Genomic DNA, 60,007 nt, shown 5'->3' on the forward strand with positions numbered 1-60,007 from the left:
TCTCCTGGGTCTGGGGGTGGATTGCCCCTTTGAGGGTGATGGTACCTGGACCTGGGGATATAGAGTATGTTTCTATATAACTCTTAAACAGTTATATGGAGAAACCTTTTGAATACAAGCGTGCGCACGCACACAGGTACTCACAGACACACACTGTCTTTGTTGGCCTGTCATGCATTGTTTCCATCTTTCTTTCTTCCGTCCGCTGGTCTTGTCTGTTCTGATTGTGGTAACTTAAAATAAAAAATAATAAATAATAATAATATATAAATAAATAATAATACAAATTCCTAATAAAAATCTAATAAACTGTAACAATCAAGTGGTTCAGTGTAGAAAAGGGTCAACTTCGGAAAATCAAAATGTTGTGCATTTTTCTTGGCCTTCAAAGAAAATTTCTGACTGCTAGACAGTGCCAGACAGGACAGGCAAAAAAAAAAGAACGAATGTAGAAGTGTGAACAAACGCAGTCAGTAACACCATCTAACACCATCACTCAGCTCTGTGTTGTTTCCTTTCTCAGTAACTGTTGTCTATTTTTGTTGTGGTGCTTCCTCTGTTTATCTTTTGTTCCTGTTTTCTTCTTCTTACCACTTTAATTTTGTCACAATCAAAACTGAGCCTCTTACTCAGTTCAGACTCACTCAGATAAATTTCAGATGATTTCTTCTGATTTCAGTCACAAAGCAGGGTCACTTATTGCATGCTTCAGATGTCTTTCTGTGTCTTTGATAGTCAAAACACAAAACAAAAGTTGAATTACAGGTGGTGAGTTTGTGGTGTTACAGCTTTTTAGCAGCTGCTCTTTTAATGGATGAAGACAAAAATGTGTCATAAATTACATAAAAAATATTTATCTGGATATGAAATATGAGTAGACCAAAGTATGTTATTAGTCTAGAACTACACCTTAGGATGGAGTTCATACAGCTGATCACAAATAGAAGTGTCTAAACACTTTATAATGTCTGACTGAGAGTTCAATGCTGGAGGATTTATTTTCACTGTTAGCAAGGAAATTGTGTTTGATCTTTAACCCAAGCCAATGCCATCACTGTAAATTAGTGATATAAAGACTTTGGTGAAGGCAATTTTTGCCTGATAGCTGCAAAGAAACACAAGAGTGAAGCTTAGTTTGTAAAGGTGGGCTGCCAACCTCTCTAGGTGCACCCATCTCTCATCGGATGACAGCTGTGACAGGCTTCAGCCCACTCTGAACTGGATTAAAAGGTTGAGGATGAATGGAAATGTAATGAGCACCTGTTTCAGGTGGTGGGACAGATGATAGAGTAACGTGATGATTTTTAGCTTTGTAAATGAAAACTAAAGGCTGTGGCTCAGTAAAGTAAGTCCCGCCCTCACCAACCCCTCAGTGTGGCGACTTCAGTTCAGCCAGTGAGACTCTGCATGTGTTAAAGAGGAAGTGATGAAGCTGAAGGCGTCTCCGTGCTTCACAGACTGATGTTCAGTCGTCATCCAGACATAATGCAGACTCCGTGTGTCTCTCTGCTCCTCGGTGAGTCAAACTCAGAGCTCCTACGCTCTTTCATTTATTATCCATTTAATAGAGATTCACTGCACTGAACAAAGAAATAACAGGAAGCTCTTCCTGACTCACAAAGCTGGAGATGAAATTTGATCTAAATTGTCATTAAACTGGATTGAGCCGATCTACTTTTAAATACTCTAGGAACAGCAAGTAGGCCTGCAGAGCGAGAGCGAAGTGCTCTAAATACAAGGTCATTAAGATAAGATGGGGCCTGATTATTTAAGACCTTGTAAGTGAGGAGCAGGATTTTGAATTCAATTCTGGATTTAACAGGAAGCCAATGAAGGGAAGCCAAAACAGGAGAAATCTGCTCTCTCTTTCTAGTCCCTGTCAGGACTCTTGCTGCAGCATTTTGGATTAGCTGAAGACTTTTCAGCGAGTTTTTACAGTAGTCCAGCCTGGAAGTAATAAATGCATGAACTAGTGTTTCAGCATCACTCTGAGACAGGATATTTCTAATTTTAGAGATGTTGCACAAATGGAAGAAAGCAGTCTTACTTATTTGTTTAATATGTGCATTGGAGGACTGGGGTGGCTGTAGCTCAGGTGGCAGAGCAGGTCAGCCACTAATCAGAAGGTCGGTGGTTCGATATTGGCTATTATATATATTATATATATATATAATAGCCAAACACAAAATAACACATAATTGTGAAGTGGTACGAAAATTAAACATGGTTTTCAAAATTTAAGCAAATAATATGAAAAGTGTGGCTTGCAGTAGTATTCATCCCCCTGTACTCTGATACTCCTAATTAAAATCAAGTGCAATCATTTGCCTTCAGAAGTCACGTAATGAATAAAATAAACACGATTCTGATTAGATAATAGAGTTAACCTGTGTGTAATTTAGTCTCATTATAAATACAGCTGCTCTGTGACGGCCTCAGTAGTTTGTTACAGAACATTAGTGAACAAACAGCATCATGAAGACCAAGGAACTCCCCAGGCAGGTCAGTGACAAAGTTGTAGATACGTTTAAAGCAGGGATAGGTTATAAAATAATATCCCAAGCTTTGAACATCTCAAGGAGCGCTGTTCAATCCATCATCCAAAAATGAAAAAGGTTTACTACAACTGCAAACCTACCAAGGCATGACCGTCCACCTAAACTGACAGACTGAGCAAGAAGAGCTCAGGTCAGAGAAGCCTCCAAGAGGCCCACGGTCACTCTGGAGGAGCTGCAGAAATCCACAGCTCAGTTGGGAGAATCTGTCCACAGGACCACTGTAAGTTGTGTACTCCACAAATCCGGCCTATATGGAAGAGTGGCAAGAAGACAGATAATGTCGATCGAAAGACATAAAAAGTCCCGTTTTCAGTTTGCAGGAGCCATGTAGGGGAGACAGCAAACATGTGGAAGAAGGTGCTCCGGTCAGACCAGACCAAAGTTAAACTTTTTGGCCTACATGAAAAGTGTTACGTGTGGTGGAAAAATAACACTGCTCACCACCCTGACCGTACCATCCCCACTGTGAAACATGGTGGTGGCAACATCATGCTGTGGGGCTGTTTTTCTACTGCAGGAACAGGGAAGCTGGTCAGAGCTGGTTTTGGTGTAATTTAAGTGTTTAAACATGTTTAATTCTGAGCTACATTTCACTTTTTTCCTCCAAGACTCTGGCGTCTAACATCACCTACAGCATTTCCGTTCTGTCTCTGCTCACACTCACCTCCCTCATAACTAACTTTCATGTTGTTTTATAATGTCTGCAGTTCCCTCAGTGTGACTGTCAGAAATGTCGGCCTGTCTGTTTGGTCACATTCACTCACCTGTGCAGGTACACACAAGGTGGTGGAGGAGCCTCTGACCTTTAGTGACCTCTGACCTCCTGTTGCAGGTGTGTGTGTGCTGCTGCTGTTTGCACCAACTGTTTCTGCACGTGAGTTGATGAAGTGAAAACAATCAGTGAGACTCCAACAAGAACACAAATACATTTACTCTGTGTGTGTGTGTGTGTGTGTGTGTGTGTGTGTGTGTGTGTGTGTGTCCTCCAGTGTCTCTGTCTGTCAGTCCTAACCTTCAGCAGTTCTTCAGAGGATCTTCTTTAGTGTATCTGAGTTGTGTTGATGATGGACAGACAGCTGATGGATGGACAGTGAAGAGGACCAGAGGAGGACTCACTGAGGACTGTGGAGCAGCTGGTTCAGGGTTCTGGATGAAGTTTGGTTCCTCGTGTTTTGTGGATCTTTCTGCTCCCAGTGAAACCTTCTGGTGTGAGGACTCCTCTGGACAGCAGAGTGACAGAGTCTCCTTCAGTGTCCAATCAGAGACTAAAGGTGAGATGTTCCAGCTGTGTCTCTGTCTCTGTGTGACTCTGCGCTCATTAACTCTGTTTGTCTCTGCTTGTCAGAAAAAAATGTTATACTGGAGATCCCTGCACTTCCTGTGAGGACAGGAAGTGATGTCATTCTGCTCTGCAGGCAGAGGAATGGTGCCACAGTCACAGCTTATTTCTTCATTAATGGGCATCAACCTGAAAATAAAAGTAAACCACAGCACAACATCACTAACATCACGCAGGCTGATGAAGGTCTTTACTGGTGTTCTACTGATCAGGGTGGAAACTCCCCTAACAGCTCTCTGAGGGTCAGAGGTCAGAAAACTGACATCACTTCCTTTTTAAAAAATGAAGTAACATTGTGACCTGATAATAAACTGACTGAACCTTCTTCATCACCTCTCCTGCAGATCCTCATACAATCATCCATCCTCCACCTCCTCACTGTCCTCCTCCTCCTCCCTCTCTCCTGGTCCCAGTTGTAGCAGGTCTGGCCTTTGTGGTTCTCCTGGTTCTGGTTCTGGGTTTGGTTCTGCTCCTCTGCTGGAAACTTAAAGGTATGAAAGCTCCCAGTCACCTGTTATGAACAGATATAATCTTATTACTGTGCTGACCTTCTGACCCTAAATAGATTAACTTACTGGGCCACCTCAGTCGGTGGGCTATAATGGTCCAGACATGTAGCCATGATGGGTTTGAATATATAATTAGGAAATGGTGGTCAGTGATGCTTCAAATGTTTCTGTAACCTTTCAAAATAAAACGTATTTGGATCATTTTTGATACTTAAAGCTATATTATTCCACAGAATCAGTTTGTTTTTTCAGTGTGGAAGATGTCACAATGTAGTATGAAATGTTCAAGAGTAACAGTAGGATCACATTTGTAAAACATTCTCTAAAATTAATTAGATATATATTCAGAAGAGGCATTTCAGGTATATCCAATGTGTTATAAATCTGTCTATCTCAGTTCAACATTTTTCATTTTCATTCTTTTTTTACATTTTAAATACCCTTCAAGTCTTTAGGATGTACCGTAGAGCAAGCAGAAGTGCCCTAGCTGATTCTAAGAAGTATATTATATTAAAATAGAGTATATCATATTCACCACAGAGTATTGTGTTCCAGACAAACATGCTGCTGATCCACAAGCTGTCTACTCTGATGTGAGGACTCAAACTTCAGGTACGAATGAACACAAAACCGGTGATGATGATGATGATGATGAAGTTTCATGGTCCTTGTGGTGATTTTGAACACTTAGATTTCCAAGTGTGTTATATTCTCTTAATTGTTTGTTGTTTCTATTGTTCTATTATGATTATTATTAACATTATTACTATTCTAATATTCTGTTATTGTGAACTCAAACTCCATTCCTCAAGGGGCGGTGTCCTGAAACTTTTCCATGTATCCCTGTTAGTATAGAAATTGGCTGTATCCCAATTCAGGGTCTGCAGCCTTAAAGTACGCAGCCTTAACGGTCCTCAAGGGCCGCGTACTCAAAGACCGCTAAGGCCGGAAGTGCGAGGCTTGTGAAATGGAACAGTCTGGCCGCCGTCACGCTGCCCAGGTTGCCTAGCAACTATGACACTAACAGCTGGAAACATTTCATACATATTTGACAGAAATAAAGGAGAAAATCTTTTGTTCATTTGTTTCTACATGAGCTTTGATTTGATAAGTATGTGAGGCTGAGACCACGGGACTTTAAAACATGATAGTTGGGCTTCATTTCTGTACTGAACAGTCATTTTAGGATTAGTTAGTAAATAACAACCGGGATGACAGACCTTGCCGACCGTACATACAATAGACAAACATCACATTGGGGAGACAGGTCAGGCTAGGTAGCGAGGAAAAAAACATCGAAATGTGTAACACAAAAGGATAATACAGGAATGCACAGATATCAACACACCGTAGCACAATAAACACAGACAAGCAACATGGGAAAGAGTTCCAGTGTGTACATCTGATCTGGGACCGCTGCAATCTTCGACTGCGCCTCCAACTGACCCGATGTCCACATCAGAGGGGAGGTAAGCGTTGGAGGTGGCGTTGGATCCGGGATAGGGAGGGTGATGCGTCGGTGAGTGCTTATCAGTATCAGTATATGTATGTGTGTGCGTGTCCATAGTTCAGCTGAGACAGTGTCCTTCGCCCTGCCAGGCTAAGTAAACAGTCTTCCAGCCAACCCAGGTGGCCTTGCATAGAATGGGAAGGAACAGACTAAACACAGTCGTTATCAGGGTGTTTTGTTCAGCTCCGGCCTTGCAGCTGGCGCCAAAGGGGTATCCGCATAAGTGATGTTATTTTTTACTTTAGTGCGAACAGCTCATATGAATTTCAAAGCAGTTCTACAGTCCAACACTGGTCTCTCAATCTCCCATTGGAGAGCCGCGAGCTTCGCCATACTTGCGTTCTGTTGTCACTTCTTGTGCTCAAGGAGCCAATTTTTGAGAACTCACGGCAGTGTGCCTCCCCGAGATGTCATCCAATTTTGCGCCCAGAGATGTTATTCTGAGCTAGCCCTTCCGAGATGTATCCAGTCTGCAGTCAGAGATCTTATTCTGAGTATTCACAGCAGCCGTAGCCTCTCCAAGATCTTATCCTGACTCAATGAGCCCATTTTGAGAAACTCCCGCCTCTCCCATCGTTCCAATCCCAGCGGGCAGCCTTGTGGAGGTTTGAACAGCCGGTACCGCTTTGTTAATTCTTCGTTAAGTCAGGGCCAAGCCAGCTCCGATCAGCAAGAACCCTGTTACCATGGTTCCGAATAGGTAGATATCTTCACCCCTCGGGCTCACCCAAGCCCAAACTTCTCGTTGAGAAAGGGGTGTCAATTGCATTCAGAGACCAGTTGATCCAATCCATAATTCCTCCTTTAGGTTTTAGAGAACAGACTGTGAGAGAGTGTTCCAGGGAAAATACAAAAAAAACCACGAGACTAGACAAGGACATAAGCAGGGAAGATAAGGGAGAGGAGAAAAAGTGCGTCCGCCTCCTCCGAGAGCCAAAGAAGAAGTTATATTTCCTGTCACCTTAAATCTTCACTCAAAGACAGGTTCCTTTGATGCTGTATATATAAATGTATTATATATAAGAGACAAATATTGTTCTTTTAATATGTTGGCATTACTAAATTTCTCTTAGTGCTTACTTTAAATATCCATGAAATCATCACATTCTCTGTAAGATTAAGGTCAACTATTCAACGGCGTATATTTTAAAGTAAAGGCTTTAAAACCAAGTTAGGACAAACGTCACTAATGTCACATAACTTTGCCGACATGTGACCAACAGTAATGTTTTAATGTTCTTTTTAATAAACATTTGCACATAAATAAGTGACATAATATTCAGTACTTACTTTTGACAGTTTATTCTTCGGCGGCCCCTTTTCCGCCATTTTTTTTTGGGCAAAATTATCCACACCCAACGCCACGCTATGCATTCTGGGATATGTTGGGCCACAAAGTCTACACCACCACATCCTTAAAATTCAAGGAAATGAAGCACGCATTTGAGGGCCGCATTTCGAGCAGCCTTTGAATTGGGACAGCCTTCGTTGTGTCGCTGTGACGTAATCGGCCTTAAAATGCGGCCTTTGAGGCTGAAGACCCTGACTTGGGATACAGCCCTTGACTGGATGTTGAAGTGGCAACCCCTGACCCTACGCAAGTAAATTTAAGTAAATGTAAGTGTTTGGAAAAATTTACTTCTAAAAGTACTTTTATTGCACATGTTCACTCACTCATGAGCTGCTGTAACATGAATCAAATGGCTGAATTTCCACCTCAGCAAAACTGTGAGCATTAAACACAGAAACATGCAGACAATCTAATCACTCAACACTCAATATGATATAAGGAAAGACCATCTCTGAATCGAGGAGGTGCCCTAAGGGTACATCTGTTACCATCTTACAATGCTGTGATTGCAGCCATTCCCCAACTCTCTGTGAATGGTACTCATGGCCATTGATCAGTGGTGATGAGAATTTGCATAATTATAATTAAGGAACTGACCTCACAGTCCATTGTTCCTTCAGTGGGCTGGTTCCAGTCATTATGCAAATGTACTGTTTATAAGATGGGGAAACCTGCAGTCAGCTGAGACTGAAGAAGTCACTTGGATGAGTGACGAAATGTTTCTCGCACAAAACGCTACGTCCAGATGAACAGAATCAACTTTTGGAGATGATCTAAGTTACCCTCTTAGATAACTTTATTCAATAGTATTTTATTTATTTAGGACTAGTTTTACTATGATGTGTTCTATCTTTAAATGGATTTGAATACATCATGCCACCTCAAAATCAGATGTTTCTGTAGATGGCTGGCTGTGTGGCAGGCATGGGTAGGACCCCAACGCAGGACTCAGAGTCACTTAACTTAAAGTAGCAGCTTTATTGCTGATTTACCAAACTCAAAATCAGGTACAAAGAAACAAACAAAAGACAAACTAGAAACTAAGACTGTATCAACCAGAAACTAACGACTAATAGTGATGGCCCACTGTGCATGTGTCAGAAAAAAAAAACCTCAACGGTATGTATTCATTTTAACTTCAATTCAGGTTGGAGTTTTTTGTGTGTGTGCGCGCAGCACCAAGTTTTTGTCTGTGGAAACTGTGTCAGCAGTGCGCTTAAAGTAGGGGTGTCCAAACTTGTCGCAAAGAGGGCCAGATTTGGGGACGTGAGAATCTTTGAGGGCCATTCAGCCTGAAATATTTTGAACCATTGAAATTAAATGCAAATGAATGATTTTTTTGTCATTTCTTCACAGACAAATAAATTTAGTTTTTAATTATTTATTATTAATTATTTACTATTAAACATTTTTACCAAAATAAAATATTTGAAAAACAAATAAAATGAAGAAAATATTAACATGTAAATTCAAAAAATGTGAGCAGGAAAATAACATGAACAATTAAGTTATTCAAAAGTACAAAACATTGTGCGGCATATGAATCCGTACATCACTTGTCCATCAAAAATAAAAAAAAATTAAAATAAAAAAATATAAAAAATAAATATATATAATAAATAAATAATAATATAAATAATATCAATAAATGAATATAAAAAATAAAAATATGTTATTTGATTTTGAATCAAAAACAAAGAAGGATGTGGTTTTTTTTTAATATTTCAATTTTAAACTTGGAACAAAAATATGAAATGGACAAACTGATTGCCGGACCGAAATTGATTTTAATATTCAATTTGTAGGGTTTACGAGACCCGGTTTGCAGTTGGATTACTACTGCACCAACCCTGATGGCTCGTTTTCAGCATGTTCAGATGTCGTGTTATGTCAGCTAAAAATCCAAAATCAGCTGGCCAAAATCATCAGATAGTTATGGCATCGGATGTCCCTTTGTCCCTTTTTGTTGTTAAACATTTTTACACATTTATTTATTGGTTTTAAACATTTTTACATAATACACCATAAACATAAGATGAAATAATAAAAAAAAAGACATAATAAAGACAACAATAAAGGAAAGTATAACAAGGGGAGGGGGGGGCAGGGAGACATATAAAGTTCAGACTTCAAGCCGTCAAGTCCACAGTGTGTACGTTGCAGTTCTCCCAAAAATTTTTCTTAATGCATAAGTTATTTTCTCCACAGTTAGTATAAACGTCAGTCCATTGAGTCACTGAGATAGTCCACATATTGTTTTGATCTTTCCAGCACTTAGCAATACATCGCTTGGCTTCCAAAACTCAAATTGTTAACAGAGCTCTAACGTTTGCAGCAGTTACAAAATTGTTTGGGTATACATTTAAATTAAACTTATAAGCGTCACAGGAATTTATATACAGAAAGGCACAGTCAAATATTGCTGTTCAGTAGCCCTAGTGGAGCATAACCAAAAATAAATAAATTCATATTTTGCACAATTTGGCAACATGACAATAATTTAGTTTATTTTTAGTTTATTTGTGTCACATTACCTTTTAGACAGAGAAAAACAGTCAAATATTATTGTTCAGCAGCAGTAGTGGAGGTGTGATAGTTGTGACAGTTCCTGTCCACAATGACGCACAGAGCCACTTTGCATGCCTCACACTTGAAGAGTGTGCACTTCCCACACAGCCTGCACTTCTGGCACCCTTTGTGGCTGTGTTTTGACCAGATGCCCCTCCAACAATGGCAACTGGGATGTGTTGGTAGCTCTTCGTTCCTGATTGTGAGGACACCCCACAGAGTTCAGCGATCAACTGCTCCTGGAAATCCTGGTGCATCATTGGCTGCTGCTCCAGTCTGCCACAGAGCTCCTTGCTGACCAAGTAGCTGTTTGCAGTGATGGGAATAACGGCGTTACAAGTAACGGCGTTACTAACGGTGTTACTTTTTTCAGTAACGAGTAATCTAACTAATTACTATTCCTATCATTACAACGGCGTTACAGTTACTAACAAGGAAACGCGGTCCGTTACTATTTTTCAACAAACAGACGGTTGACGCTGTGTTCAGCTTACCGCATCTTATACCAGCTGCACGGAAGTAGCTGTAAGTAAGCTGGACGTTACAGCTTTAAGCAGCTGCGCGCTCCCGCGGACGGTTATGGAACGCCAGGACTGCCATAATGAATTACTTAAATACACCATTAAATAATTAATTAAATGTGTCAATAATTAATTAAAATGGGAATTAATTAATTAAATACATAGTTATGACACATGTAATTAATTAATTATTGACACATTTAATTAATTATTTATGTATTTCACATTTTAATTAATTATTGACACATTTAATTAATTAATTATTGACACATTTAATTAATTATTTGTGTATTTCACATTTTAATTAATTATTGACACATTTAATTAATTATTTCATGATATATTTATTTATTTCATTTTGGCAGTCCTGGCGCCTGGCTCTCATCATGAATTAATTTTATCTGTCAGCCTCACCCATCAAACTCAGGGGGCGGGGTTAACGCTGATCGACTCAAAACCATTGCTTTGGCCTGGTGGCCATTGTTTATAGCCCACAACAACCGGCAGAACTGAACTTTGAAAAACCCTGTTTGTGTGTCACCAAATACCGTTTTAATATTTTTTTAGCCGAGAATATAGTGGTTTAATCTTCATATGTCTGATCGGTTTGTCAAGATACAGCCTCTTTGCAAAAGTGCTTCGATGATTTCGGAGATGTCTGCCCAGTCTCACGGCAAAGTGTGGGATAGACCCGCTCGCCTCGCAAGCAATCGAGCTGTTGTTACCGCCGACAAAGCGCAGGCCCCGGTACACAGCTGTAATAACCCCCCCGACACTGACTTCTTTTACTGAGGTTATATTTATCGGGGTTTTATTTCCTGATGTTCTTATGTGTCCTACGTGTTTCAGTCGCCAATTCTGAATTATAACTAACATTAAAAACATGTTTAAGGAGGAGAGAGAGCAAATAAATTCGATTAACAGCTGATCTTTGGGTTTCTGTTCAGTAATCAGCGTGACCTGTGTATAAACGCATAAAAGAGAAAACGTTGGTGTTTCCGTCATGTAGTAACTGCTGGCTTTAACTGTACAAAGGTTGTTCGACACTATGAAACACATACAGACTTCATGATGTTCGGCTAATATTTTTATTGTGAATATTAATCATGAGGGTAAACGGCCCTGTACACCACGGAGCGAGGTCAGCATCTCTCCACGATATCTTCAGATCTCTGAGTTAACACAGAGTTTCCCAGCTGACTATCTAACGGTCATCTACGAATATGTCACGGGTCATATCAATATGATTTTACAGAAAAGCATCCTTAATACTGCCAACTATTCCAGAGACGTGAAAATCTACAGCATAAAGAACACAAAAATATAGCAGTCTAACGAAACACTGTAACAGAGATGAACCGTCAGTAGTAATAAGGGGGCACTAGTTCAAAATGGCGGCCAACCAAACCGGTTTGAGAACCGGTTTGACCGGTTTCGTGCGTGTGCGCATGCGCGTTCAGGTCCTGGGGTTATGCGAGTTCATGTGTGGAAACACACAGGGCGTCTGTGGGTCATATGAGTTCATGTGTTTCAATTTAATCAAACCACTAGTTTTAATTAAACTATTTTTTCTTACTTTGGCGTGTCTCAACATTCATTTATGCAGACATATGTGTCCTTAAGAGCAATTCTTTGTTTTGGCATGTAGGGGTGGAAGCCGTTTTTGTTCACAGTGCGCCTTAACAAATGCTTTTTATTTACATCTAGTCAAAAGTGTTGGTAATAGTGTTTTAATCACACTAATTTTGTGATTCTGACAATGTCTCAGCTCGCAGCGATGCAACCATTTTATTTTAAAAACGGCACAAATGGGAATTTCTTCTGAATGGGCAATGTCAGCGTGTTCACAAGCATTTCATTTAATAAAACCACTAGTTTTAATTTAACTAGTTTTACGCATCTACTGGGGCGTCTTTCACTGTTTGATGCGATCATTTTATTTAAAAATCGGGATTTCAGAATGTTGATCCAAGAGGGAGATGGAGCCAGCTAGTTTTTCAACACCGTAAATGGTCACAAATAACATAAAGTCCCTTTAGAAAATAAATGCTATAGGTAGGCAGTATCACTCTTTCAAACTAATTGTGTTTTAATCACACTCATTTTGTGATTCTGACAATGTCTCCTCATGCAGTGATGCATGCCTTTTATTTTAAAAACGGTATAAACGGGAATTTCTTCTGTACGGGTAATTTCAGCTTGTTCACAAGCGTTTCATTTAATCAAACCACTAGTTTAAATTTAACTAGTTTTACGCATGTACTGGGGTTTCTTTGACGGGTTGATGCGATCATTTTATTTAAAAATCGGGATTTCGGAATGTTGAACTAAGAGGGAGACAGAGCCAGCTAGTTTTTAACACAACAGATGGTCGCAAATAACATTCAGCCCTTTAGAAAATAAGTGCTATAGGCCTACTTCTAAAACACGTTGCACATGATGTCACCTTTTCCCCCAAAGCAACCAGTACCGCTCTTTTCAAACTAATCCTGTTTTAATCACACTCATTTTGTGATTCTGATGTCACAGCATGCAGCGACGCATGCCTTTTATTTTAAAAACGGCACAAGCGGGAATTTCTTCTGTATGGGTAATTTCATCCTGTTCACAAGTGTTTCATTTAATCAAACCAATAGTTTAATTTAACTAGTTTTACGGATCTAGCAGGGTTTATTTCACGAAATGATGCAATCATTTTATTTAAAAATCGGGATTTCGGAATGTTGATCCAAGAGGGAGACAGAGGCTACTAGTTTTAACACAACAGATGGTTGCAAATAACATTCAGCCCTTTAGAAAATAAACGCTGCAGTGATACTTCTAAACCAGTCGCACAGACCCGCTCCGTCTTTTCAACAGCCGGTTAATTGTTTGAAATTGTTCAGGATTGCAAAAGCCCACCGCGGGTATCATTTAATTGTTGTGATTCCTTAGGAAGACAAAAGATAAGTGTATCACTTAGTTGTTGAGAGTACCATGCGAACAAGGGCCCAACCTATTGTCTGAAGTAGGAGGTATTGTTTCTTTTGAAATTCCTTAGGAAAAGGTAAAAGCCGACAGGTGTACCAGTCGAGCGGGGACCCGACCTATTATTTAAAGTGGCCGGTATCGGCTCTTTTGTAATTCCTCCAGAAGGTAAAAGCCCCGCAGATGTACCAGTCGAGCAGGGTCTCGCCTATTTTCTGAAGTAGCCAGCAACAGCGGACCCTTAGGCCTATCTTGGCCAGTTACACCGGAGCTCAGCACCTGCGTGCCCCACCCTCATTGTTTTAAACTTGCACAGCAAGGTGATGCCCTGCAGCTGTATCGACCCCAGATTTATAGGCCCCCCATCTATTGTTTTTGGAAGCACCCGGTCCTATATGAACCGCTTCTCAGAGCGTGAGACCCTCGCCATTTCGCATCAGGACCAGCGCCGGTGCAGACCATTTTCTACCCACACAGAGCGTTTCTGACCAGCCGGCGTTGCTTATGCATAAGAGAAAAGCAACAATACAACGCGGTTCTCTGCTCCAAGACATCCGTGGTCCTTTCACACGGTAAGCATGTGTGTTATAGCCAGCGCTTCATAAATGTCAGTCTGTCAGCGCAGATTATTCAAACTGTTTTTAAAACGTGACTCATTTGTTGACCAAAAACATTTCCTCTAAATTTGCAAAGTTACTGATTTAAAAATATATGTTTTCGAATTTTTAGCTGGATGTCAAACATATGATAGACTCTTGAGCATATTTATATAGCAAAATTCACAGTGGTATAACCATAAACGATACCCAAATGTGCACCAATGCACTCTAATGCACGCCTTTAAACTGTATGTTGATAAGTGCATGAAGTATACCTTTACCTCTGTAGCTGAAAAGAGTCTGTATCCATAATTTGTGGATCTATTGATCTCTTTTAATGTGGCACTTTTTTTCACGAACTGCAGATGATGAAATCCTCTTTATTTGAGAAAGTGTCCCGAAGCTATTGTTGTTCATAATTACTGAGCGCCCTAGCTACTTCTTTACTATGTCAGTAAACTTTTTGAACAAGAAAGGTGTTGTAGATTTAAAGACACATCTTAATTGAAGCAAAGGCAAAACATCTGAATGAATTTTTGGGAGAAACAAGTGTTGACTCATCTTTTTTTTTTAAAATACATGACTTAAAACACTAAAATCTAATTTCAAAGGTTTATTTTAAGTTTAAAGAATATAAGAGCTGTTAAGACGATGAGTTTTACTTCTCACTGTCCACGTTATGTTGTAGTATCCATTATCATGTATGCTACTTTGCTCTGTGGACTGTAAAATGTTTCATTGTATTCATGAAATAAACCAGACTTTCAATGTCTGAATCTTTTACCGTTTTTCTGCTTTTGTTCACCCCAAGTTGACAAAACCCACAGACATCCAGAGTTAACTCACTAACAGTGTGGAGCAATCTCAGTGTATATAGATGCTTTTTCCCTAAACACAATCAGCTGACTGAGAGAAATGCCTGTAGTCATCCACTTTGGTCATTATGAATGTTGAAGGAGATTTGTTCCATAGACACCTTATACTAGAGTTTCCTACACTTAATCCAACACTATGTTCTATTTTAATCCAGATTCCTTTTATAGATTACAGTGAAATTTGTTAAACCATTGCTTAATGGGACAGAAGTACAAGTCGCTCTTTACTAACACATTGTAGATAAGTTTATTGCTGAACGACACAGCTACCAGTCTCACACACACACTATAGATTTTTGAAGTTTTGTGTGTAATGGTTTAGTCTCGCACATCTTACCCTTTTCTCCCAGTATCACAACAGCATCACTCCCAAAGTACGGCTCAGTAAACAAACAAACAATTCAGAACAGAAATATACAGTTGGAAGATTAATGATTGCGTTTTTTGTTTTTTTTTGGATTTTTTTATGATGCGTAGTAAACTACCCCCTCTACTTCTTCTTCTCTGTGTTGATGTTGTTCGTGTGCGTACGTGTGTGTGAATGCATTAGAAGTCAAAGTATACATTAGCCATACTTACAAAAACATTTTTAATTTCATTTAGAACTGAGATTCTAAGTTGTAAGCAGAAATCTTATGCTCAGCCAGAAGCATGTTTCCCCACTTTCACAATGCTGAGGTGTCAAATCCATGATCCAACAGATGGTTTGTCACACGCGGGCGAGAAGGGCGAGCCACCCCTTACTTACACAACCTCACACACTATAGATTTTTAAAGTTCTTGCGTACAACGGTTTAGCTACAGATATAACTTCTACTTTTGATAAAGATCACTCCCTCTGCATATTTGTTAAGAAATAAAGCAGCTTTACTGGGATATTTATTGTCAAACTATACGATTTTCCAAATGTGTGTGGAGTAAAATGTTGTGACCAAGAATCATTCAGGATTAACAACACAAACTGTTTTGATAGCAGAAACAGTCTGCCCTATAGTTCCCATACTTTACCGCTAGTTTTACAAACACATTCTTCTTCATATCTGTTTAATTGGTTTTTTTTATGAAACTGATTTTCCAATAGTACAACCAACGTCTAACTTTTTCCTTGCTCCCCAGTATAAATGCAAGAATTTTGCAGGCTTTATTGAAACTGTCACAATTTAACACTCAGTGCCATAAACAGAGTTGATCCATGTCTCTATGGACACTGTTTCATACATCAACAGCTCTGAAAATCACTTTTAAAGTAATGTAGAACATGATCTCTCTCACTCTCAGCGTCTCCAAAAACCCAGCAAACTGACAATCACCTCTAAACAAGGGGGTTAGTTTATAGGTTTTTTATCAGGCGCAACACCATGTAACGCATGGATGTTAGACTCTTTCACCAGACCATGCTGCTAGCCCAACCACCAGGCTCAGGGTCTCTGAGCTCTAACCCCGGCTGCCAAATGTGCCTCTGAGCCTCTTGTGCCTTTTCACCACCAGACTAAGTTTGTAGTCTCGTCTCACCTACTAATATTATTTTATTACAGGACAATATTCAGCTAGGTTACTACTTTGACTTTCTTACTTTGAGCACATTTCTGAGCCCATACATTATCAAACTTTTACTTGAGTATTTCTGACACTAGCAGCTATACTTCTACTTAAGTAAAAATGCCTGCACTATCGGTATAAAGCTGTCTGTAATTCTTTAACAGTTCATGCAAAAATTATAAATTAAACCTGCACCACAGCTAACTCTTTTTAATAACCAATAACAGGTGTATTTCTTAGATCTACTGATACAGCCAAAACACTCTGCTTGTATAATGCCATATTCTCTCCCAGCGTACCCTTGTCTCACAACAGGGTGATTCCCAAAGTACATCTCAATAAACAGAGACTCTAAAACCAGAACACAAAGATAAAGTTGGAAGATCAAAGATTAAGGTTTGTGTTTTTATAGCTCGAAGTAAACTGTTCCCTTGTCTTCTAGGCCTTGGCGTGCGTACCTTAGAAGTCAGATTATACATTAATCATACTTCCAAAAGCATTTTGAATTCCATTTATAACTGAGATGTCAAGCTGATATCAGACATCGTATGCTCACCAGGAGCATGTATCCCCAACTTCAAAACCTTACGGTGTCAAATTCACAAGCCCAACATGGGCTCATTCAACACAGGGGCCAGAAGTGCATGTCACCCTTTACTGACACACTGTAAATAAGTTCAATACAGGGCAACGCGGCTAACAGCCTTGGAAACGCTTTACATGAAATAAAACTTTTTAGAAAACCCTTTACAAGAATAAATGTGATGATCTGTTTTACCTCAATCAAATGTATTAGTTTGTTTACTTGAAATAAAACTTGTTTTGGAAACCCTGTACATGAAGTAAAAAGTATCGTGTTGTAAGTCCTGGCATTAATATTTCCAGTTGATAAGGACACGTATTGCATTTCAAACACTTCATATCCTACCTGCCCTCTAAGATCATCCCACTTCCAGATCACGCCCCCTTCTGTTATTTTAAAACAAGACCGCCGTCTCATTCCTCCAAAACCTTTCTTAGCTCAAAACAGAGAGAAGGATGGAGTCTGCACCCCTGCGTCACACTGAGGAGGAGGACAGCTCCTCGGACGAGGGCACAATAGTACCTGACACGCCCGGTTACTATCGCCCCTTGGAGAAGCAGCAGCAGCAAGCCGTCGAGCTTGACGGTCGGGCATATTCTTTATTTATCGATACCGTGAAAACAGCTGTGTATCATCTAGTCAACCTAGTAATCAACAGGTACCTCACTGACGAATGCAACGGCTGTAAGTTTGATCACCCCCACCAGAGACAACACGAGTGTCTGCAAGTCTTGGAGGATGACTTTTACGCTGAAAATTATCACAGCATCAGAAAAAGACTCCTCACCCCTCGTTTCATTCCATCTATTCAACGGCTTCTGTTTGCTCGCAACATCAAAATGGACGACGTCAAAGTCCTCATGGTGGCGGAAACTCTCTTGCACGAACTGAAATCGGAAAGGAAAGTCTTTGACGCCATCGCAGAGGCATACACCAATCTGGTAGGGTTGGACATGATGAAAATCAGACAGCTACGGTTGGTCGCAGAGTGTTACAAAGGAGGCTGCTAATGTTTTCTCTGAAACACTGATTCTTTCCAAAAAACCCCCCAAAAACGTATTGTACCGTATCTTTCAAACAGCTACCCTGCTTATTTTTTCAAACATGTATCCAGATTTTTCTTTCTTAAAATGTGTAACCTACATTTTACCACATTTTTAAAAGCATGTATCCTTTTTCAAACATGTATCCTACATTTAGCGCATTTTTAAAACATGTATCCTGATATGGCCACCCTTCCAAGGCCCTGACAAATTACCTGAATCACTAAGGGATAAGGATGAGGACTTACCCTATGTACCCACGTAAACGGTGATGAATTGTGAAGTTACAATTCTTTTCTGTAAAAAAAAAAAAAAAGCATTTTTATTTTGTATATAAATAAATGTTGATGTTGGGCTACGGGATTGTGTGCTTCAATTTTACTTATAATGTGTCGAATCACTACAACAGGCGGCTCAATGCCGTCCAGAGTAAGGATCTTGTTAGACACAGTGTTTCTAAGATTTTTACATCCCGTTACAATAACCTCAGTTTTATCTGAACTTAGAAACAGAAAATTAAAGCTCATGTATCTAAGACATCCCGGCAGTTTAACCAATAAAAGTGGGTATCATCTGCATAGCAGTGAAAATGTACGCTATGCCTTCTAAAGCATACATAATGTAAATAGAACTGGTATGTGCACAGAAGCCCTTGAAGCTTCATAATTAACCTCAGTGTGTGAAGAGGTCTCTCCATTTAATAATAGCTGTAATAAAATGTTATGGTCAACGGTATCAGATGCTGCAATTTGGTCTAGCAGGGAAGATTTCAACATTTCAATATGAATGAAGGCTGAAAAACTGATTAGATTAATTTCTGATGACCTTTTCTGTGGTTCTTCAAGTTTGTAACACCAAATATATTAAAGGATGATTTAAGGCTGTTTTGGGCTTAAGGTTCACAGGAACAATTTAATTAGACAGCCGTTTACTATTTTTCTTTATTTTCTTGCTTTCATCACTGACATGTTCAATATGATAACTATATCAGATGAGAAAATAAATCCCTGTGTAGTTAAAAAAAACCCCTTTAATTTAATCAAACTGAAATGTTGCTAAACTCTAATGGACATGTCTTTTAATCTTGTCAACAAGACTACGGTACCAAATCAACTTGATGAAGATCTCCTTTGGAAAATACATACTCACGAGACAAAGTAAAAGCAGATCCCTCACAGCTGGTAGTACAAAACACAGCGACAACTTGTGTATTAGATGCCCTCACTCCAAAAGCATATATCTATATATATGGAATCTCCAAGAATATCATCCTAAAATGGCATTCAGAGGTTGTTACAGTAAAATAAAAGATTTTAAAAAGCAGAAAAACTTTCATCTGAAAAAGTTGAATTTTAGTAAAAACAATGCTATGTAGCTTGATACTGTTGTTACAGACAAAGTGGATGTTTAAAACTCTTTTGTATAAAGCGTTTGAAATGCAATACGTGTCCTTATCAACTGGAAATATTAATGCCAGAACTTACAACACGATACTTTTTACTTCATGTACAGGGTTTCCAAAACAAGTTTTATTTCAAGTAAACAAACTAATACATTTGATTGAGGTAAAACAGATCATCACATTTATTCTTGTAAAGGGTTTTCTAAAAAGTTTTATTTCATGTAAAGCGTTTCCAAGGCTGTTAGCCGCGTTGCCCTGTATTGAACTTATTTACAGTGTGTCAGTAAAGGGTGACTTGCACTTCTGGCCCCTGTGTTGAATGAGCCCATGTTGGGCTTGTGAATTTGACACCGTAAGGTTTTGAAGTTGGGGATACATGCTCCTGGTGAGCATACGATGTCTGATATCAGCTTGACATCTCAGTTATAAATGGAATTCAAAATGCTTTTGGAAGTATGATTAATGTATAATCTGACTTCTAAGGTACGCACGCCAAGGCCTAGAAGACAAGGGAACAGTTTACTTCGAGCTATAAAAACACAAACCTTAATCTTTGATCTTCCAACTTTATCTTTGTGTTCTGGTTTTAGAGTCTCTGTTTATTGAGTCGTACTTTGGGAATCACCCTGTTGTGAGACAAGGGTACGCTGGGAGAGAATATGGCATTATACAAGCAGAGTGTTTTGGCTGTATCAGTAGATCTAAGAAATACACCTGTTATTGGTTATTAAAAAGAGTTAGCTGTGGTGCAGGTTTAATTTATAATTTTTGCATGAACTGTTAAAGAATTACAGACAGCTTTATACCGATAGTGCAGGCATTTTTTACTTAAGTAGAAGTATAGCTGCTAGTGTCAGAAATACTCAAGTAAAAGTTTGATAATGTATGGGCTCAGAAATGTGCTCAAAGTAAGAAAGTCAAAGTAGTAACCTAGCTGAATATTGTCCTGTAATAAAATAATATTAGTAGGTGAGACGAGACTACAAACTTAGTCTGGTGGTGAAAAGGCACAAGAGGCTCAGAGGCACATTTGGCAGCCGGGGTTAGAGCTCAGAGACCCTGAGCCTGGTGGTTGGGCTAGCAGCATGGTCTGGTGAAAGAGTCTAACATCCATGCGTTACATGGTGTTGCGCCTGATAAAAAACCTATAAACTAACCCCCTTGTTTAGAGGTGATTGTCAGTTTGCTGGGTTTTTGGAGACGCTGAGAGTGAGAGAGATCATGTTCTACATTACTTTAAAAGTGATTTTCAGAGCTGTTGATGTATGAAACAGTGTCCATAGAGACATGGATCAACTCTGTTTATGGCACTGAGTGTTAAATTGTGACAGTTTCAATAAAGCCTGCAAAATTCTTGCATTTATACTGGGGAGCAAGGAAAAAGTTAGACGTTGGTTGTACTATTGGAAAATCAGTTTCATAAAAAAAACCAATTAAACAGATATGAAGAAGAATGTGTTTGTAAAACTAGCGGTAAAGTATGGGAACTATAGGGCAGACTGTTTCTGCTATCAAAACAGTTTGTGTTGTTAATCCTGAATGATTCTTGGTCACAACATTTTACTCCACACACATTTGGAAAATCGTATAGTTTGACAATAAATATCCCAGTAAAGCTGCTTTATTTCTTAACAAATATGCAGAGGGAGTGATCTTTATCAAAAGTAGAAGTTATATCTGTAGCTAAACCGTTGTACGCAAGAACTTTAAAAATCTATAGTGTGTGAGGTTGTGTAAGTAAGGGGTGGCTCGCCCTTCTCGCCCGCGTGTGACAAACCATCTGTTGGATCATGGATTTGACACCTCAGCATTGTGAAAGTGGGGAAACATGCTTCTGGCTGAGCATAAGATTTCTGCTTACAACTTAGAATCTCAGTTCTAAATGAAATTAAAAATGTTTTTGTAAGTATGGCTAATGTATACTTTGACTTCTAATGCATTCACACACACGTACGCACACGAACAACATCAACACAGAGAAGAAGAAGTAGAGGGGGTAGTTTACTACGCATCATAAAAAAATCCAAAAAAAAACAAAAAACGCAATCATTAATCTTCCAACTGTATATTTCTGTTCTGAATTGTTTGTTTGTTTACTGAGCCGTACTTTGGGAGTGATGCTGTTGTGATACTGGGAGAAAAGGGTAAGATGTGCGAGACTAAACCATTACACACAAAACTTCAAAAATCTATAGTGTGTGTGTGAGACTGGTAGCTGTGTCGTTCAGCAATAAACTTATCTACAATGTGTTAGTAAAGAGCGACTTGTACTTCTGTCCCATTAAGCAATGGTTTAACAAATTTCACTGTAATCTATAAAAGGAATCTGGATTAAAATAGAACATAGTGTTGGATTAAGTGTAGGAAACTCTAGTATAAGGTGTCTATGGAACAAATCTCCTTCAACATTCATAATGACCAAAGTGGATGACTACAGGCATTTCTCTCAGTCAGCTGATTGTGTTTAGGGAAAAAGCATCTATATACACTGAGATTGCTCCACACTGTTAGTGAGTTAACTCTGGATGTCTGTGGGTTTTGTCAACTAGGGGTGAACAAAAGCAGAAAAACGGTAAAAGATTCAGACATTGAAAGTCTGGTTTATTTCATGAATACAATGAAACATTTTACAGTCCACAGAGCAAAGTAGCATACATGATAATGGATACTACAACATAACGTGGACAGTGAGAAGTAAAACTCATCGTCTTAACAGCTCTTATATTCTTTAAACTTAAAATAAACCTTTGAAATTAGATTTTAGTGTTTTAAGTCATGTATTTTAAAAAAAAAAGATGAGTCAACACTTGTTTCTCCCAAAAATTCATTCAGATGTTTTGCCTTTGCTTCAATTAAGATGTGTCTTTAAATCTACAACACCTTTCTTGTTCAAAAAGTTTACTGACATAGTAAAGAAGTAGCTAGGGCGCTCAGTAATTATGAACAACAATAGCTTCGGGACACTTTCTCAAATAAAGAGGATTTCATCATCTGCAGTTCGTGAAAAAAAGTGCCACATTAAAAAGAGATCAATAGATCCACAAATTATGGATACAGACTCTTTTCAGCTACAGAGGTAAAGGTATACTTCATGCACTTATCAACATACAGTTTAAAGGCGTGCATTAGAGTGCATTGGTGCACATTTGGGTATCGTTTATGGTTATACCACTGTGAATTTTGCTATATAAATATGCTCAAGAGTCTATCATATGTTTGACATCCAGCTAAAAATTCGAAAACATATATTTTTAAATCAGTAACTTTGCAAATTTAGAGGAAATGTTTTTGGTCAACAAATGAGTCACGTTTTAAAAACAGTTTGAATAATCTGCGCTGACAGACTGACATTTATGAAGCGCTGGCTATAACACACATGCTTACCGTGTGAAAGGACCACGGATGTCTTGGAGCAGAGAACCGCGTTGTATTGTTGCTTTTCTCTTATGCATAAGCAACGCCGGCTGGTCAGAAACGCTCTGTGTGGGTAGAAAATGGTCTGCACCGGCGCTGGTCCTGATGCGAAATGGCGAGGGTCTCACGCTCTGAGAAGCGGTTCATATAGGACCGGGTGCTTCCAAAAACAATAGATGGGGGGCCTATAAATCTGGGGTCGATACAGCTGCAGGGCATCACCTTGCTGTGCAAGTTTAAAACAATGAGGGTGGGGCACGCAGGTGCTGAGCTCCGGTGTAACTGGCCAAGATAGGCCTAAGGGTCCGCTGTTGCTGGCTACTTCAGAAAATAGGCGAGACCCTGCTCGACTGGTACATCTGCGGGGCTTTTACCTTCTGGAGGAATTACAAAAAGAGCCGATACCGGCCACTTTAAATAATAGGTCGGGTCCCCGCTCGACTGGTACACCTGTCGGCTTTTACCTTTTCCTAAGGAATTTCAAAAGAAACAATACCTCCTACTTCAGACAATAGGTTGGGCCCTTGTTCGCATGGTACTCTCAACAACTAAGTGATACACTTATCTTTTGTCTTCCTAAGGAATCACAACAATTAAATGATACCCGCGGTGGGCTTTTGCAATCCTGAACAATTTCAAACAATTAACCGGCTGTTGAAAAGACGGAGCGGGTCTGTGCGACTGGTTTAGAAGTATCACTGCAGCGTTTATTTTCTAAAGGGCTGAATGTTATTTGCAACCATCTGTTGTGTTAAAACTAGTAGCCTCTGTCTCCCTCTTGGATCAACATTCCGAAATCCCGATTTTTAAATAAAATGATTGCATCATTTCGTGAAATAAACCCTGCTAGATCCGTAAAACTAGTTAAATTAAACTATTGGTTTGATTAAATGAAACACTTGTGAACAGGATGAAATTACCCATACAGAAGAAATTCCCGCTTGTGCCGTTTTTAAAATAAAAGGCATGCATCGCTGCATGCTGTGACATCAGAATCACAAAATGAGTGTGATTAAAACAGGATTAGTTTGAAAAGAGCGGTACTGGTTGCTTTGGGGGAAAAGGTGACATCATGTGCAACGTGTTTTAGAAGTAGGCCTATAGCACTTATTTTCTAAAGGGCTGAATGTTATTTGCGACCATCTGTTGTGTTAAAAACTAGCTGGCTCTGTCTCCCTCTTAGTTCAACATTCCGAAATCCCGATTTTTAAATAAAATGATCGCATCAACCCGTCAAAGAAACCCCAGTACATGCGTAAAACTAGTTAAATTTAAACTAGTGGTTTGATTAAATGAAACGCTTGTGAACAAGCTGAAATTACCCGTACAGAAGAAATTCCCGTTTATACCGTTTTTAAAATAAAAGGCATGCATCACTGCATGAGGAGACATTGTCAGAATCACAAAATGAGTGTGATTAAAACACAATTAGTTTGAAAGAGTGATACTGCCTACCTATAGCATTTATTTTCTAAAGGGACTTTATGTTATTTGTGACCATTTACGGTGTTGAAAAACTAGCTGGCTCCATCTCCCTCTTGGATCAACATTCTGAAATCCCGATTTTTAAATAAAATGATCGCATCAAACAGTGAAAGACGCCCCAGTAGATGCGTAAAACTAGTTAAATTAAAACTAGTGGTTTTATTAAATGAAATGCTTGTGAACACGCTGACATTGCCCATTCAGAAGAAATTCCCATTTGTGCCGTTTTTAAAATAAAATGGTTGCATCGCTGCGAGCTGAGACATTGTCAGAATCACAAAATTAGTGTGATTAAAACACTATTACCAACACTTTTGACTAGATGTAAATAAAAAGCATTTGTTAAGGCGCACTGTGAACAAAAACGGCTTCCACCCCTACATGCCAAAACAAAGAATTGCTCTTAAGGACACATATGTCTGCATAAATGAATGTTGAGACACGCCAAAGTAAGAAAAAATAGTTTAATTAAAACTAGTGGTTTGATTAAATTGAAACACATGAACTCATATGACCCACAGACGCCCTGTGTGTTTCCACACATGAACTCGCATAACCCCAGGACCTGAACGCGCATGCGCACACGCACGAAACCGGTCAAACCGGTTCTCAAACCGGTTTGGTTGGCCGCCATTTTGAACTAGTGCCCCCTTATTACTACTACCGTCAGTTTGTCGCAGATCAAAGTGGAATGAAAGTGATTGGTTGAACAGGTGTTCGTGATCTGTGTTATCTGCATTTTCATCAGTGTCAGAGACTCAGCAGCAGATTAGAATAACAGTTATACATTTAATAAATTACCAAATGAATCCACGATCGAACCTGTTCCGACAATTTGAGTTTGTATTCTCTCAGCTGCAGACTCGCTGCTGTTTAAATGTTTGAGAGGAAGATTAGATATAAAGCAAACATCAAACATAGACTCAGTCTGCGGTCACATTTGATATGAGGCTAGCACGGATATTGGCTGTGTCCTGTTTTAAGATCATACATGTAAAATTGTTGTCTGACCTCCGTCGATCCAGAGTCCGTGGTTACCATGGTTACTGCATAAGCAGCTATAATGTAAACATTACGCAGCATGGGTGTTTATGTTTTTCATTGCAAAAGAACTGTCTGAATGGTTAACTGAAGTTAACTTGGATAAATTATAGTTAAGGAGTATCACAGATAACGCCCATGTGAGCTGCTGAAATCAGTAGGCTATTACTGAAATACACGTGCTATATCATAAACTACGATATAAATAGGGAGGTCCTATTAACATGTTTAGTTTTAAAGGACACCTTCCTGCCTTTAGTCTCATTCATGAGCAGTATTAGTTTTCTTCTAACATCCAGAAGTCTGCGCGATGTGTTTCATAGCTTGTAACAAACCTTTTACAGTTAAACATAATATGACCGAAAAAGCAAAAAAAAGAAAAAAAAAGAGAGAGAGAGAGAGAGAGAGAAATCACACAAATTATATGTTAAGCTCATTTATTTTTAGTTAAGTAAACTCTAAAAATTCTAACATAGCTGGTGCTTAGAATACAGTTAAATAACTATTAAAAACAGATGATATAATATTTCTGTCCAGGTTGCAGTCTTCATCTTGAACATGCTGTTGCAAACTCTGCTCCTCTCGGTGGAAATGCGCCTTCTCTTTCCTCTTTGTATAAAAACATTTTAAAAGTCAGTTTAATCTCAAAATTCACTGTTAAATCCGAAACACACCAGATAAAGAAAAGCGAATAGTTCAGTCTAACACATGTGCCAGTGAACCATTAAACGTCTGTAAAACTATGCAGTTATGAAACATAACTTTAATTTGAGCCAAACCGATTTGCTCAGTTGTAAATAAAACAGCGAAGTAAACGTGACCCAACAGACAAAACCTGAGTGAATTAAGTCCAGCGTTTAACCACTGAGAGCTAAAACTCAGGTGAGGTTTCAAAGCTGTGTGCAGGTGATTGGACATCAGCCGCCGATAAAGTGGGTTCGCCTATAAAGTCCTCTGTAAGGAAACAAGCTCCAGCAGCTCTGCGCTCGGGAAAAATACTATATTTACTTATGTTGTGCAGAAAAATGCGCTGACATTGCGTTATATCAAGCACCGGCTGCCCAGTTAAACTGTGACTATCACCAGGTAACGTGGGCGTGTTTCTTGAATTAGCAGCAGGTGTTAAACAGCTGACAGGTGAGGAGGACGCATGCAAGTAAACTGAGGGCCTGCTGAGCTGATCGCTGGTGTCCTGAGAAACATGTCAGCTCGTTCTTTATGTTACAGAAGCACAGAGACACAAGACCAGGCGGAAAGAGACGATCTTTCGGTGAAAATGAGAATCTGCGAATGCAACATGTGGAACACGGAGAGTGGAATATGTAAACAAACCGGTTGACGTAACCCCCTCGGTGCACTCTGCATGCTGACTGTTAGCAGAGCTACTGAAATCTCTGAAAACATCTGAGCACTTTTGCAAACATGTTCTATGTTGACAACCTGACCAGACATGTGAAGATTACGGTGCGACATTCGCGGCTAAAACACTGTTAAAAGTGTAGTTGGTGACAGAAAAACGGGGTATTTTAAAACTACACCACCACCATTGCTGCCTGTGATTTGAAACGCATTCTGGGATACCTGGCTGCCTCAAGTCTACAGAAGCAATCGATTATCTAGGATCGACCTGTTTTGACTTACATTGCACGGCAACCAATCAAATGTTAGAGAAGCTGCATGGGCAGCGTTAACCCCGCCCCGTGAGTTTGATGGGTGAGGCTGACAGATAAAATTAATTCATGATGAGAGCCAGGCGCCAGGACTGCCAAAATGAAATAAATAAATATATCATTAAATAATTAATTAAATGTGTCAATAATTAATTAAAATGTGAAATACATAAATAATTAATTAAATGTGTCAATAATTAATTAATTAAATGTGTCAATAATGAATTAAAATATGAAATACATAAATAATTAATTAAATGTGTCAATAATTAATTAATTACATGTGTCATAACTATTTATTTAATTAATTAATTCCCATTTTAATTAATTATTGCCACATTTAATTAATTATTTAATGGTGTATTTAAGTAATTCATTATGGCAGTCCTGGCGTTCCATAGACGGTAATCACGATCACTGTCTAGCACAACACCTGGAGCTAAGGAGGCAAAACAATCGCATGAGTGCTGCTGTTTGACTGAGGAAGAATAAAGTAGTCGTGGTAAGTCAATCACATGACCACTTAAAGACAAAGCAACAAGGTGATATATACCAGTTTTTAAATTGTGTTGATAGGCCACGTAAAACCAGAGACATGATAAACAATATATACGCGGCGTTTTTTCCTCAATAGTTTCGCCACGTTAGCGCTAGCAAGCACTCTCTGCTTATGAGGAAAAACAACAAAACAAACCAAGGGAAGTTTTAAGAGTGACAGCGAGAGAGAGAGAGAGCAGAAAAAGAGAGAGAGAGCGGAAAGAGAGAGAGAGCGAGTTTTGAGATGTGAGAGATTTGTGACGTTTAGCGTGTTTGGAGTGTGTAGTTAATGTGTTGTCTTGTGTAGTTAGTGTGTAGTGTTGTGGATAGTTTTGTGTTGTGTGTCAGAACAATGAGGCGACTGCTGTCTCCAGGTAGAAACAGCAGTGATACACCTGCTGCTGTCAGACCTGCAGGTATCAGGCTGTGATGTTCTCCTTTATAGTGGACAGAAATTATTGTTTTGGAGTGGCACAAATAATTTGTGGCATCTTATTGAAGAACAGCTGATTGTTCTGTAAATAGTTTGAAATTGTTATTTAAAAAAAGGGTAAAAGGTAAATGGATGCAAATAACTTTGTTGTTTGCAAAACTTGTGCATAGGATTTTAAAATTGACAATTTATATTTGCATTTGAAGTTATGAAATATAATTCATTAAACATGTTTATGGTTGTTACTGTAAAACTATAACTTTTTCTACTCTGATTTTATGGTTTTGTCTGATTTTAGATCAATTGTGTTAATACAGTATGTCAAAATGAGAACATAACTGTAAATTCAGGCACGTGAGGTTGTGCTAAAAAGAATGATACCAAACAAGGCAAAGCAAATAGTTTTTAAAGGTAATATGTGGAGGGAAAATCAAGAGTAGTAAAAAAATGTGTAACAAAAAGTGTTATCCCCCCACTTTATTGGCTTGCTTTTTATGTATTGGTTTAGGGCAACTCTGGCTTTAGTGAAAACCATGCGCTCATCCACAGAGAGGTTTTGCTGTGGGTGGTATGCAGCTTTGCAGGCTACACGTAAACTGTCATACAGGGGATGTAGTCTGTGCAGGCAGTCATAATCTGTGGTTCCATTTTTTCTGTCATTGAAAGTGTCTTCTGCAGGGTCACTCATATGAATATTCCAAGTGATGGTGAGGAACCGGTCTCTGGTCATGACCTCAGAGGGATATTGCACATGAAAAATCGAAGTCACTCATTTTAGGCAGCTTTAGAACCCCCATGTAGAGTTTTATGCCAACATAATGGTACAGTTCAGCCTCTGTGAGATCAGTCCATGTGAATTTTTTGCCTGCAGCAATATTTTTAGCTGCCTTTTTTTTTGTGTTGACACAGTGTTTTTATAGCAGCACGGTCAAAGTATATCTTGAATAGTTCAGATGGCGATGGACGGTCCACACATTCTGAAAATGGCAGCTGCACACCTGGCTTTCTTTTTGGACAGAAAGAGGATGAGGCAAGCTGTCAGGGTCCTTTTCACTCATCCAGGCAGCTGCATCACCGGAGAGTGACGTGGAGCGCACGCCTCTTTTTGCCGGAGGACAACTCATCTGACTCCTTCCTTTCCCTCTGCTTCCCTCCAGTAGAGGCTGCTTCAGTTGAGCAAGAGACTTCAGTTCCCTCCTCTTCAACATTATCAACACTATACACAAAAGAAATTACACCGTGTGTTCAATTTGTATAGCACGAGAGTAATATAATGGTGCGTAATTCGGGCAAAATTGTTTTGCGGTGTGAAATTCCACTTTTGCACGGGGTCAAGGGTCAATCCCTTCAACGAAGTCGGCCTCATCCTCACTGTCGGCAGAATCAGGATCCGACAAATGGCCAGAAACACTGTATTCAGAATGGGCGATAATCAGATCCAAAGCTTCGCGCAATGTGAAGTATTTGGTGTGTCCGGATTGTCGCTGCATAATAATGTAATGAGTGGGTGTGTTTGAGTGTGTAGAAAGTGTGTGTTGTGTGTATTGTACAAGTGTATGTTTCTATAAAAAGCGATTGCGATATTACGGGCGAGCGAGAGAAAAAACGAAATTTTCCGGGGAAATGACATCACCTCCTGTTGTTGTTGGACCGGCCCACGTGATAGTTCACGCTGACAACATGATGAGGCATAATCAAACGTAGGAAGTGACGTGAACAGCTGTTCAGATCGATAAAGAGTCTGGCTCGGGATTGTTTTCTTTTTTTTTGTTCGCTTTTTACATGATTTCTGCAAACATATTAGAGGGAGGAAACATCACTGTGGGAAAAGCTGCATGTGTGATATGTAAGTACAACTCCTCCAATTTCATATGCAAAAAAAAATTTTATTGCGCTAGCTTACATGGTTGCAGTTCTACCGGGATTTAAAAATAATTACGCAAATTGGAGCGTGGCCGCTCCGCTCTGTCACAATCAGCAGGGCTGACTGTGTGTAGAGTGAAGGGTGGACCCAAATGCAGACGGAAACAAAATGTGAAACATGCAATAAATAATAACTGCCTTTCCTTAACTAAAGCTAAATAGGAATGACACAAACTAATCACAAATCTAAAATGAAACAAATACAAAATGAACTCAGAGGGCTGGGTCAGAGACCCAGCCTGTGACAGAGCCCCCTCCTCAAGGGCGGATTCCAGACGCCCTCAAACTCGGAAAAGAGAAAAAAAAGAAACAGAACAGAAACCCAAAACAACCCACCCAGGGCGGGCGGTGGGGTCCAGGACGGAGGGCCCGAAACCGGGAAGAAAAGGGAAAAGAGAAAACAAAAAACATTCAAAGTGGAACCCCAGACTAAAACACAAATTTATGAGACCAAATAACACAACCCTGGGGGACAAGGCAAAAAGACTAATATTCAAAGTTTCAGGAGGCCGGCCCAGAGGTCGGCGGAATAACAGTCCATATTTCATTAGTTCAGGGGGCCGACCCGGATGACAGCAGTACAAGAGTTTACACTGTTCAGGTGGCCGACCAGGAGGCCAACGGTTCAGTAGTCCATAGTTCAAGGGTTCAGGGGGCCAGCCACGAGTCCAACGGTGGCGACGGAGCAGATCAGGAGGCCGACAACGTGAAAAATGGCAGTGGCGAAGCGGGCATGGCTGACCACACCTGGAGAGCCTGGCTGGCTGCCGGCTGCGACTTGAGTATGTATGAAGATGGTCAGGCGGCTTTGCTGGCGGCCGACGGCGGCGTGGACACGTACGAAGACCGTCAGGCGGCTTGGCTGGCGGCCGGCGGCGACGTGGGCGTGTACGAAGACCGTCAGGTGGCTTGGCTGGCGGCTGGCGGCGATGTGGGTGTGTACGAAGACCGTCGGGCGTCTCGGCAGGTGGTCGACGGCGTGAACAAGAATTGGCTTGTGGTCGACAGCGTGGACGGTAATCCTTGGATGGTTTGGTTGGTTTCCGTCGACAGGCTGTTTTGTACGGTGGCCCTGAAGTGCAAACCACAAAAACAAATCACAAAACGCACAACAAATTGAAAAGCGCAAAAACAAATTGAAAAGCGCAAAAACAAATTCACTTAACGCAAAAACAAATTGAAAAGCGCAAAAACAAAAACCAAACCGGAAGAGGTAGGTACCAATGCTGCAACAACAGGCATCACTGATTGGATGATGGATCCGGTAGCCTTTTGAACCGGAAGTTGTTCTGTTCGGAAGTTTGGTGACTGCTCTACCAACTTTTTTCCACAACTTGGACAAAACATGTTGGCTGTATCCCAATTCAGAGTCTGCAGCCTTAAAGGCTGCATTTTAAGGCCGATTACGTCACAGCGGCGCGCCGAAGGCTGTCCCAATTCAAAGGCTGCTCGAAATGCGGCCCTCAAATTCGGCCTTCATTTCACTGAATTTTAAGGCTGTGGCGGTGTAGACTTCGTGGCCCAACATATCCCACAATTTATAGCGCGGCAGTCACTGTGGATAATTTTGCCGCAGACGGCAGAAGCGTAGCGGCCGAAGAGTAAACTGTTAAACGTAAGTACTGAATATGATGTCACTTTTTTATGTGCAAATGTTTAATAATGAGGAACATTAAAACACTACTGTTGGCCACATGTCGGCAAAGTTATTTGCCATTAGCGATGTTTGTACTTTCAGCGTTTACTTTGTTTTAAAGCATTTAAAATATAATATCCACAAACACAACAAGCTGAAAGTCAGTGATGCTGCTCGGTTTGCAGTCCTGAATATCACGGCACAAGCAGGATTCACTGCACTGTTAATGTTAGCTATGTTATATTGCTGCCTCTGTTCGGTGGTGTCGAGCCAAACGGACTTTAACGTGTGTTTGAACGAGCTGACGGTTCACTCGTTAAGCTGAAAGAAAGATGCTTTAATCACAGGAGTCACACATGTGTCCACTGGACCATCTGGGAACTCTTCTTGTTTAGCACTCGTAATAACACAAACACTAAATCCTCCTTCTCTTGTGCTGTTTTGTAGCAGTGTATACACCTGAGACTGTCACCTGTCTGTCTGTCCTGCACTCTCTCTCTGTTTCTTTCTCTCTGATTGTGGAATAAAAGTATGAACATGTATTTATAAGTTACACTTGTGTTTGAATCCTGCAGCTTATCACACATTTGATTTCCATGTGTGACAACTGCAAGTGTCCAGAGTGAGGACAGACTGAGGGACCCACTGCTGCACATCATCTGTGAGGCTTTGCACCCCTGATGATCCACCAGGACAAACTCAGCAGTGTGTGAGGAAGAGGAGGAGGAAAAGCCAGCAGCAGCTGACAGATGGGGAGAATAGACAGACTGTTCCCTGTTTGTGAAGGACTGCTAGGAAAGTTTAAAAGAACTAATTGTCTGTCCTGAATCAGTCTTATTAGGTAATGTTCAAATAATGTTATCATCCCAGTGTTTTCAGTGTAGGAGAAAGTACTCAGGGCCTTCAAGTTACACACTATGAAAGGCAGCAACAAGTTTAATGTTCAGAAACCTAAAGTATGTATCAGCAGCAGAATGGAGCTAAAAATAAATGTTTGTTTCAGTTCTATGAAGCTTTGAGTATTTTGGATCAGTAGTACTGCTGTGTTTGTTGCATCATATTGCTGTAATTGTTTATATGCTTTATATATTCTGAGGTAAGTTGATCTATAGTGTTACATCATATTCTATAAGGATGTTATGTGTTTGTGTACTTTCTGCCCAGTTTGACCCATTTAGCAGAAGTCAGCCTGTTTAAGGCTCTGATATCTATTCTGTATGACTTAAAGCAGTTATGACATGGTCTGATTTTCTCACCCAATAAAGGGATATTTAATATATCAGTCTGATCTTCATTCTATCAGACACAGTTATCACAGCTCGTACATTTTCTTTTTACACATATATGTAAGCATTGAGCCAAATTTAGTAATGCCAACATATTACACGGACAACATTTGTCTCTTATATATAATACATCTACATATACACTGTCAGAGATACTTGAGTGTCTTTGAGTGAAGATTTAAGGTGATAGGACATATAAATAACTGCAACTTGAATCTTTACTGAAGCTCAGTATTAGACACAGAGTTCACTCACATGAATTTCACTCACATGTGCTGTACCAGTGTACCTGCACATGTGATGTGACAATAGAAGTGATTTGATTTGAGAGTTCAAACTCACTGCTGTAATAACTTATGATTAATATAATAACTATGATATTGGCCATATCATATTTACACTGACTTTAGTCTCATGAACAACATTAGCTAATTGTTATTTACTAGCTAATCTTAAATGACTGTTCAGTACAGATATGAAGGCCAGCAATCATATTTTACAGTCCTGTGGTCTCAGCCTCAGATACGTATTAAATCACACAAAGCTCGTGTAGAAACAAACACACGAACAAAATATGTTCTCCTTCATTTCCGTCAAAGCTGTATGAAACGTTTCCAGCGGTTGGTGTTATGGTTGCTAGGCAACCTGGGCAGCGCGACGGAGGCTAGACCGTCCCATTTCACAAGCCTCGCACTTCCGGCCTTAGCGTTTTTAAGTACGCGGCCCTTGAGGATCGTTGAGGCTGCGTACTTTAAGGCTGCAGACCCTGAATTGGGATACAGCTCTTTCTCATAACCACGTTCGGCAGAACAACTTCCGGTTCAAAAGGCTACCGGATCCATCATCCAATCAGTGATGCCTGTTGTTGCAGCATTGGTACCTACCTCTTCCGGTTTGGTTTTTGTTTTTGCGTTTTGTGATTTGTTTTTGCGCTTTTCAATTTGTTTTTGCGTTAAGTGAATTTGTTTTTGTGCTTTTCAATTTGTTTTTGCGTTAAGTGATTTGTTTTTGCGCTTTTCAATTTGTTTTTGCGCTTTTCAATTTGTTTTTGCGCTTTTCAATTTGTTTTTGCGTTTTGTGATTTGTTTTTGTGCTTTTCAATTTGTTTTTGCGTTTTGTGATTTGTTTTTGTGCTTTTCAATTTGTTTTTGCGTTAAGAGATTTGTTTTTGCGCTTTTCAATTTGTTTTTGCGCTTTTCAATTTGTTTTTGCGCTTTTCAATTTGTTTTTGCGTTTTGTGATTTGTTTTTGTGCTTTTCAATTTGTTTTTGCGTTTTGTGATTTGTTTTTGTGCTTTTCAATTTGTTTTTGCGTTTTGTGATTTGTTTTTGTGCTTTTCAATTTGTTTTTGCGTTAAGAGATTTGTTTTTGCGCTTTTCAATTTGTTTTTGCGCTTTTCAATTTGTTTTTGCGCTTTTCAATTTGTTTTTGCGTTTTGTGATTTGTTTTTGCGCTTTTCAATTTGTTTTTGCGTTAAGTGATTTGTTGTTGCGCTTTTCAATTTGTTTTTGCATTAAGAGATTTGCTTTTGCGCTTTTCAATTTGTTTTTGCGCTTTTCAATTTGTTGTGCGTTTTGTGATTTGTTTTTGTGGTTTGCACTTCAGGGCCACCGTAGTTTTGACATGCTCCGGAAACAGCCGTGCTGGACTTGGACGTGGCTTGGCAGGTGGAAGGCGAGGCGTCGTCCTCAGGCCGAGGCGTGGCAGGGCCAGGCGAGGCGTCGTCCTCAGGCTGAGGCGTGGCAGGGCCAGGCGGGGCGTCGTCCTCAGGCTGAGGCGTGTCAGGGCCAGGCGAGGCGTCGTCCTCAGGCTGAGGCGTGGCAGGGCCAGGCGAGGCGTCGTCCTCAGGCTGAGGCGTGGCAGGGCCAGGCGGGGCGTCGTCCTGAGGCTGAGGCGTGGCACGCAGAGGTGGTGGACCAGGAGGTCGCGCTGCAGGCTGGGGCGTGAAAGCCGCAGGTGGTGGCGCTGCCGGCGACGGCTTTGAAGCCACAGGTGGAGAAGCAGAAGGTGGCTGGACAGGCTCACCAGAACCCCAGCTGACGTGGCATGAGGCTGGACGGGCTCCTCGGGCCCTCCAGCTAACGTGGCATGAGGCTGGATGGGCTCCTCGTGCCCCCAGCTTACGTGGCATGGTGCTGGACGGGCTCCTCGGGCCCCCAGCTGACGTGGCATGGTGCTGGACGGGCTCCTCGGGCCCGCCAGCTGACGTGGCATGGTGCTGGACGGGCTCCTCGGGCCCCCCAGCTGACGTGGCATGAGGCTGGATGGGCTCTCCGGGCAGGGCTCTAGACTAACTTTTTGCCATGGGCGCACCGGTACGCCTAACTTTAAAAATTTAGGCGTACTGGCACAAAAGTTAGGCGCACTCAAATTTTTCAACCGCATTGCTTAAATGTGCACTAAGCATACATTTCTAATTATTAACAAACTTGTGCTAAGTGCTTTGTAAATGTTAATCATCATCTTGGTTCCTCTGACGACCTGTTTGCTGCTGCCTGCTGCTGAAAGGCAGTGGGGAGAGGGGACACTTGGGCAGTGCATTTATTGCAGCATATAATGTGTTTTCTGGATACACTGCTGCTTTTTCAGCATTCAAAGATTGATGGCACTGTGTCAGAGCTGGCTATGAATTTCAGACAGATCAGGTCTTAACTTAACACAAAAGTTATCAATAGTTCTTTTCATCTTTTCTTATTACCCACAGCTACATCCACTTCTGTCAGGCCTAGGCTGCTCACTAGGGCTGGGTATCCTCACTGATTTCTATAATCCATTCGATTCCAGTCCTGATTCGATTCAATTTAGCCTCAGACAGTCAGAAATATTATAATTCTGATCATTTATCAGTACTGATACACATGAGACTTCATCAGAATTGTGAACATCACAGTAGATGCCTTTGTGTCAAAGTAACTGACAATAAAACACAGAAAAACATGAAGGAGATTTTCCTGGTCTGGCGTTTTATATATTACAATATTCTGCAATTTTGCATAATTTTACGAAGTTTAAATTTCTTCAGTATTGAACAGCAGAAATTAGGCTTTCTTGTCCAAGGTCATTTAAGTGAAAAAAAGAAAAAGAAAAGAAAAAGACAGCGGCCGACAGCGCTGTAAACAACGGTAGACTGGTGGGTAATAAGAGAATAAATAATGCAGAAAACAGAGATTTAAGACGGGAAACTGTTCTTCAAGTACAGAGAGAGGGGGGGGGGGGGGGGGGGGGGCTGTGCATGAAGTGGGATTTTTATCGTGGTGGAAGCAAAACAGCAAAAGTCAGAGGGAATTCATGACGAGATTAAATGTGAAGCGTAGTTTGCTGCTTCTTTTGCTGCTGGCTCGGCGAATTTTGGTCGGAGACAAAACCTGCAGCTCAGAATCAGCGCAAAAAGACGGAAACACAGCGCGGACCCGACGCATCAGAATCGCTAAGCTCCGACAGCGTGTCCGTGTTCGGGCCGTGGGGTGAGAAAGCCGAGAAAGACAAAGCTGATTCTGATGCGTCGGGTCTGCTCTGTGTTTACGTCTTCGTGTGGAATCCGTTAATGAATTCATATCGCTTTATTCAAGCTACTCACCTCTCTCTTCCACCTGCACTTTCAACTGGACCAGGGCCAATCAGAGAGGTGCCCCTGACTATCTCTGATTGGTTTAGTCCACGATAGGGGCATAATGTGTGTCTGTTGTTGACCACACGGAGAGTTGCAGAGATTTCTTTTTTTTTTGTTACCCGAAAATATTTGGTCGCACCGGTGCAACCAAATATTTTTTTTTAGTTGCACCACTGAAAAATTTGGTCGCATTTGCGACCAAATTGGTCACACTCTAGAGCCCTGTCTCCGAGCCCTCCAGCAGACACAGGAAAAGGCTGCACAAACTCCAACTCAGCCCCTGGCTCCAACCTGGCCTGGATTCATCTGTGTTCCCTCCTCAATGTTCTGTGTCTCAGGCTCCATGTTCCCAGTTGTAAGGTTTTTTGTAATGTTTTCCATGTTTCCCGTTTTCTACAAAGAGCACTGGTGCAGAACAGAAAGCAGGAGTCATCAGAGGGTGCTGCATAAAATGAGATGTACCAAAGTCAGGGGTTAAAATTCAGACAGAGTTTTTTTTGTTTGTTTGTTTGGGGTTTTTTGCCACAACACCACAACAACTGCAGGAGGTCCATAAGTTGCGGTCATGGTAATTCAGCCTTTACCTAGCCTAGCAGTGAGAATATTTTTAAGTGTCAGCTAATTTGAAATGCAGCATTTCTTTATTTCTGAAGTGGGCCACTGTTTTCTTGTTGTTGGGTTTTGTTTTCACACAACACTGAAACGACTGCAGGTGTCTATAACTTCAGCGTCCAGCTGGTTCTACTGAACATGAGCGAGCATAAAGGCAGTAACATTTGTACGTGTCAGGCAATTTGAAATTCAGTATTTCTATCAGCTCAACAAACATCAACAAACACACAAACTGTTTGTGTGCAGTTTGTCTCACAGTGTGTTGCAGTTAAAGGTCCAGCTGCTTATTTCACAGGGAGAGAAAAGAAAGAGAGCTAACTTCACTCAGAGATGGAGAAAGGTAAGCAAGAGGACAGGAGAGGAAGAAGAGGTTTTTAAATCTTTACATGTCACATTATGTTCATACTATGAAATCAAACTGAGGCAGACTAACTGTGTTAAATAAAGGCTGTGTGAAAATCCTCTGCAGGTTAGTGCAGGATAAACTGGTTAGTGTGCTGCACTGTGATGGGTTTAGATCAGCTGGTTACAGTCTGTACACTAAGAAAATCTACTGCAGCTCTCAATAGCTCTCCTGCCGAATCCACTTTAACTTCTGACTGTACACATTTTTCCATTTAGAGGCACATTTACAATGAAGCCAACAGGGAATATTTTTATAGGGATATATTTTTATTTTTTTTTATCTTCACCTTTTTTCTGCTTATTTTCTACTTAACTAATTCAAGCTGAGTATCTTTATCACAATTAAAATGTACTAATATTATTTAATTATTATTTTATTAATAAAGCAATAGGTTCAGTTATTTTGGAACAAAAAGTATAAACATCCTCCAAAGAACTACTTTTTCTCACATTGAGTACATTTCAAAGTGTGTACTTTGTTACTTTTACAAATGTAATCAGTACTTCAACTTTTACTGGAGTATTTTTTAACAATAGTATCTGTACTTCTACTTAAATACAGAATTTCAGTACTTTTACCAAAAGGCTGATGCTCACAAATGGATTAAACCAAAGATCTCATCAATCTCCGATGCTTTCTCTAGAGATGATATAACATTTAGTTTGATTTCACCACATAAGAATGATGAAAAATCAACATTGTTTTATGTACAGCCAAATTTTTCACACAAAAAATAGTATTATAAAATAATATTATTTTTTAAATAATTTTAATTATATATAAATCTTAAAATTTGCTAATAGGAGATAAAATATATATCCCCTTCTTTTTATTGTTTTTCTTTCCCTCTGTCTTCAAATATGCGGTGTTTAATTTAGCATTACATCCTGTTAATATGCCTACATTTGTGTAGATGTCCATATTCACTGTTTATGTTTTCTTTTGTTACATTGTTCTTTTAATCACTGTTCCCTCCGGCAATTGATTATATCTTATGTGCCTAAAAGATGATAATAATAAGTAAAAACAACAACAGGTTAAACCTTCAGTCTACTACTGCAACCTGTTGATAGAAAGGCGCCTTAACTGCTACAGTATCATTGTTTAGAAATCTTTTGAAACTCTGAGATTAAATAATCTACATTTCCAGTAAATGCACCAAGAGTATGCATTAATTCACATAAATATAATGACACATCAGTGAGTCTTACACCCAGTAATATCCAAGCAAAATCTATAATGTCATTAAAAATGCTCCAAGATTCAAGATTCTTTATTTATTCTTTATACTTTATTTGTCATGTGCATAGTTATACAAGTACAGGGTGGGCCATTTATATGGATACACCGTAATAAAATGGGAATGGTTGGTGATATTAAAGTCCTGTTTGTGGCACATTAGTATATGTGAGGGGGCAAACTGCTCACGATGGGTGGTGACCATGGTGGCCATTTAGAAGTCGGCCATCTTGGATACAACTTTTGTTTTTTCAATAGGAAGAGGGCCATGTGACACATCAAACTTATTGGTAATGTCACAAGAAAAACAATGGTGTGCTTGGTTTCAACGTAACTTTATTCTTTCATGAGTTATTTACAAGTTTCTGCAAACAGACTGCTGTTGAGTCCTAGATCCCTGAGCTTTGTGAACAGTCTACCGGGCACTATTGTGTTGAACGCGGAACTGTAATCAACAAACAGCAGTCTCGCATAGTTACCCTGTTTCTTGTCCACGGCTGAGGGTGGTGTGCAGGACGTGTGCGATGGCATCCTCAGTGGATCTGTTGGGTCAGTAGGTGAACTGGAGCGGATCTGTGGTGTTTGGGATGGGAGGAGATGATGTTCTTCAACAGCCTCTTGAACACCTTCATTATCACCAAAGTCAGTGCAACTGGACGGTAGTCCTTCAGGCATGAAGGCTTGGGCAGAGGGATAATGGTGGATCTCTTGAAGCATGTGGGGACTACAGACGTAGCCAGGGACTCGTTGAAAAAGGAAGTGAGCACACCTGCTAGCTGGTCAGCACAGCAATGCAGCAGATGACCAGTGCTTTCCTTGTGCTCACTCTCCTCAGCGCCGCTCAGACGTCGTGCTCCACGATGCTGATCGCTGGTCCCTCGCTGGTTATGTCACAGTCCTCAGTTGTCAGGCAGTAGTTAGCATTAGCCGCCTGGCTAACCTCGAAACAGGCGTAAAACGCATTCAGCTCATTGGTGAATGCAGAGTCAGCGTTGATTGGCGCAGTGTCCCTGGCGAGATTGGCGTTGAAGGTGGCAGTCCTGGCGTTCACTGCACAGCACGACTCTCGCAGTGGGGATGATCCCCTCCGCTAGCATGTTCACGAAGCTTACTGCTACTTCCGTAAACTTGTTGATGTGGACTGTGCATGCCCTGAACATGTCCCAGTCTACGTCATTGGGCGCGTCCTGTAGCGTAGTTTCTGATTAGACAGACCAGCGTTTCACCTGACTACCTCATCCCTACGTATGTTTTGTTATACTGAAGAATGAGTAAGATGGCGTTGTGGTCAGACTTTCCAAAAGCTGGGTGTGAAACAGCTTTGTAGCCCTGCTTGTATGGCGTGTAGCAATGGTCCAAGATTCTATCTGGCCACTGGGCATTGCCATTATGTGTTGCATCCTTCTCCCATGTGCTCTTGTGCTGTCCTCATACTGTTCCCTTGCCACTGAGAGTACATTCACCATCTTACAATGCTGTGATTGCAGCCATTCCCCAACTCTCTGTCACAATCAGTGACCATGAGTGCCATTCACAATTTGCATATTAATGATCCTAAACTGAGCTCACAGTCCATTGTTTATTCAGTGGTGCTAGTTTCAGTCATTATGCAAATGTACTGTTTATAAGATTGGGGAAACCTGCAGTCAGCTGAGACTGAAGAAGTCACTTGGATGAGTGATGAAACTTTTCTCCCACTGAAAACGTCCAGATGAACAGAATCAACCTTTTGGGATTTTCTTACGTGAATGATTAAGCATGCTTTAAAATGTTTCTGTTAAAAAACGTGTGAACACATCTTTCTCCCAGCAGAATTATTGAAGTGAAACTTTAGCGTTCTGCTGGTGCTTCACATCACAATCTTTATGATGAAAAAACATGTTCTCTCATTAACAGATGTCTGTGCTGTCACTTATTATGAAAATAGACATAACCTGGGTTCAAGCGTCCTCTTTTTCCTTCATCTTTGTTAATTACCATGGATCGTAGTGACCACAAAAGATGTGTCATATAATCCCCATAAAAACAGCATTTTTTACAGAAATGATAATACAGATAATTGCCATGTTAAAGAAAAGAAGGAGAGTAGCTCACAAACCCAAAAGGTGGTGGTAATAAACAAATGTTTATTGATAAATGGATATTTACTTGAGAAAAAGACCACACTGTGAAAACAAGTGAAAAAGCTGATTTAAGAAAAGTTTCACACTCTGTTTTTACCAAGATGTCTGTGTAGGTTGTCAGTCAGCCAGGTCATGGTAATCTAAGGAATTTAGAAAGAAAGCAACCCTTTAATTTATATGGAGACATTTAATCTGAGAAGCTTCTTCAGTTCTAAGAACAATTGGTGGAGAGCAGAGATGGTCAGTAATGCGTTACTGTAATCCAATTACTTTTCGAGTAACGAGTAAAGTAAGGGATTACTATTGCAAATAAGGTAATTAGATTACTGTTACTTTCCCGCAAGCACGCTGCGTTACTGCGTTACTAAAACCGTGATTTTTTTGCGAGAATGTCTCATGACAATGACGTAAGCGAGTGCGACGTTTGTGGCAACAGCTGTGTGCAGATCAACAATGGATGATATATATCGAGTGCGGGAGAGAGTATGAGCGTGCAGCGTTTAAAGCGTGAAAGTACTGACCTTACTTTGAGTTTGATTCCATAAAAGGTGACATAAACATTAGCGTCCACTGCTCACTGCGCCGGAAGAAAACTTGTTTTTACAGCAAAAAAAACCCCTAAACTTCCAAGCAAGCGCCGAGTACGCTACGACGTAATGGGAAATTCACATAGAAACTCGCGGATTCTTCCACTGACCGCTGCGGCACACCTGCACCAGGGCAAACATCTGCCTGCTATACAGGTGAAAATAGAGCAACAGGACCGCTGAGTCTTTGATTTTATTTATTTTATGTGCTGGAATGTGCAGAAAATAGGTTTAAATATTAAACAAATTTCTTCCAGTCAGAGAATGTTGCATATAATTTAATTTTTGCTTGATGCATAAAGTTAAAAGATTAAAAATAATAAAACAAGTTTTAAAAAGAGACTTTTTCATTTGATTACATTTTGTATGATGGATTATGCAGAAAAACTAGAATTGGGCTGAAAGATCTATCGCTTTATCACCTATTCAGGTTGTAAATTGTGTTCTTAAAAAGTAACTAAGTAATTAATTACTTTTTGAAAATAAGTAATCAGTAAAGTAACGGGATTACTTTTTGGGGGACGTAATCAGTAATTAGTTACTGATTACTTTTTTCAAGTTACTTGACCAACACTGGTGGAGAGTCCCAGATTTGATTAGATCCTCTGTCTAATCAAATGAGCCAAGGGGTGAAAACAAGTGTCGGTACAGTCAGCCAAGGTTTTGTGTGAACTGACTGTGAGAAATTGCCCCACCCTATCATGTGATTTACTGAGGTCAATTGATGACCCAAGATGTGAGTGGGCATTAAGGACTCTGGTAAAGGAATGTCAAAACTGGATTATAGATGGCAGACAGTTGGTGTCGTAAGCCCCGCCCTCTGTTCAAAGTTAAAAATCCAACAAAGCTGCTCCTAACGCTTAAATTTACCATTCAGATCACAGTCTGAAAAACAAGTAGGTCAAATAGTAATATGCCTAATGGATCCGACATGTAATTAATTCCAGTTTGTATGAATTCAGACCGAATACCAGAATACATACTTGATAAAAAAGATGAAACATTAAAACCTAATTAAAACATACACACTAGGGGGAGACGGGGGTGGGTGCTTCATGAATGAGCAAAGCCGCCAGTTATGGAGGGTTTTTCACAAACACATGCACATGTACAAACACATGCACATGTACAAACACACGTAGACATACAATTGTCTTATTCTTCTTAGGCTCCTTGGGCAGCTCATTGATCTCCGATCCTCTGTATACACAAAATCCAGAATTAATTTTTGGATTAACTGAAGGATTTTCAGGGAGATATTGCACAACTGCAAAAATTAAATTGAGCCTGATCAAAGAATTCAACTCTTTAAAAAACAAAATGAAACTGTAAAACTTAAAAACAAATCATGACCTGGAGGACTGAAAATCCTCACAGAGCAGCCTGTTGTAGATGTATTAGTCAGTCAGCTGTGATTGAACTCTGTCTGCAGTCACTCCATCCATCTCTCTGTCTTCAGGTCCTGAGGATGTTGCCTATGGTCAGGTGGTCATCAAAAGCAAGAAAAAGGCTGGCAAGAGAACAGGTAACCATAGTAATCACTACACTGACACAGCATGGCACTCACTCAATTCAATTCAGTTTTATTTATGCAGCGCCAAATCACAACAACAGTCACCTCAAGGCACTTTATATTGTAAGGTAGACAACAATAATACATACAGAGAAAAACCCAACAATCATACGACCCCATATGAGCAAGCACTTTGGCGACAGTGGGAAGGAAAAACTCTCTTCTAACAGGAAGAAACCTCCGGCAGAACCAGGCTCAGGGAGGGGCGGGGCCATCTGCTGCAACCAGTTGGGCGAGGGTTAAGGTTACTTTATTTATACCTGTAGGTAAATTTGTGTAACAGAAAAATGATAGCATCTGGTATTGCTTTACAAACACAGACATAGTAAAACCTGACAAACAGTAATTAAACAAAATGAATTAAATCAAAACAATTATTTATTGAGTTCAGTGATGGCAACAAGGACAAAGCTGTTTTTATAACGCTTTGTCCTGCATCTTGGAACTAGAAACCTCCATCCTGAGGAAAGAAGCTAAAATTCACCCCGTACAGGATAGGAACCAATTTTAAGAAGTGATAAAGCCACAGACTCAATCAAAGAACGATAAAATAAAGTTCAAATTTTGCAGTCAATGTGGAAATGAACACGTTTCCTGAGACAGTAAGGCCGATGGTGAGCCTTTTTAGAGACCAATTTGCGATTCTCATCAAAGTTAAGTTTTTCATTGATTATGGTCCCAAGTTATTTATATGATTGCACTTGCTCTATTTTCTGAATAATAATAAGGGTGTTAAGACACCCCTGGAGAGAACCTGTGGAGGAGAGCACTGGGTCAGACAGAACCCCATTTATTCTCACTCTTTGTGACCTGTCAGTTAAAAAAATCGAAAATCCAGCTCACCAGGTTTTTCCTAATTTCAAACTGTTCTAAAAGTCTTTGAATTAAAATATGGGGCTGTATTGATGAAAAGAAGTCCTGCAAAAGTCCCTTTGCTCTTTCGATGTTTGAGAATCAGATTTAGTAGAGTCAAAAGCACATCTTCCACTCCTCTGTTGGGCGTGTATGCAAATTGCATTGGATTGCATTGTTGTTTTCTGAGGTGACCTTTGGGTGGTGCTGTACTTTGGTGTTCGCTCTCTCTGTGGTAGAGTATCACTTCCTGTTCCATTTCTAACACACAGTGGTGTTTTTGCGTAACTTATGTCATAGTCTTAAACAGAAGCCCCAGGTACACCACCAACCTGTTCATGTGTCTAACCATTTTTCACCTCTCTACGACACACCCGCCGGGGGTCAAACTCTGGCAATTGGTGATTCTGTTCTGACACGTGAAGTTTGAGACACCAGCAACCATAGTCAATTGTCTTCCAGGGGCCAGAGCAGGCGACATTGAGGAAAATTTAAAATTGCTGGTGAGAGGAGTAGAAATATTTTCCTGCTATTATTTGCTGCTATTTTTATAATCATCATTACCATTTCATGATTGAGAGTGATGTTGCATTCAGATGCATTCAGATGTTCAAATATATGGGTATTATATTAGTCTTTATTACAGGTCCAAGAAGAACCACTTCAAACTGTGGAGTTGAATCTATAATTTTAAATGTTTTTAATGCTTCTATAATCTCAGTGTTTCTGTGTAGACTGCAGCGACAGGAAGTACATGTTTTTGAAGTTACATGCTCTGGCAGAAGTGAAACCGAAAGCAGAGTGAGTGCAAGCCAAAGAGTAGGGTGTTTATTATGCATTTATCTTTGATTTAAGCTTTAAGTAGGTGGATTAGATTGAAACAGTTGTTTATATATTTTACATATAAGTCAAGATCAGTACACACAGGATGGCTTTAGCCTGGTTGCTTGAGTTGAGGTCAACTAAGGTGCAGAGAGCATCTGCGCACAGACAGAGGTGACATACACATACAGACACAAATAGTGAGAGGTCACGACACGTACGCAGTACACAGCATGCACGCGCCCCCGCACGTGCACACACACACAGACTCATTTAGTAGGTAAGAGTTTATGACTGCAAAGTTGTGCATGAGTGACATTTTGTGCAGGAAGTGCACCAGATGTCCCAGAAGATAAGCGACAGCGAAGACGAGCTGAGGGGAAGCACCGACCCGAAGACAATGTTCTTTTAAAATTATGTTAAAGGTTGTTGACAGAACATTTGTGGTTTTGAGTTGACGTATGCTTTGTTTAAATCTGCCTAGCAACAGAAAAGGGGGCTGTACTATCTTAACCCTATAAAACCGTTGTCTGAATATGGTAAAGCAGTTCAATACTGATTGGGTTGTTGAACTCACACATGTGTTCATTAAAATGCCGTCTAATTGCACACCGGACCGGATCTGTGGTTATTTATGGATTCCTCTCTCAACATTGAACCCTAACACTGGCTAAGGGTAAACGTAAATTCAGTAAAATCATAATTCACTTGGGCAGTAATGACACTCCGACCTCCGATTGACAGTTACGTCAATCGGAGGTCACTAAAATCAATAGTGAATCGTGTGTGTGTAACTTTGCCAAACAATGTCAGACTCTGTAGTTTTCTCTGGTCCCCTCCCCTGCTCTCTGCAGCTCCTTTCCTCCTGTTATGCCCCCAAAATCCCATCTCCATAGAGACTGTGTCAGCTCCCAAACAGACAAAAAACAAACTAAAAACCAGCAATAAACAACTTAAACATAAAAAATCACAAAGAAAGAACAATACAGTATCCACATCTGAACCAAAGAGTAAAACAGTGAAATGTGGATTATTAAATATTAGGTCTCTCTCCTCCAAGTCTCTGTTAATACATGAGTTAATTATTGATCAACAAATTGATTTAGTTTTCAGTTGCAACCAGTTTTCAGCTGCAACCAGTTTTCAGAAACCTGGTTGCAGCCGGATGATTATGTTAGTTTAAATGAATCAACACCCCCGAGTCATTCTAACTACCAGAAACCTCGAAGCACAGGCCGAGGGGGCGGTGTGGCAGCAATTTTTCACACCAGTCTATTAATTAACGAAAGACCAAGACAGACTTTTAATTCATTTGAAAGCCTGATGCTTAGCCTCGTCCACCCCAGCTGTAAAACTCAGAAACCAGTCTTACTTGTTATCATCTATCGTCCACCTGGGCCTTACACAGAGTTTCTCTCTGATTTCTCAGACTTTTTATCTGATTTAGTGCTCAGCACAGATAAAATAATTATTGTGGGTGATTTTAACATCCATGTAGATGATAAATATGACAACCTCAACATGGCATTTAATCTGTTATTAGACTCAATTGGCTTCTCCCAAAATGTAAAAGAACCCACCCACCACTTTAATCACACTCTAGATCTTGTTTTAACATATGGCATAGAAACTGAACATTTACCAGTGTTTCCTGAAAACCCTCTGCTGTCTGATCATTTCCTGATAACATTTACATTTACAATAATTGATTACACAGCAGTGGAGAGTCGACTTTATCACAGTAGATGTCTTTCTGAAAGTGCTGTAACTAAGTTTAAGAATATAATCCACCCACTGTTATCATCTTCAATGCCCTGTACCAACACAGAGCAGAGCAGCTACCTGAACGCTACTCCAACAGAGGTCGATCATCTTGTTAATAATTTTACCTCCTCACTTCATCTGACTCTGGATACTTTGAAAAATAGTGCCTCAAATCAGAAGTACCTGACTCCCTGGTATAATTCTCAATCACGTGTAACAGTCACAGTGGTGTGATGTCTCTTTAATGCAACCTAAGTCAAGGGTTTATGATGTCATTAGTATGCGCCACTGCCCTCTCTGTGATTATAGGAACAATGTGCTTGCGCACAAGTGACAGGGACTTTATATGTTTTACCTCTCCAGAAACTTTTGCATGAACACTGTGTGTCATGTTTGATAAGCAGCAGCCGTTCAGCCGGGCCTTATATGGTTGTTGAAGAGAATGTGCATTAAAGGATACGCTGTGGAATTCTCAGTACCAGTGTGATTGTGTGTTCTTCCTACTATCCTGCTATGGTTTCTACCACCTCCTCTCAACCACTGAACATTACAACATTACAAAATGTACATCTTCTCTTGGACCTCAGTGTGCAGTATCTTCGAGCAGCTGATGATTGATACATTAAAAGGTACATCGCGACAAAGTGGATGTCTGCCATACTTAACGGAAACAGACCAGGCTGGCCTAGACGTGGACGTCAGGCAGATCACCGGATCATTATTATAGTGTATATTTCAAACTAATTCATTATTGATTCTCACTGGCTTAACAGTTCTGCTGTTTTAAGTGAATTTGACTTGAAAAGGTGCTACTCATACATAGTTATTCATAAGTTTAGATGTATTTTGCAGCTAAACATTTTTGGTTTGGGGTGTTTACTTCTTCTACCTCCGTGTTTCAAAGTGAGATGAAACATTTCCTGCTAAAATTAAGAATTCACATGCTTTGGATATTTTTGTGTGATCAGAACTAAATTTGATTTCAGCACAACTGTTACCTTATATAGATTTGGGTCTTGATAAGTGTGTATTATGGCTACTCATCCTGACTTGACTGATGTGTGTGATGATATAGACTTTATGTTACACCCAAACCGACTTACTGCCAGACATAGTACTGCTGACCTTGGGCAGAAAGTGCAAAGTCTACAAGCAGAGGTTGATATGCTTCAGCAGTGCCTTCATGAATCTTTGGACCTCCAGAGGAATATTTTGGAGCAGTGGACTCAACAAAAAAGACAGGTCCCAAAAGTACCAGCTGCCCAGATTACGCACCCTTTTCCTCGGGCCTCCTCTACTCCATATGTGCCAGGCCTACCGACCAGGGAAACGGAGCAATCTATCTCAGCACCTGGCCCCACGCAGCCCGCCAGCGCCCTGTCCCAATCCCAGTCACATTATCTGGAGCTAAATAATACAACCAGAGTCCTTGCTGCAGCATTGCACCAAGCTAAATTAGAGCCCACTGTATTCACTAATGATAGCAGTCTTCACCCAGAAGAATGGCTACAGTCAGTTAATGCTTAAAAACCTCCTTAGACCTAGCAGATGCCCAAATCCTCAGAGAACTACCACACTTCCTAGCTAAGGTTTAGTGTGCTCAGTCCTCATGTATCGACTTGGGCTAAGTTTTGTGAACTTTTCAGAACTATGTTTTTGCCTGCTGACAACCAGGAGCACATTTTGAAAGGGATCATGGACCATTTCCAGCATCCCGAAGAGCCTCTGCCAACGTTTGTTGCCCATATGCTCAGTGAATTCAGGAGACTGAGGAGCCTACCATCTGAACAGGAGCAAAGCTCATCTGTAAACATGCAATGGAGAAGTACAGAATAGCGCTGTACAGGATGCCTGTAAGGTCGGTAATTGACCTAGTGTTGCGTGCCCATGAGCTGCATTCTGTTCTCGGCACCAGCCTTTCACAGCCTTCCCGATTTCAGCTGAAAAACGGAGCTGAGGGAGTTGTTTTAAATGTGCCATGCCTGGTGTTACATCTCGCACGTACACTAACTGTTCCAGTGATTTTCAGAGAGCTCGACACTCTCCCAGGTCAGCTCCGGAGCTTCCCCAAACGCTGCCTCCTGATCACCATCCAGTAACTCAGCCTGCAGATCCAGATGGAACTGACACTGTCAGGGAGACGAAATCAGCTGGCAGGAAGCAGGGAAACTTCAGGGGGTGAGAGTGTTTCACAGGGGCAACCCTCCCCCCAGCCAATAACTCAGCTCTCATTGCCTATGTCAAACCCAAGTGTGCCACCTGTGCTCAATCACGTTGAAGATGGAGCTTCGCAATCACCATGGAACACTCCTCTCAGAGTTAAAGTAAACTTTAATGGGGCAGCTCTGGATGCCACACTAGATAAAGGTGCATCTCTTTCAGCAGTAAATGCAGACCTGTTACCTGAAAAAAACAAACAAAATGAGTCATTAAAGAATCTGTGGAATTCTCCACCCATAAGACTGGCCAGTGGCACTAAATGCAATCCATTAGGAATAACCTGGTTAACCATTGGATTCATGGGCAAGGGAGTCTATAAACGGTTTGTGATAGTGCAGGACCTGTCATCCTCCTTGGTTCTTGGGATGGACTTTATGAGTTGCACTTCACTAACAATACATGTCCTAACAAGAACTGTAATTATGGATGATAACCCCCCATGTCATGATGAACTCTGAGAAAATGGCTTTGTGGAAGCTGATTTTGAGTGTGGAACAATGACTCTGCAGGACACTCAGCAGCTCTCTCTCCATGACAAGGCTGCAGAAGCTAACTTGGATTCTGTGGAGAGAGAAAAACTGTTAGAGTTGTTAGAAAGTTACAGCGACCTGTTTGATGGCCACCTTGGTTGCACTTCTTTGGCAGAACATGTCATTGTAACTGGGGATGCAAAGCCTGTTAACTTGCCACCATACCACACCTCACCAGCTAAAAAGCAAATCATAGAAGAGCAAGTACAAAAAATGGTACAGGATAACATCATCAAACCTGCATCAGGACCATGGGCAGCTCCCATGGTGATTGTGAACAACCCCCCCAGTGAACCACAGTTCTGTGTTGACTTCCGTGGTCTAAATCAGCTGACCGTGAAAGATTCTTACCCACTCCTACGAGTGGATGAATCACTGGACTTTTTGTCGAGAGGGAGAGGGTTTCTCACAACACTAGACCTTGCTCGAGGTTACTGGCAGGTCCCCATTGCTGAAGAAGCTAAACTAAAGACTGCTTTTATCACGCACTGTGGCCTGTTTCAGTTCAGAGTCCTTACTTTTGGCCTGTGTAACGCCCCTGCAACTTTTCCTTGGCTTATGAACAATGTTCTAGCTGGCCTGATTTATAAGTCTGGGGGGTGTATCTGGATGATATTGTTGTCGCATCACCGACCTTTGAGCAACACCTGCTTGACCTAAAATAGGTCATTGGTAGGCTTAAGTCAGGCTTAACTTAGGCTTAAACATGATAAATAAGTCAGTTAGATAACTTTAAAATGTTATTATTTGACTTTTGTCAATGTTTTATTTGTTCCTGAGTAAATTGGTTTGGCTGAGATTAAAGTTATAGTTTTCACACAGCTGAATAAACGTCAAACAGAAAACTGATTAAAAAGAAGTGTGAGATGGTAGAGAATTTACACCAGTGTCCTGTTATATTTTAGATAGTAAGGAGCAGACGGTTGAGTTTATCAAACTCCACCAAGACAGTGGTGATGCAAATCTGAAGGCTAGACCGTCCAATTTCACAGCCTCGCACTTCCGGCCTTCTCGGTCTTCGGAGGACCTGGCCCACGTAGACCATGAAGGCCGGTCTACGTGGGCAGCTGCTTTTACTTTGGGATACATAATAATCAGCACTGACTCAGAGGTGTGTGTGTGTGTGTATGTGTATGTGTATGTGTGTGTTGTACACCATAATTTCTGCAGAGGCCTGTAGGTGGAGCGAGGAGCACCACTGAGCTAACCTGGAAGATATAAACATGTGAAACACACATACAGGTGTGCGATACTCTAATCCTGTGTGTGTGTGTGTGTGTGTGTGTGTGTGTGTGTGTTTCAGAGCAGTCACCTGATCCATATGCTGTGTACTCATCAGTGAGAGCAGGTAACATTTACATACAGGTGTATTTAAATAAAGGTCAGAGGTGAACAGCTGACATCAGTGGTGTTTGTCTCTGAACAGGAAGCTGAGGACACACTCGGTCTGATGGACGACCTTCATCCTTCACTCTGCTCCTCTTTCAGAGCCTGCTGAGGCTTCATCAGTTATTCCTGAATCTTCATTAGTCAGTATTGATCATGGAGGAGAAAGGTTCTACTTTAAGTATTAGTTTTAGCTGTTTTCATTCTTCTGCAAACATGTTAATGACTTTAAAGGATCCATATACATGTATTAAAGGAAGGACCTGTGTTTAATAAAAGTTTGTTTAAAACATCCCAGAGGTGTCGGTGTCTGTTAAATCTGACTGCCTGTATCAGTCAGTCCCTGTGAGGTCCTGATGTGTCTGAAACAGAACTGATTCCTATAGTTCTGAATGATTTGATAACCATTTGATTGTTGATTGTTTTTCTCTGTATGTATTACTCTATGTATTATTGTAGGGTCTACCTTACCTACCTACTTTCACAATTTTCAAAAATACTGGAAAAAGTTTTCATTAATAGACTTGACAAATTTATAGATAAACATAAAATAATAATGGACAGTCAGTATGGTTTCAGACCAAATAGATCAATATCTATGGCATTAATGGAACTAATTGAAAATATCACCAACAATATAGATCAAAGACAATGCACAGTTGGTGTTTTCATTGACCTAAAAAAAGCTTTTGACACAATTAATCATGAAATATTACTTGATAAACTGGAGTACTATGGCATTAGAGGAGTGGTGCTAGAGTGGGTAAGGAGTTATTTGAGAGACAGGCAACAATTTGTGAAGATTGGTGAATATCAATGAGAGTGCCTGGACATTGTGGAGTTCCACAGGGGTCAGTATTGGGACCAAAGCGGTTTATCCTGTACATCAATGATATATGTAAAACATCTGATATATTACAGTTTATTTTATTTGCAGATGATACAAATATTTTTTGTGCTGGAGAGAATTCACAGCAGCTTTTGGAAATTATCACACAAGAAATGATTAAACTGAAAACATGGTTTGACAGAAACAAGTTATCACTAAATTTGAAAAAAAACTACATTTATGTTATTTGGAAATTGTAAAAAAAGATGCTGGAGCAAAATTGTTAATAAATAATGTTGAAGTAGAGCAAGTTTCTCATACAAAATTTCTGGGTGTGATAATAGATAACAAAATCTGCTGGAAACCTCACATAAAGCATATACAAGCGAAACTGTCAAGAAGCATCTCTGTACTGAGTAAAGCTAAACATATTTTGTCTTCCAAATCACTCCGGGTACTTTACTGTTCACTTATATTGCCATATTTGGAATACTGTGTGGAAATCTGGGGAAATACATACAAAACTTCACTTCAACCATTATGTAAAATTCAGAAAAAAGCAATCAGGATGATTACTAAAGCAGGATTCAGAGACCACACTAACATCATGTTCTTGAAATTAAAAATTCTGAAGTTTATGGATCTTATAAAATATAAAACTGCAAAAATTATGTACAAAGCCAGATACAATATGTTACCAGGGAATGTACAGAGGATGTTTTTTGACAGAGAAGGGGACTATGAATTGAGGGGAAAATTAAATCTGAAGACTCTTAAAGCACAGACAAAGGTTAAAACCTTTTGTGTTACTATTTGTGGGGTAAAACTGTTTTACTGTGGACATACAGCAATGTTCAAGCATTAGTCAGTTCATAAAGATGTTTCGAAAACTGCTTTTGGAAGAATATGAAACTGATAAAGTTGATCACCCATTGTATATCTATCACTGTAGCTATGTTTATACATGTCCTCCTTGTTTATTGCGTGGGGTAAGTGATGATGGGAATTAGGGGTAACAATGAATAGTGGGATTCAATAGAATGTTGAGCATGGGGTAGGGATTAATAAGTATGTTATACTTCTTCCTACTCCATTTCAGACTTAATAATTGTCATTTCATGTCATTTAGACTCTGTTTTATTTTATTTTTTTGTTTTATCTGAGCATATACGTGTGTGTATTTACATATATATTCGTATTTGTAAATGCAAATATGTGTACTTGTGTATATATTGTTTTTTTCTGTATATGTCTGAAATAAAGATACAATAACAGTAACAATATAAAGAACCTTTAGGCGACTGTTGTTGTGATTTAGTGCTATATAAATGAAACTGAATTGAATTGAGTACTCGAGCATGCTGGCTGATATTGTAACAGTTGTTGAAATGTTAGTATTTGACCACTAGGCGGAGCTCTTGTAATGATAATATAATTAACGCATTTTATTTTGAATGTTTTATTGTTATGTTGAGCATGTTAACATTTTCCTATTTGCATACCGCATTGGTGTAAAGTTAATTTGATACATGGAAAATAACCGGTTAATTTTGTAAGTGTAAGGTAAGGGCAGAGGTCACTTCCTGTTTTGGGGAGTAAGGTCAGAGAAGCTGCTCATGGTGACAGTCTAGCCGTGTGAATGTCAAAGAAGAAATAACAAGTCCTAAGTTCTAAAAACACCGGTTTGTCTACTTGCAGGCTAAATTGGTATGTTTGTTTATATTTTGTGAATTTTATGTTGCAATATGTTTTAATGCTGAAATATAATATCCTTGTACACCTGTATTTACCAGTTCTATAGTGTGCCTGTGTACGTTAAGAGAAGCACAGTAAACATCAGTAAAGAAGAACTCTCGTGTGTCTCGTGTATGTGTACAAGGCGGCATAGATATTTTCCTGCCCTAAACACATCAGGGTTACTAAATGGACAATCAGTGACTTCCTGACCCCATCTTTTTTACAGAACCGGCTCTTTCGGCCCCCAACAGGCTCTTCAGATTGTTTTGTTGCTTTAATTAATTTATTATAAACAACAATATAAAATTATGCACAAAAGGAATTACTAATGTAAAAAAAAAAGTGGTTTTATTTATATACGTTTATATATAAATATATACGGTGGCCCCTAGAGACGAAGCACGCACAAACTCCAAAACATATTTCTAGCGTTAACTGAACTTCCAAATCAGAGCTACCCAGATCACTTAAATTACACAATTGAAAGCATATGTGTATTGTTTGTTTATTTATACACAAGCACTCATATATATTCAAATAATAAAAATTAAAAAAAAGCATCCTGGAGCACTTCTGTTGTCTTTTGTAGGTGCTTCTGAGTTGTGTGTTTTGGAGTTTGTGCGTGCTTTGTCTCTAGGGGCCACCGTAAATATACTTTTATTTATTCACTCCACATAAAATGTAATAAATAAATCATATAATACAAAAACCAACTATTCACATTTCAACTTTTAACTATTTAAATTTTCAGCTTTTTCCTTTTAAACAAATTTAGAGTGAAACAACACAAAACGCTGCAAACCACAACACAATTAAATATAAATTAAAATATTGTGGCGAGCTCAGTCACAGAGGAGACAAAGGTTTCTTTGGGAGCACCCGTTTATTTTATAACCGGCCCCGAACACTGCCGCTACCTCCCTCCTCAGCGCGGCAACAACATAAACAACAAAAAAGGCGCTCTCTCACCGGAAACACAGTCGCCAAGAGAGTGCGTCACCCGTCACCATAACAACATGACAACAAACACATAACTGTAATAACAGAACAAACCCCGAACAGCCCTGGCCCGCTACATAGCCCCCACCTAAGGGGTCAGTCGTCCCCGACAGCCCCATTACCCCACACAAAGTCCTGTAAGTGTCCGGGTGCCTTCTTCTGGCGCACCGGCCGGTCTCGACCGGCAGGGGAAAAGTCACTCGGATCAGAACCTGGGGTGTCACGGCGTCTGCCGGAGCGAGCGGTCAGTACGGTGAAAGCCTGTCCCGGTGCAACACCACCATGTGCCCCGGGCCTGGCATGCGGATACGGTACACCACTTCCGTTAGCCGCTCCACGACCTCTGCCGGCCCTTGCCAGTGACTGCACAGTTTGGGGGACACTCCTCTCTTGCGAACCGGGCAGTACACCCAAACCTTGTCGCCAGGCACAAAAGCCTCCCCCCGGCACTTGGTGTCGTAGGCACTTTTCTGTCCTACTCCGGCGCTGGCCTGGGCCTGGCGGGTGTAGTCGTGAACCACCTGCAGCCGCTCCCTCAGCCTCCTGTAGTAGTCCATCTCTGGCCCACCGTCAATCTCCGGCTCGGGGGGGGACCCAAACACCAGATCCACAGGCGTCCGGAGCTCCCGCCCAAACATCAAAGCGGCAGGCGTGCACTGGCTGGACTCCTGAACCGCAGTCCGATACGACCAAAGGACCAGGGGCAGATGTCGGTCCCAATCCCGCTGGTGGCGGCTGGTGAGAATGGCGAGCTGGGTAGCCAGTTTGCGGTTAAAACGCTCAACCAAGCCATCGCTTTGCGGGTGGAGCGGTGTGGTTCTTGTCTTCTCCACCCCCAGCCGCCGGCAAATCTCCCCGAAGACCTTCGATTCGAAGTTGCGCCCCTGGTCACTGTGGAGCTCAGCCGGGACCCCAAAACGGGTGAACATCTCCTCCACCACCCTCTCTGCCGTTGTCGTCGCACTCTGGTCCGGCACCGCGTAGGCCTCCGGCCACTTGGTGAAATAGTCCATCGCCACCAGCACGTACCGGTTCCCTGACTCCGTAACGGGGAAAGGCCCTAGGACGTCCACTCCCACTCGCTCCATCGGGGCCCCCACCAAGTACTGCTGAAGGGGGGCAGTGGAGCGTTGAGTGGGGCCCTTCTGCGCCGTGCAGGTGTCACAGCAGTGCACATGAAGTTCCACATCCCGTCGACAGCCAGGCCAGTAGAACCGTCCCCTGAGGCGGCGGAGAGTTTTGGCGGTCCCATAGTGGCCTGCCCCCACCGAGCCGTGGACAAGCTCAAGCACCTGCGACCGCAGCGACCGAGGCACCAACAGCTGCAGGAGATCTCTGCCCTGACCGGGGGCCCGCCATCTCCGGTACAGGAGGCCGTCGTGGGTCTCCAGGTTGTTGTGCTGGGAGTAGTAGGCCTTCACCTCGGGCTCCTGACCCGACACCCCCGTCCAGTCTGGGCGTTGCGCCGCCTCCAGCCAGGCCCCCACCTGACCCAACGTCGCATCGGCCTCCTGCTCCCGCTTCAGCTGCTGCGTTGTCAGTGGGAGCCGCCCCCCTCCGCTGGCTGTGGCCTGAACAGTAGCCACCCCCAGCGCCTCCTGAGCCCGCTCCTCCTGTCGCAGACAGTAGCGGCACTCAACGGCCATGCAGGGCCGTCTGGAGAGGGCATCAGCGTTGCCATGCTGCCGACCTGCCTGATGCTGGATCTCAAAGTCGTAGCCCTGAAGGACCTCCAGCCAGCGGGCCACCTGACCTTCTGGGTGTTTGAAGTTCAGGAGCCAGGTCAGAGATGCATGGTCAGTGCGCAGGAGGAACCGGCAACCATGCAGGTATGGCCGGAAGTGCCGCACCGCTAGCACTACGGCCAGCAGCTCCCGCCGGGTCACGCAGTAGTTCCTCTCGGCTTGCCCCAGAGCACGGCTGAAGTATGCCACCACTCGTTCTCCGGCCTCACCCTGCTGGGAAAGGACCGCCCCGACTCCTACATTGCTAGCGTCAGTGTCCACAATGAAAGGTTGCCGGGCGTCGGGGTAGGCCAGAACTGGGGCTCTGGTGAGGGCCTCCTTCAGCTGTGCAAAAGCCGCAGCGCAGGCATCACCCCAGCCAAACGGCTGGCCCTTGTCAGTCAGGCGGTGGAGGGGGCTGGCTATCGTCACGAACCCCTTGATGAACCGACGGTAGTAGGAGGCTAGGCCCAGGAAGCGCCGCAGTTCTTTGACGTTCGAGGGAGTCGGCCAGTCCCGGACCGCAGCCACCTTTGCGGAATCGGTGGCGATACCTTGAGCGCTGATCACATGGCCCAAGAACATAGTCTCTCTCGCCAACAGCCGGCACTTCGCAGGGTTGAGCTGCAGCCCAGCTCGACGGATGGCGCTGAAGACCTCGCTCAGGTGAGACAGTGCTCTGTCGAAGTCGCCACCGTGCACCAACAGGTCATCCAGGTACACAACACAGCGGTTACGAGGGATGTTCACGAGCACCCTCTCCATCAGCCTCTCAAATGTCGCTGGCGCATTGCAGAGCCCAAATGGCATGACCCTGAACTGCCACAGCCCCTGTCCAATGGTGAATGCAGTCTTAGGCCTTGCTTCGGGGGCTAGCTCCACCTGCCAGTAGCCGCTGCGTAGGTCGAGGGAGCTGAACCAGCTGGAGCCGGTAACGTAATCCAGGGCCTCGTCGATCCGTGGAAGCGGGTACGAGTCCTTCTTGGTGACTGCATTGAGACGGCGAAAATCCACGCAGAACCTCGGGCTGCCATCCTTCTTCCCCACCAGGACCAGGGGTGCCGCCCATGGGCTGTTGGACGGCTCGATCACCCCAGCCGCAGCCATCTCATGGATCTTTTCCTCTGCCACCTGCCGTTTGGAGAGGGGCAGCCGGTGTGGGCGCAGACGGATGGGTTGAGCAGAGCCGGTGTCGATGGTGTGCTGGACCAGCCCTGTCTGCCTGCAGTCTTTGTCACTGGCGGCAAAGATGTCCACATTCTCGTCCAGGAGGCACCTCAACCGCTGGTGCTGGTCAACGTTGAGACCTACGCTGCTGCGCTGCCACAGGTCACCAACAGCCTCGGTTGTCTCGGTCGAGGGAGATTTGTCGGGCTGAGAGGCCGGGGCTGAGGTGAGTAGAGGTGACCCGGAGCCACCAGCACCCGAAATCTGCTGAGCGGCAGCCGCCCGATGCCTGTCTCGTCTGGCTCGGGTTCCCTCCGCTCCCTGCTTTTGACCACACTGGAGGGCAAGAGTCTCTGTGCCAAGAGTGATAGCCCGCTTTGCGGTGTCGACGCAGGCCCCCCAGCGGGTCAGCAGATCAAGGCCGATGATGCACTGGTCTTGAATGTCAGCAAGCCAGAAGTCATGCACCAGCTCCAGATCCTTCACTCGGACCCGCAACGGTTTCTTCCCCCGCATATCAGCCCTCTCACCTGTCACCGTCATCAGCTGGGTGTCGGTGGGCGACAGAACCCTTCAGCAATGGCCCGGACGTTCCAGGGAGCACGCCAGGTCGTATCAGGGAAATGGTGGACCCCGTGTCCACCAGGGCCTGGCATGGCAGGTCCTCAACACAGCAGCTTGGGTAGAGTCCTGGAGCGGTGGTCCCCTCACTACACCGCTCCCTCCCCGTTTCCCTGAGGCTGCGTAGTCCTGGTCTTCGGGGCAGGTGCTGGGCAGTCACGCGCCACGTGGCCAGGCTCATCGCACCGGTAGCAGCGGTCGGTCGGTCGATGGGGACGCCTCTGGGGCACCGAGGGTTGCAGCTGGCATATCTCGGCGACCTCCCCCTCCCCGTCACAGTCTGCGACTCTGATTTGGGGGCAGTTGGGGGGGGGCACCTGCTGGTTAGGTTGCGAGGTGAACACCAGCTCGGCCCTCTCAGCCTCAAGGAGCGCCTCATGGAGAGTTTGAGGCATGGCCAGGCGGACGTGTTGACGTAGTCGCTCTGGAAAAAGTCCTCGCAGAAAAGCATGCAGGCTAAGCTCCTCACGGGCTGCTGCTGGGAACTCCGGGTAGCCACGACAAGCATGCAGCAACACGTCCGCTGCAAAGGTGCCCAGGCTCTCCCCCGGCCGACGGCTCCGGTTGGTCAGCTGCTCTCTGCTCTGATCAGTGGAGTGCCGCTGCCCGAATCGCCTCTCGAGTGCTATGGTGAGGGACTGGAGCTCATGCTGCTCTGACGGGGCTAGGTCAAGGAGTACCTGCAGTGCATCTCCTTCCAATGCTAGCGCTAAGTGTGTAGCAGCCTCTTCGTCGCTCCAGCCATTATGCCTCGCGGCTAGCCGTACTTGTGAGAGGTAGGGCTCTAGCGGGGTTAGCCCGTTGTATTTCGGTACCTTAGCTGGCGTTGCAGGCGTCACCGCTCGCTGTCGGGGGCTCGGGGTGTCGGTCGACAGAGGCAGCCCATGAAGCATTGCCCTAGCGTCTGTCGCGACGGGCCGCCGCCGCGGTGCGCTCGCGCCGTCGGGACCCGTTGGGGGACTTACATGGCCGCTCGCTTCCTCTCTCCTCGATCGCCAGCTTCCCAAGCAGCGGATGCTCTCCTCGACAGCTTGCTCCAGCCTCCGAATGTCTCTCTCCATTATGGCGAGGGTGAGCAATCCCACTTCTGACACCAATGTGGCGAGCTCAGTCACGGAGGAGACAAAGGTTTCTTTGGGAGCACCCGTTTATTTTATAACCGGCCCCGAACACTGCCGCTACCTCCCTCCTCAGCGCGGCAACAACATAAACAACAAAAAAAGGCGCTCTCTCACCGGAAACACAGTCGCCGAGAGAGCGCGTCACCCGTCACCATAACAACATGACAACAAACACATAACTGTAATAACAGAACAAACCCCGAAGAAGCCCTGGCCCGCTACAATATGAAAACAAAAAGAAGATGCACATTCTCTGTCATATGGGCCTGCATGAATAAACTTAATGAATCCTTTCTCATCTGCAACTGAAAATAGTTGTGGATGATTACTATACCTTTCTAATGTGACATTATTGTCCCTGGCTCTCTTTCTTTCTCTCTCCCTCCCGCTCTGTTCCTGTGCGAGTGTAACTACCGCCCCTCCCCTCCCCCCTCTTCCCAGCGCAAAGCACAAGGCTCGCGTGCGGAGTGAAGCGGGAAAAAAGTGCGAGAGAGAGGGTGAGAGAGAGAAAAAAAAACATGGCTCACCTCGTTCACTTCAAAGAGCCGGCTCTAAGAGCTGTTTCGTTCGCGACCGACACATCAGTAGTGTGCGCTGCGTGTGACGTAGGCGCGTGCATGTGTGCCCCGGTCACAGCTCCTTTCAGCATGGCCAGAGGTAAGTCACTTGCCACATTGCTGTCAGCTGTTTAAAGTTTGTTCAGACCCCTAGCTGCAATGTGAAGAGAGTCGCACCGCCGTGTAATTATATAATATATATAATAATAATTATTTGGTAATCTGGGATACATGATTTTCGTTCCACTTCTTACGTGTACACCACTTTGTGACAGATATGAATTATAAATGGTCCTCATGAGTAGATGAGGACCTGGAGGAGGCAGCAGCTCTGAGAGCTGAAAGAACAACAGCAGCTTAGTGAATGAAACAGCAGCTGGAGCAGATCGTGTCAGAGCTTTGTCATAAACATGTTAATGTCATAGAATTGTCAGCTGTATGAAGAAGGCTTATGGTTATTTAATAGCAAACGTTCAAACTGAACTAAACAGTCACAGATTCATGTAGTGACTGTGTGCACAACGTTACAAGACTATTAATAATGATACATTTGTTCCAACAAGCTCTCTGAAACTGAGCTTTATATTTTTCCATGTAACACAGTGGAGTATGAAACATGCACACAGTTTAATAAAACTGTAAAATGATAAAAATATTTTAGAAACAGAGACTAATTTGTTAACACAGCCTGTTAGGAACAGCCATTTAGTTGTAGTGCTGTGTATAAATGTACATGTAC

The 60,007-nt window shown here is 41.9% G+C and overlaps 1 protein-coding gene across 3 annotated transcripts; it reads left to right on the top strand.

The window, feature by feature from the left end:
* Positions 1-2,401: 2,401 nt before the first annotated feature.
* Positions 2,402-53,286, top strand: LOC100696754 (uncharacterized). 3 transcript variants are annotated; one of them, XM_025904902.1, is made up of 7 exons: positions 2,402-3,829; positions 3,904-4,146; positions 4,242-4,388; positions 4,962-5,018; positions 42,826-42,891; positions 50,431-50,475; positions 50,554-53,286. In XM_025904902.1, the coding sequence occupies exons 1-7, from the start codon at positions 3,709-3,711 to the stop codon at positions 50,559-50,561; spliced, it is 687 nt and encodes a 228-aa protein (XP_025760687.1). In that variant the 5' UTR covers positions 2,402-3,708; the 3' UTR covers positions 50,562-53,286. The 3 variants fall into 3 exon arrangements, with proteins under 3 accessions (XP_025760687.1, XP_025760686.1, XP_025760685.1); XM_025904901.1 differs by having other exon boundaries at positions 50,431-53,286; XM_025904900.1 differs by lacking the exons at positions 50,431-50,475; positions 50,554-53,286 and having other exon boundaries at positions 42,826-43,657.
* The last annotated feature ends 6,721 nt before the right edge of the window (positions 53,287-60,007 follow it).

This window comes from Oreochromis niloticus, unplaced genomic scaffold (genome assembly GCF_001858045.2).
Source record: "Oreochromis niloticus isolate F11D_XX unplaced genomic scaffold, O_niloticus_UMD_NMBU tig00007510_pilon, whole genome shotgun sequence".
NCBI lineage: Eukaryota > Metazoa > Chordata > Actinopteri > Cichliformes > Cichlidae > Oreochromis > Oreochromis niloticus.

What these genes read in the sequence shown, in the direction of transcription:
- LOC100696754 (XM_025904900.1), top strand. Translation starts at nt 3,709, where the DNA reads ATGAAGTTTGGTTCCTCGTGTTTTGTGGATCTTTCTGCTCCCAGTGAA. An exon ending in TGTCCAATCAGAGACTAAAG is followed by an intron (nt 3,830 to 3,903) that starts GTGAGATGTTCC and finishes TCTGCTTGTCAG; the next exon opens with AAAAAAATGTTATACTGGAG. An exon ending in CCTCTGCTGGAAACTTAAAG is followed by an intron (nt 4,389 to 4,961) that starts GTATGAAAGCTC and finishes ATTGTGTTCCAG; the next exon opens with ACAAACATGCTGCTGATCCA.